A 72089-nucleotide genomic window follows, 5' to 3' on the forward strand; every position below is an offset into this window, starting at 1 on the left:
AGTACTATTCACAATAGCAAAGACTTGGAATCAACCCAAATGTCCATCAGTGACAGACTGGATTAAGAAAATGTGGCACATATACACCATGGAATACTATACAGCCATAAAAAAGGATGAGTTTGTGTCCTTTGTAGGGACATGGTTGCAGCTGGAAACCATCATTCTCAGCAGACTTGATTCCAAGAGAACAAATCTGGAGGCATCTACTTGATTTCAATATCTACTACAAAGCTATAGTTATCAAAACAGTATAGTACTGACATAAAAAGAGACATATGGACCAATAGAGCAACACAGAGAGTCCAGAAATAAATCTACACATTTGTGGTCAATTTTTAACAAAATGCCAAGAACACACAATGGGGAAACAATAGTTTCTTCAATAAATTGTGCTAGGAAAACTGGATATTCATATGCAGAAGAATGAAATTAACCCCCCAACTCACATCACATACAAAAATCAACTCAAAATGGATGGAAGACTTAAACATAAGACTGGAAACTGTAAAACTACTAGAAGTAACAAGTGTTAATGAGGATGTGTAGAAAAGGGAATCTTTGCACACTGTTGGTGGGAATGTAAATTAGTACAGCCATTATGGAAAACAGAATGGCAGTTTCTCAGTAAGTTAAAAATAGAACTACTATATGATCCAGCAATTACATTACTTGATATATATTCAAAGGATATTACATCAGTATATCTATACGCTCATCTTCGCTGTATTATTCGCAAAAGCCAAGATATAAAATCAACCTAGGTGTCCATCAGTGAATGAATGGATAAAGAAAATGGAATATACACAATAATAAAAAGTATACACAATGGAATACTATTCAGCCTTAAAAATAAACTGGAAATCCTGTCATTTGTGACATGAATGAAGTTGGAGGACATTAGATTAAGTAAGGTAAGTCAGGAGAAAAAAGATGCATACTACATGATCTCATGCACATGAGAAGTGTAACACAGTCAAACCATAGAAACAAAGTGGTGGTTACCAGAGACTGGAGGTGAGGGCCATTGGAGATGTTGGTCAAAGAACACAAAATTTCAGTTAGACTGAAGGAATAACATTAGGACAGCTATTATATATCATGGTGACTACAGTTAATAACAATATATTGTATACTTGAAAATTGCTAGGAAAGTATATTTTAAGTGTTCTCACCACAAAAAAATATGTTAGGTAATGCATATGTTAAATAAATTTAGTTATTCTACAATGTACATGTGTATATCAAAATATCACATTGTTCACCATAAAAATACAATTTTTTACTTTACAGTTTAAAAATATAGGTCCAAGCTGGGCCCAGTAGCTCATTCTTATAATCCCAGCACTTTGGGAGGCCAAGGCAGGAGAATCACCTGAGTCCTGGAGTTTGAGAACAGCCTGGGCAACACAGCAAGACTTTCTCTACAAAAAATAAAACTAGCTGGGCATGGTGAAGTGTACCTGTGGTCCCAGCTACTTGGGAAGCTGAGGTGGGAGAATTACTTGAGTCCAGGAGTTTGAGGCTGCAGTGAGCTATGATCATGCCACTGCACTCCAGCCTGAGTGATAGAGTCAGATCCTGTTGCCATATTTATATATTTCTCTCTATATATACATATGTATCTCTCTCTATATATACTTACATATATATACATATACATATATATGTGTGTGTGTGTGTATATATCTCTCTCTCTATCAAGAAAGAAGTACCCCCTAAAGAGATTAGACAATTCAGGTATTGGGGATATAGACTAGAACTTACTATGTTTAGAAGATCCATATTAGACTGCCTTAAATAATCAGTGAGTTGTTATGAATAAAAATTAAGTAACTGCACAAGTTACAATAAAAACACGTTACACAATAGTCAAATGACCAAAACCTTTATGTCAATAGAATGCACTGGAAAGTTTACATTTACTTCCGTATATTTTGTGAGGGGGAGAAAAATCTCAACTTCTATTTATGGATAGGAGAGCTAAAGAAATCTGTTACAATGTTGTTGGTAAAGGTAAAGATGTTTTTAAGTTCAAGAAGTATGATTGTTTCAGGTATCTCAGAGGAGAAAGAAATGCAGGTAACCTAAGAAATGATCCTCATGAAAGTCAGACTCATTGCTTCAAATCTAAACCATCTTCCACTACTTTGAAGATGAGCTGATAATTCAAACCAACTTTATTTCTCTTCATCCCCTTCCCCTGGCTCCAGTCCCAATTTTAGAAATTACTGTGGAAATGTAACCTTTAAAAATATAATAAGTCAACCTCAACAGACTTTTCGTCCTCCTCTTCTCTTTGAAAGTGTCCAGAAACCCCATACCATCATCAACCAAACTCTACCACCAGTAATAGGGGCCAGAGGAGTCACCGAAACAGCAACGCAGAGAGTAAAGATGTTATTGGGCAAGGTGACTGCTTTTTTCCTTTCACATCTTCTTTTACCTTCCAAATGGCCAGTTCGATGCAGGGTTTTGCATTTTCACTAGAATTGTGACCTCCAAATAGTACAGAATATTTTTTAAAGTGTCAGACATAAGATAACCATGATCTCTGATGTTACTTACATATTTCTCAAAATTAAGCCTTCAATTTATGTTTGTAACAAAGTTAACACCGGTCACCTGCTGAAATATCATTAATATGACCTCCAATGATGGTTGCTTTATAAATGTTTTACATGAATGTACTGATTAACGAACATTGTTCTTTTTCTAGGTAGCATTTCCTCTGTCACATTATCACTACCTTGCAGTGATTGGCTAGCACATGGGTACCCTCCGCTGTGTATCTCCTTCCCAGGGAGGTATGAGAAGAAAGTGGAGGGATCACTCAAGGAAGACATCTGGCTAGAAGCCAGAGATGTTGAATGCTTTAAAAAAAAAAAAAAAAAAAAGGAATCTCTCTAAATAAAAGAACAACTTTAGGCACAAGTTTATATGGTTTTAAAAAGTAAATAAAATTTACCCAAAACATAAAGCTGTACAGTTCTGGTGAGAATAATAAATGATATCTGAGATTGGGTGAGAAAAGTCATATGGTCAATGCTTCTAAAATGGTGGAATAGTTTTCATTTCCTTATTTGTGTCTTACCCTAAGAAAGCTATGATATTTTGTTAACTTTTAGAAGATTTTATTTTAAACAGATTTGTTAACTGAAAGATTATGTCCACGGTTCAAGATTATTTTCAACAGAAGGCCCTACAAATTCTATAATAGAATGTTGTGGAAATTCTGAAATGAGTATTCTTTTTTTTTTTTTTTTTTTTGAGACGGAGTCTTGCTCTGTCGCCCAGGCTGGAGTGCAGTGGCCGGATCTCAGCTCACTGCAAGCTCCGCCTCCCGGGTTCACGCCATTCTCCTGCCTCAGCCTCCCAAGTAGCTGGGACTACAGGCGCCCACCACCGCGCCTGGCTAATTTTTTGTATTTTTAGTAGAGACGGGGTTTCACTGTGGTCTCGATCTCCTGACCTTGTGATCCGCCCGCCTCGGCCTCCCAAAGTGCTGGGATTACAGGCGTGAGCCACCGCGCCCGGCCTGAAATGAGTATTCTTAACAAAGCAAAGGATGTAAAAGATTCTCTGGTGAGGAGTGTAAGTTCATCGTAGAATGAAATAATTTCGTATAATGAATGACATGATCAGAGGAACATCCATATCTCAAGCATCTTTAGAAACATAACAGTACAATATAATTTTAACATACTTAAAGTTAACTTGCTCTACTGTTTGTGCACAGGAAGGGCCTATATGGGCATGCCTGGATATACAGGTATCCTCCATTCCAAGCCAGACACTGGTGAAACTGTGCATATAGCAATGCCACAAACAGGTAAGTGGTGGTTAGATTTGTTGTACTTGATTAACTTGTTTAACATTGGGTACATTTTGTCAGAAAAAGCAGAAATAGAAAAATTGACAGCAAGATATACAAACCTGGTATAAATCAAGTTCACACATAATGATTGAATTTGAGCTATACAACACACACACACACACACACACACACACACACACACAAATTTTCTTTTGGTGAGATAACCTGGACCCAATCAATTGTAAAAAGAACCTCATTTGTTTTAATGAAAAGCACATATGAAAAGAGGTATACAGCAACATTTAGAATGGAATTAGATCTCCACACCAACAAAAGTTCTGTGCATGAATTCAAAGGCCAGGCACAATGATCTGACCACTGTTCTCAGTGAGGTTGCTGTTCTGATTCATGACGAACATCCAGGACTATACCAGACAATAGCATATAATGGTTTTTACACAAGCACAGGCAGATGTTTTAGGATTCTCCACCAGAGGAGGGAACCCCCAGAAAAGAACCTGGTCTCCTACCCTAAGCATCTTAGACAGTAAACCTTTACAATGAATCTCACTGTTGTTCAGTCAAGGCAGACTGAGGGTCTTGACATTAGTCACAAGCAAATGGGCTCTTACCATCGTCCTGAATGATTTTCTGCAGGTAATCAACCATTAGACTCCTAAGGGATCTTTCATGAGGCAAGTCTAGCTGATGAGGAAGCATAACCGATATATCCACAACGGAAGTATCAATTAACTATCAAATGAAAATTTAAAAAACCTTTAACTGTCAAATAAAAGTAAAAACCCCAAAATAATGATGCTGATAGCAGCGATAACTATGTAGGAACAAGGACTATGATACAAGACCAGGCAACATTCGTGATGTGTCAGTGACTGGACTAAGTATACTGTATAGATCATCCTGCTGTACTTTGCAGAGTAACCTAATGAGATAGGTATTTTTACTGTCCCTCTTCATAGACAAGGAAATTGAAATTTTGAGAGGTTAAAAAACTTGCCTAAACTTACTTAGTAGAGCTGAAGGAAATGAAATCTAAGCAGTCTGACTTCAGAGTCCAAACTTTCCCACCATGAGGAACCACCAGAGGGCAACATCAGGGCAGAGAGGTTCTCACAAGCACTCGGGGTGGCAGAGAGCCAGGCTCTGCCCACATTGTGACTTGGCTGAGAGGGGCACACCCCAATTCAGTGCATGCCATATCGCATTTCTGTGGTTTGCTTGTCTGCCTCTGGGGAGAAGGCACACACAAGAGCTCAGGCCCATCTAATTCCAAATCCCCCAGGATTACACATGGAAGAAGCTGAATATGTTTTTACTGAAGTTTGGTGACGTGGAAAATATGATAGAATAGATATGAAGGGAGAGGGGTCAGATAATCTAAGAGCCCAGAAAGTCAGGTACCAGTTTGGATTCCTTATTAGGAGAACTTTACTTTGAAAGAAGCATTTAAAGATTAGCCTAAGAACAAGAGTAATTTCAAGACTAAGAAATGAGGAGTCAGAAATGTACAATTTAGTACCTACTACGCCTTGCCTGACATAACACTTTAAATGATTATTCAATGTGCCAGCCATCATGCTCAGCACTGGTTCCTACCTGCAGGGTAGTGTATAGGGAGCACAGAGCACAAGAAGAAGAGAAATGATGAGGAAGCTGCATGGGAGAAGGAGGGAGTGGGGAACTCCCAAAGCAGATACCACTTTGGGGCATCCTAGCACAGTGTCCCTCCTCTCAGGGATTTTCTGAATAGTGGGGGAAGGTGAAATAGGGGTTGGAACAGACAAAATTCAGCTTGGGGGACAAGGGAAGTTTCTCTAAGAAAATGACTCTAAAAGAAGTTGATGGAAACAGAGAAAAATACGAAAATCCATGAGTCATCTGGGTGGAAGAAACAGAAAGATTCCAAGGAATGAGGAAATGCGATGTTTTGAAATGTTCTGGTCTGGAGGACATGCAGGATAGAACAGTTCCTGAGAAATCAGGGACAGGAAAGTCACAGTGAGAGGTGCAGTTTGGGAGATGATGTTTTGGAGGGGACAAGAGGATACCCCTCTTTTCTTATGGAAAACTCATGTCCCCAACTCTCTTTTCTCAGTTTGGTAAGGTCCAGATGCAAGCACATTCCAGTCTCATTTGTCACATGCAGACACAACACTACTCTTTGAAATAAATATCCTATACTTTGGATACCAGCTTCATCAAGAAAAAGGCTGATATTCATCTACGAAAATTAAATGGCCTTTACTCACATTTTTGCACTGAAGACGAGCTATCCCTTCCCTGCATGAAGGCTAGTCCTAGGGGCAGCTGAGACAAATATTCAGCTAAAGGCTCCCAAAGTTCTAGAGCTGTATTGTGCAATGTAGTAGCCACAAGCTTTATGGGACTGTTGAAATTCAAATTCAAATTCAAATTAAACAAAATTAGAAATGCATTTCCTCAGTCACATAAGACATCTTTCAGGTGCTCAACAGCCACATGTGCCTAGTGTCTACCACACTGGGTAGTGCAAATGTAGAACAGAAAGTTATTTCGGAAAGCACTGTTCCACAATGGGGTGGGCAAGCTTTTTCTAAAAGTGCCAGATTTAATATTTTCCGCTTGCAAGTCACTTGATCTTTCACAACTACTCAACAATATCATTAAAGTGTGAAAGCAGCCATATAAAATATGTAAGTAAGTGGGTATTATGGCTCCATTCCAAGAAAAATATTTAGAAAAACAGGTGGCCAGCTCATGGGCCATAGTTTGTCTCAGGTCTAGAACACAGAGCAAAACACACACATTTTAACCTGGAGTATATTAAGGAAAGGTTTTCAAGTCTATTATGCCAAGAAAATGAATCTAACATTTAATTTTGAGCCTGCCTGATTTAAGGTGGAAAAGGACCCCTAAGTATGTGAATAAAATAATCAGCTAATGAACTTAGTCTTGTTTATTTGATTATTAAGGAAAGTTTGTCAAAACAATGGTTTGGGTTTTACCATAATTGACGAGGGACTATTCTTTCTGATCTTGATGAGCCAGATGCTGTGGCCTGTGTGACACTGCTTCTGGTTTGTGGTAGTTAGGCTGTATGACCAGCACAGACAGCGATTATTGTCTTCTTGGTTAACAGTGCAAATCAAGTATCACTTATAACATAATGATAATGACTCTCTTAACACATGTGGTTTTATAAATTTATCTTTGTAAAAAAATATGTTGGCTTGTAATTCTTTACCTAAGGGTACAGACTATGTTCAAAGTGATGGCTGATTAGTACAGTGTCAGCACTAAACAGGTTCAATAAGATAGCTCGGACATCCCAGGTTGATATTTTAATGTTCTTCAAGTCATCTTCTACCACACCAGAGAACCTACCCCAGATGACATATAGTAGCATATAAAAATTTAACTCCATGAATTTTATCAGTTATAGTTAGAACACATTATTGACCCAATGTGACAAACAACTGAATGAAACAAAGATCTTACTTGCACGACTGTGAACTACCTCTCTACTAGGTTACATTGGTAAACTACGAAAATTTATAATTTGGTTCCATAATGCAGGGCTGAGGGGAGAATATATTATTACAAGTTCAGAGCTCCTGTTGAATTCTGATCTTTACATAATCTGAATTTTATTCAATACCATTTGTTAAGTATCCTGTCTCCTAGTAAGAAAAGCCTAAAGACAAAATATGGGTAGCATGGTCGAACAGATGGAGCCCTCAGCAGATTCTAGAAAACCTGGGTTTGAACTATGCTATGATATGCCATTTACTTACTATATGTTATTTTCAGGTAGTTATTTAATCTTCTGGTCTCAGTCTATTCTTCTGTAAAGTAGGGACCCAGTGAAAATGCATGCAGGAAAGTGACTACTCCAGTGGCTTTCATAAAGCACATACTAAATAAATATTTAGAACCCAGCTACTGCTAAGGAAGAAAAATACTGCACAACTATTTTAAACTGAAACTATATGGTGATATTGTCTTTTGTAAGGAACAAAAGATACCTGGCTCCATTATTTGGCTTAGTTAGGGAATATGACACATGGTTAATAAGACATTTAGATCAAGAAGAAGTTAGCATAGATGGAGTGTATGGGTTTTTAAAAAATATTTTCTAAAGAACGTAATGCATCAAATGCATTTGAAGGTTTTTAAGATTCAAAGGGTTTTTTTGTTTGTTTTTTTGTTTTTTAACGAATGTCAGCCCTTCAGTTCTCATTTTGCCATTATGAATATCAATAGTTACCTATTTCCTGATTTGTTCCAAAAAAGGAATCAGGAAAGATTCCATTAAACTCATGGAAGAATATGAACCAATAAGAGTATAATAGATGGGAGGGCTGGCAAGATGGCTGAACAGGAACAGCTCCAGTCTGCAGCTCCCAGCGAGATCGACGCAGAAGGCGGGTGATTTCTGCATTTCCAACTGAGGTATCCGGTTCATCTCAATGCGACTGGTTGGAGAGTGGGTGTAGCCCACGGAGGGTGAGCTGAAGCAGGGTGGGGCATCGCGTCACCTGGGAAGTGCAAAGGGTTGGGGGATTTCCTTCCCCTAGCCAAGGAAAGCCATGAGAGAGTGTACCTGGAGGAATGGTGCACTCCAGCTGAGATACTGTGCTTTTCTCATAGTCTTTGCAACTGGCAGACCCAGAGATTCCCTCCAGTGTCTATACCACCAGGGCCCTGGGTTTCAAGCAAAAAACTGGGTGGCCATTTGGGCAGACACCGAGCTAGCTGGAGTGGTTTTTGTTTTTGTTTTTTTTTTTTTAATCCCAGTGGCACCTGGAATGCCAGCAAGACAGAACCTTTCACTAACCTGGAAAGGGGGCTGGAGCCAGGGAGCCAAGTGGTCTGGCTCGGTGGGTCCCACCCCCATGGAGTCCAGCAAGCTAAGATCCACTGGCTTGAAATTCTCACTGCCAGCACAGCAGTCTAAGGCTGACCTGGGATACTCAAGCTTGGTGGAGAGAGGGGCATCCACCATTACTGAGGCTTGAGTAGGCAGTTTCCCCCTACTCAGGAGGTTTCCCTGTTTTGTCTGGTGATACCCAGGCAAACAGGGTCTGGAGTGGACCTCCAGCAAACTCCAGCAGAGGCGCCAGATTTTTAGATAGAAAACTAACAAACAGAAAGAAATAGTATTAACATCAACAAAAAAGATGTCCACTCAGAGACACCATCTGAAAGGTCACCAACATCAAAGGCCAAAGGTAGATAAATCCACAAAGATGGGGAGAAACCAGTGCCAAAAGGCTGAAAATTCCAAAAACCAGAATGCCTCTTCTCTTCCAAAGAATCACAACTCCTCACCAACAAGGGAACAAAACTGTGGGTAATAACAAACTCCTCTGAGCTAAAGGAGCATGTTCTAACCCAATGCAAAGAAGCTAAGAACCTTGAAAAAAGGTTAGACAAATTGCTAACTAGAATAACCAGTTTAGAGAAGAACATAAATGACCTGATGGAGCTGAAAAAACACAGTATGAGAACTTTGTGAAGCATACACAAGTATCAATAGCCAAATCGACCACACGGAAGAAAGGATATCAAAGATCGAAGATCAACTCAATTAAATAAAGTAAGAAGACAAGATTAGAGAAAAAAGAGTGAATAGAAATGAACAAAGCCTGCAAGAAATATAGGACTATGTGAAAAGACCAAATGTATGTTTGATTGGTATACCTGAAAGTGATGAGAGGAATGGAAACAAGTTGGAAAACACTCATGGGGATATTATCCAGGAGAACTTTCTCAACCTAGCAAGACAAGTCAACATTCAAATTGAGGAAATACAGAGACCACACCACAAAGATACTCCTCGGGAAGAACTCTAATACACATAATTGTTAGATTCAGCAAGGTTGAAATGAGAGAAAGAATGTTAAGGGCAGTCAGGGAGAAAGGCTGGGTTACCCACAAAGGGAGGCCAATCAGACTAACAGTGGATCTCTCTGTAGAAACCCTACAAGCCAGAAGAGAGTGGAGGCCAATATTCAACATACTTAAAGGGAAGAATTTTCAACTCAGAATTTCACATCCAGCTGAACTAAGCTTCATAAGCGAAGGAGAAATAAAATCCTTTACAGACAAGCAAATGCTGAGAGACTTTGCCACCACCAGGCCTGCCTTACAAGAGCTCCTGAAGGAAGCATTAAACATGGAAAGGCACAACTGGTACCGGCCACTGAAAAAACATACCAAATTCTAAAGACCACCGATGTTATAAAGAAACTGCATCAACTAACGGGAAAAATAACCAGCTAGCATCAAAATGACAGGATCAAATTAATATGTAACAATATTAACCTTAAATGTAAATGGGCCAAATGCCACAATTAAAAGACACAGACTGGCAAATCAGATAAGGAGTGAAGACCCATCAGTGTGCTGTATTCAGGAGACCCATCTCACATGCAAAGACACACATAGGCTCAAAATAAAGGTATGGAAGAATAGTTATCAAGCAAATGGAAAGCAGAAAAAAAGCAGGGATTGCAATCCTAGTCTCTGATAAAACGGACTTTAAACCAACAAAGATCAAAAGAAACAAAGAAGGGCATTGCATAATAGTAAAGGATCAATGCAACAAGAAGAGTTAACTATCCTAAATATACATGTACCCAATACAGGAGCACCCAGATTCATAAAGCAAGTTTTTAGAAATCTATAAAGAGACTTAGACTCCCACATAATAATAGTGGGAGACTTTAACTCCCCATTATCAATACTATATCAACAAGACAGAAAATTAACAAGCATATTGAGAACTTGAACTCAGCTCTGGAACAAGTGGACCTAATAGACATCTACAGAACTCTCCATGCCAAATCAAAAGAATATACATTCTTCTCAGCACCTCATTGCACTTATTCTAAAATCTATCACATAATTGAAAGTAAAACATTACTCAGCAAATGCAAAAGAACAGAAATCATAACAAACAGTCTCTCAGACCACAGAGCAATCAAATTAGAATTCAGGATTAAGAAACTCACTCAAAACTGCACAACTACATGGAAACTGAACAACCTGCTCCTGAATGACTACTGGGTAAAAAAAGAAATGAAAGCAGAAATAAGGATGTTCTTTGAAACCAATGAGAACAAAGATACAACATACCAGAATCTCTGGGACACATTTAAAGCAGTGTGTAGGGGGAAATTTATAGCAGTAAATGCCCACAAAAGCAAGCAGGAAAGATCTAAAAACAACAACCTAGCTTCACAATTAAAAGAACTAGAGAAGCAACAGCAAACAAATTCAGAAGCTAGCAGAAGACAAGAAATAACTAAGATCAGAGCAGAACTGAAGGAGACAGAGACACAAAAAAATCTTCAAAAAAAATTCAATGAATCCAAGAGTTGGTTTTTTGAAAAGATCAAAAAATAGACCGTTAGCCAGACTAATAAAAAAGAGAGAAGAATCAAATAGACCAAAAAAAAGTTGATAAAAGGGATATCACCACTGATCCCACAGAAATACAAACTACCATCAGAGAATACTATAAACACCTTTACGCAAATAAACTGAAAAAACTAGAAGAAATGGATACATTCCTGGACACATACCCCCTCCCAAGTCTAAACCAGGAAGAAGTTGAATCCCTGAATAGACCAATAACAAGTTTTGAAATTGAGGAAGTAATTTACAGCCCACAAACCAAAAAAAGTCCAGGATCGGATGGATTCACAGACAGATTCTACCAGAGGTACAAAGAGGAGCTGGTACCATTCCTTCTGAAACTATTCCAAACAACAGAAAAAGAGGGAATCCTCCGTAACTCATTTTATGAGGCCAGCATCATCTGATACCCAAACCTGGCAGAGACACAACAAAAAAAGAAAATTTCAGGCCAATATCCCTGACGAACATCGATGCAAAAATCCTCAATAAAATGCTGGCAAACCAAATCCAACAGCACACCAAAAAGCTTATCCACCATGATCAAGTTGGCTTCATCCCTGGGATGGAAGACTGGTTCAATATATGCAAATCAATAAATGTAATCCATCATATAAACAGAACCAACAACAGTAACCACATGATTATCTCAATAGATGCAGAAAAGGCCTTCAACAAAATTCAAGACTCCTTCATGCAAAAAGCTTTTAATAAACTAGGTATCGATGGGACATATTTCAAAATAATAAGAGCTATTTATGACAAACCCACAGCCAACATCATACTGAAAGAACAAAAACTGGAAGCATTCCCTTTAAAAACCAACACAAGACAAGGATGCCCTTTCTCACCACTCCTATTCAACACAGTATTGAAAGTTCTGGACAGGGAAATCAGGCAAGAGAAAGATATAAAGTGTATTCATATGGGAAGAGAGGAAGTCAAATTGTCTCTGTTTGCAGATGACATGATTGTATATATAGAAAACCCCATCGACTCAGCCCCAAATCTCCTTAAGCTGACATGCAACTTCAGCAAAGTCTCAGGATAGAAAATCAATGTGTAAAAATCACAAGCATTTCTATACACCAAGAACAGACAGAGAGCCAAATCATGAGTGAACTCCTATTCACAACTGCTACAAAGAGAATAAAATACCTAGGAATACAACTTACAAGGGATGTGAAGGACCTCTTCAAGGAGAACTACAAACCACTGCCTAAGGAAATAAGAGAGGATACAAAAAAATGGAAAAACATTCCATGCTCATGAATAGGAAAACTCAGTATCATGAAAATGGCCATACTGCCCAAAGTAATTCATAGATTCAATGCTATCCCCATCAAGCTACCACTGACTTTCTTCACAGAATTGGAAAAAACTACTTTAAAGTTCATATGGAACCAAAAAAGAGCCTGTATAGCCAAGACAATCCTGGGCAAGAAGAACAAAGCTGGAGGCATCATGCTACCTGACTTCAAACTATACTACAAGGCTACAGTAACAAAAACAGCATGGTACTGGTACCAAAACAGATATATAGACCAATGGAACAGGACAGAGGCCTCAGGAATAACACCACACATCTACAACCATCTGATCTTTGACAAACCTGACACAAACAAACAATGGGGAAAAGATTCCCTATTAAATAAATGGTATTGGGAAAACTGACTAGCCATATGCAGAAAACTGAAACTGGATCCCTTCCTTACACCTTATACAAAAATCAGCTCCAGATGGATCAAAGACTTAAACGTAAGACCTAGGACCATAAAAATCCTAGAAGAAAACTTGGGCAGTACCATTGAGGACATAGGCATGGGCAAAGACTTCATGACAAAAACACCAAAAGCAATGGCAACAAAAGCCAAAATTGACAAATGGGATCTGATTAAAGAGCTTCTGCACAGCCAAAGAAACTATCATCAGCATGAAAAGGCAACCTATAGAATGGAGAAAATTTTTGCAATCTATCCATCTGACAAAGGGCTAATATCCAGAATCTACAAAGAACTTCAACAAATTTACAAGAAAAAAACCCAACAACCCCATCAAAAAGTGGGCAAAGGATCTAGACAGAGACTTCTCAAAAGAGGACATTTATGCAGCCAACAGACATACGAAAAAAACGCTCATCATCACTGGTCATTAGAGAAATGCAAATCAAAACCACAATGACATACCATCTCACGCCAGTTAGAATGGTGATCATTAAAAGGAGAAGGTGTGGAGAAATAGGGATGCTTTCACACTGTTGGTGGGAGTGTAAACTAGTTCAACCATTATGGAATACAGTGTGGCAATTCCTCAAGGATCTAGAACCAGAAATACCATTTGCCCCAGCAATCCCATTACTGGGTATATACCCAAAGGATTATAAATCATTCTACTATAAAAACACATGCACACTTATGTTTGTTGTGGCACTATTCACAATAGCAAAGACTTGGAACCAACCCAAATATCCATCAATGATAGACTAGATAAAGAAAATGTGGCACATGTATACCATGGAATACTATGCAGCCATAATAAATGATGAGTTCATATCCTTTGCAGGGACATGGATGAAGCTGGAAACCATCATTCTCAGCAAACTATCACAAGAACAGAAAACTAAACACCGCATGTTCTCACTCATAAGTGGGAGTTGAACAATGAGAACACATGGACATAGGGAGGGGAAAAACACACATCGGGGCCTGTTGCTCAGTGGGGGGCTAGGGAAGGGATAACATTAGGAGAAATACTTCATGGAGGTGACAGGTTGACGGGTGCAGCAAACCACCATGGCACGTAGATACCTATGTAACAAAACTGCACGTTCTGCACATGTACCCCAGAATTTAAAGTATAACAATAATAAAAAGATCTTAAGCTGGAAAATGGAATACTGTCTTCTACCTTTAGTATAAGGAAATGCCACAAATCTTCTTTCCAAATATACAATGGGGAATAAAAACTTAATGTTGTTAAAGATGACTATTCATACATTTGACATGTACAAAGCACTTTCCTATATTTTAGCATATCTGATTTTCATAGTCACTATGGAGTTGTTACTGACTCCATAATTTACAGCTTACAGCATCTAAGAGACTTGCTCAGAAGGTCACAGCTGGTAGAACTTTCCAGGTCTTGTAATTCCAAATTCTGTCTTCCCCACTTTTTAGCATTGATTCTTATATAAAGGAACATATGTCCCTACAAAGATTTTACTGTCTCTATAAATGATTTTGCCAAAAGTATTAAAGCTTTTATGCTGTTTTTCACTCACATAATTTCAGCAATTTGATAAGTAGAATTACCACTATTTATATATTTTAGAAATCTGACTGATAAAAAGACACTCATAGGACAGTTCCGGGCTCCATCACTCTAGGTGCATGAACTTAACCAATTCACTAACTCTTCTCAGCTTTAATGGCTTCATCTGAAAATCTGTGAACAACCAATGCAGCACTGTGTCAAGGAATAAGGCCCTGGAAACCCTTATACCAGGTAGACTGCTACACAATCATTCAGTCATAATAACCACAATAAAGTAAAATTTAAAACTAACAAACCACCTCACAACTTACTGCAAACACACTGATTACCGTCAGCAGGTGGGACCTTGACAAAAGTCTTCACAAAGCCCTTTAGGTTTTCTTTTTGGTCATGAACATGAAGCAGAAACAAACATTGGCAAATCAATTACTGTTTTTTCTAAGTACAATTAGGCTCATAAAATGTCATCAACTGAAAATTAGTTAATTTTTTCAAATGTTTATCGATCACCAAGGCCTGTGTTGGAGGCTACAACTTGGCTTCTGAAACAGGCAGCACTTAGGGTGACAAGTCCTACCTTGGCGACCCGACACTGGGGAGATCCAAGAAAACCTCCACAACAGCTGTATCGAGATTCAAAGCCACTGAGGTCTGTAAACCAACAAAAAAAATTAAAATCAAAACAAGTTTTACAAGGCAGAGTGACTAACTCATGAACACGCATTTTCTTTGACCCTCAAAGATCTTTAAGGACTCTACTGTGCAAGTATTAAGTTACCTTTCTTCAGTTACTTTTTAAGATATTACCTAATAGAAAAAAAAAACCTATTCCGATAAGCAGAGTTCTCAGGGGCCATGCTTGAAAGTGAATTATAATTGCTAATGTTGTGAACACCTTTCTTCCCCTCCTTTTATCATTTGTCCTGGTCCATCAGCTCCCCGCTGGTTTCCTTACTTTATCCTGCATTGACTGGTTTGACAGTCAAACCACTTCAATCATCCTCTCAACATCTACTCTTACTCCCTGACCTTTTCTTTCTGCTGGAACCTTCTGAATGACTAGCTCCAACTACCACCTTCTCCATTCCTGTATCCAAGTTTTTTTATCTGACTCAAGAAAAATCACCCAGTTATGCAGACTGAGACCACAATACAGATGTTGGCTCCAACCTTGGTTGGACCTTCCAAGTACTGATGCCTTTGGCTTTTGCATCCTTAGCCAGACACTTTGTTCATTCTTCCCAGCAATAATCTCAAGCCTTTGTATCTCTTTTCTTACCCCATTCCCATCATCCAACTCATCCATACCTTTACCCACCCTTAGCCCTTCCGTCTGGCCCTAGGTAATATTCTCCTAATTGCTCTCTAACAAGTCCCATTGCCTCCAGTGGTTTTTGCACTAGCTTTTCTAGTAAAAACTGCCATACAAAGCCCTTTCTACAAACATGGTAAGAAAAGCTCAGGGTGTAAAAGTAACTTGCCCAGGAAAGTAAGCAGCAAAACAATCTCAACTCTCAGCTCTGCTGGCTCCAAAGTCCCTGTTCTGCTCATTATCCTGTATGGTCCCATCAGCCCAACTGGTTTATTTGCTACAATTATTCTTCCTCAGCATCTTCCCTCCTTGTTCTTCTTGGAATTCACAGTCTTTCACTTTCCCAAACTAAGCCCTCCATGCTTTAAAGGTGGATTTAACTTGTCTGATTTACTTTACGACATTATTTATTCATGTATCTTTCCTCCTATGGTTCCCCTCTATTTCCTTTCCTTTGCTTTTTCACAGAATTTATTACAATATTATCCATAGTTACATCCACATCTACATAAATAATGTATCTGTTCACCCATCCAAATGTTTATTGATGGCTGGTGTGTCAGAAACTATGCTAAGTGTTGGGGGGAAATGGGGAGAAAAAATGTTGGACAGTCCCTCCAGAAGCTTATCATTTTTTGAAGATGGTGGACAGATTACTAACTCATTACAAAATATAGTTAAGTGCTATGGAAGAAAGAGACAGGGTGCTGCAGAAGAGGGACGCCCTATTTAGAAAGGACAGTCAGGAAAAGTCCTTGAGGATGTGACAATTAAGCAGAGACCTCCAGATTAAGAAGGAACTACTCATGTGAAAAGCTGAGGATGCGGCAGGCAAGAAGGCTCCAGAAAGGTGGGAGAAAGTGTGGTATAAAGACAGCAAGGGAAAGGGTGGAAGAGGGGGCAGGGGCCAGATCAGAGAAACAGCAGTTTTGGGATATGCTTTTGACATAGAACAGTGGGACTCGCACACTGTACAGATGAAAGTGTGTGTAAAAAGGAGGCAGTGAGGATGACACCAGGTTTTTTGGTTAAGCAGGGGAACAAATACACCTAAGTGGACTATAGGGAATTTGGGATGCTGGAGATGACCCCAGGTAGCAGAGAGGATCACAAGCTCATCTTCATGCAGGTGATGCTGCAGTGCCCGAGGGAAACCCACATAAGCAGGCAGATGGATATTCAGCAAAGCTGGGAGTCCAGGGGAAATGTTTCTTTAGAGATACACATTTAGGGGATAATAGCAGTGAGAAGCTGTTGAAAGCCATGGGAAAGAATGAGTTCATCTAGGGAGAAGGGGTAGGTGAGGAGACAAGGCTCCCAGAAGCAAGCTCTAAGAATTTCTGCCACTAGAGGCCGGTGAGGAAGAATATTCAGCAGAGGAAGTTGAAAGGAAGTAGCTAGAAAGGGAGGAAGAAAGGCAGAAGTGGGTGTTGTTACAGAAGCAGAGAGAGGAGAATACTGTAAGGTAGGACAGTACTGAAAAGATAAGTAAAGTGACTCAGATCCAGCAGCCTCGAGGTCACTGATGTGAGCTTCAGTGGTAAGTGGAGGGAGTAAAGCCAGCTGGCATAGACAACCCTTAGTTGTGCAGGAAGTGAATGCACCAGGTGGAGAAATGACAGTAGCTATGCAGCAAGAGACCTGGGACCATGGAGGTTTAGTTTGCTAAAACAAATGGGAGATACCAGAATGGTATGTTGAGAACATGCTGATCTTATAGAGAAGGGGGGTCTGGTGAGTCCCTGAGTAGGTGCAGGAGGACAGGATGCAGAGCACATGGAGAGGAACTGTGACGGGAACAGGGATGCTTCCTCCATCGTGACTCCAGAGAGGAGCAGATGTTGGTGAATCTACTGGGAGGGAAGATCAGGGCATTATTTCCCAAAGGCTTTGTTTTTTCAGTAAAGTATTAGGCAAGGTCACCTGCAAGGAACTGAAGCAATTAGCAAACAAACAAAAACTACTGCAATGCTGGCATGTGGAAAGGGCAACGTCAGGAGGCAGCTGATTGACCTGAGGTCTTAAAAAAAAAAAAAAGGCAGAAAAATTGTCATAGCCTGAGGCTTCTTGAGCCAATGAACTGCAAGAGTAAGACAAGTGGGGTCAGAAGTAGGTATCTGTAATAAAGGTTTAAGAGTTGATACAGTTTTTTCTTCATTGAACTGTACTGAACAAACATATTGAACTTAATACTTCATCCCACTTGTTTCTGAACAACTGTGGCAGTGGCTTGTCAAACCAAACAGAACTACCAAATACTTGCCTTTATGATTCAACACTTGGCCAACGTGGTAGTTACATTCTTCTACCCTGCTGTGTCAACCTGAGGGAGTCACACTATATATTTTTCCACATCGACAACAGATCTTCTTAGATGCTGAAGCAAAACATGAAGTGGGATTCTTCCAGACGAGATGGGAGAGACAAGGTAGATGAGCCAATGTGGAGACTTGCCTTTGCGTGCTTGATCCTGTGGGAAGCACATACCCAGTGTGATTACAGAGTAACAGGAGCAGTTACAGGATCACTCAAGGGAGAATTTGCAAGTGGCCTGCCTATTGACCCAGGGCTGCTGCTGCTTAAACAGGCGCCCCCCCCCCCCCCCCCCCCCCCCCCCCCCAATGCCAGACAATTATAGTTTTAGTGTTGCAACTTGCCTGTAACCAACTTGATCAGTCACCTACTCTGGTACAAAATAGCTCCCTGAAATAGAAGCCACGTCTTCCTTATGATTTTATCCCTTCAAGAGTCTCCCACAATCGGCACATTTGCTAAGTTATTAAGAGTATATCTGCATTTTTCACTAGACCCATTCATGAATATTTGTTTTATTAATAAACCTCAGACTGGTTCTGATAGTGATAATAATGGTGATAACAGCAACTCTTATTTGAGTACCCGTGATGAGATTAGATTATGAGGCAGGCTCTGTGTCAAGCACTCTATATGCATTATTTTAACAGATTCTTACAACAACCTGATGGGGTAGTTACCATTATCCTCATTATTCAGAATGAGAAAACAGAGGGTAGGAGGGGTTAAATGACTTATCCAGCATCTAGACCTTGAATAACACTTCACTGAGAAAACAGCCTTTAGGAAGCCTGATCTCCCCCTTCAGAGTCCATATTCTTACCTGCTAAGTGTATTGCCTTCCATTGAAGGGATTTGAAAAAAAATAAAAAGAGAAAAGTTAATAGTGAAGATAATCCCAAAGGAGAAGTCCTAAAGATGCAGAAGATGACAAATATTTTCTAGTCACTGTAGAATATTTGTATAACTGCATTTCATACTCTGATCATCAACCTAAAGTTTGACAGCTGTGATGTTTAGCATTCTCTCTCAGTGGGGATGAACATATTAATTAATTATGCCTAGTATTTGGAGAACATGCAAAATAAGACTAATTATAAATCTTTGTATAATAATTCACAGTGAGAATTTATAGTTTTCAAAACATGGCATTGTATATGTAAATGAATAGCGACCAAGAGTAGGAGCTCAGGAGCTGGGCAGCTTGCCTTCGAATCCTGGCGCTCCCACTCATTTTCTGTGACCTCTGGCAAGTTATTTGACTTCTCTGAACATCAGTTTCCTCATGTGTGTAATTAGGGGAATAACAATATTGACCTGAAATGGTTGTTTTGAGGACTTAATAAAGTAGATCACTTAGATAAAATTAAGCACTTAGATAATTGAAATGAAAAGGGAAATGAAATATAATGCAAGAATGTTTTCATCAGTGGTATAATTATGCTGACCAAAAAATCTCATTTCCACTAAAATAAAAAAATATATATATATATATCAGAACACTAGGCCCCCTAGATTTCAGTCTTAGCATGCACAAAGGGTAATTGTGGGCCCCATCTACTTACCATCATTTGCAAGTTTTTTTCATGCCTGGGTTTAAAAGAATACTTCCTGGTTTGTTGGGGTGTGGCCTAGGGTAGTTATTTTTGTGTAGCTGTTCCTCAGTTAGCAAGTAGTCTTTAAGATGTCTACAGAGAATAATTCCTGTGAGCACTAAGGAAAAAAGAAAAGCTATTCCATAAAATTTAGATAGCATTATCTTTATGTTGTGGTAAGGTTAGAGTTTACTAACCGTTTTGGACCTGAAATGCTAGGGTTCTGATTAAGTAAGGTAGTGGCCTAAAAGAATTCTAGGTCTTCTTATCCATCATCCAACACCACCAACAAAACCAACATTATTCCATATACCATGTGACATCATATGCTTTGGGTGAGAGAAGGGAAGAATCATATCAGTAAGAGCGTATATTAAGCATAGCACCGCCGTTTAAACTTTACATCAACTTAGAAAGGCAACTGTATTGATTTCATTTTTGCAGATGAGGAAAATGAGGCTCAGAAAAATAGACACATGCCCAAGGTTACACAGCACAACTGACACACAAACCCAGGCCTTCTGGTTCCAAATCATGCTGTTATTCTTAATATTCAGATAAGGATATTGCAAATGCTTATAAGCAAGGACCATAAAGGAAAACATGGTAAGTCTCTCATGGCAAAAGAGTTAAAGTCCAGGTTCCATTTCCAACATCATTAACCCAGACCAAGAGCCCCTCATTTTTATGGATTCTTTTAGAATTTTATCTAATTTCTTATTTAAAACTAACAGAATTTGCTAGATACTCTTTGGTAAATACTTTGGCAAAAGGAAAAATTATTTTGTGAGAAGTATTAGGAGATTCAAAAGGCATCTATTTTGTTTTCATTCTTATATAATAAGGTTTTATTGGGGGAGAAGCACTACCATTTGGTTTTATTCAAAATATAGACAAAGTCAAATAACTCCTTTTCTGTAGCTTCTTGCTCCTTGGAGCTTGTTATAAATTAAGGGTTTGAGGTCCTTCCCAGACCTACTGAACTAGATTCTGCATTTTAACAAGAGTCCCAGGTAATTCAAACACATGTAAAGTTTGACATTTGAGAAGCACTGGTCTTCCTGACTGGACATATGTTAACCAAAAAAAAGAAAAATTAACACGTTAATCAAAAAACAAAAATAGTTGAGAATTCAATCCAAATAGGGCTTAAATTTCTTTTCCCTTATTTATACTATTTTTTAAAATTTTACTTGAAGTTCTGGGATGTATGTGCATAACGTGCATGTTGGTTACATAGGTATACATGTGCCATGGTGGGTTGCTGCACCTATCAACCCGTCATCTAGGTTTCAAGCCCTTCATGCATTAGGGATTTATCCTAATGCTCTCCGTCCCCTTGCTCCCCAGCCAAACAGGCCCCCTCATGTGATGTTCCCCTTGTGTCCATGTGTTCTCATTGTTCAACTTCCACTTATGAGTCAGAATACACAGTGTTTGGTTTTCTGTTCCTGTGTTAGTTTGCTGACAATGACGGCTTCCAGCTTCATCCATGTCCCTGTAAAGGACATGAACTCACTCCTTTTTATGGCTGCACAGTATTCGATGGTGTATTTATACTAATTTTTTAAAAGGATACAAAAAATGCATAGTATGCAGTTGACCCTTCGCAAACACAATAATTTAATATTTGTACTATACCAAGCTTACTTTCCCCTTAAGGTAACAATTACAGGGCTTATTACTATTATTACAGTAAGCTTACCATTTTTCTCTTCCTACTTTTTTTTGAGACAGGGTCTCGCTCTGTTGCCAGGCTGGAGTGCAGTGGCATGATCTCAGCTCACTGCAACCTGCATCCCAGGTTCAAGTGATTCTCCTGCCTCAGCCTCACAAGTGGCTGGGACTACAGGTGCGTGCCACCATGCCCAGCTGATTTTTGTATTTTCAGCAGAGACGGGGTTTTACCATGCTGGCCAGGATGGTCTCTATCTCTTGACCTTGTGATCCACCTGATTTCGCCTCCCAGAGGGATGGGATTACAGACGTGAGCCATGGTGCCTGGCCTATTTTTCTGTTCCTGCTTTCTAAATTCAGTTGTCTTGTCATTACCGCTTCTAGGCACAATTAAAAGACACAAGAAATTCTCTGAAAATAATTATTATTGTCTGTTCCATAAAAACACATAGCATATTTAAAAAGATATAAACATGGTAAAATATTTATTTTTATCTTAAAACAAGTATCCAACATGTGAGTCCAAATATCTTCATAATGAATTCCAAGCTGGGAAAAAAGTTAAATCTACTGAATGATTAAAAAGGTCAAGACTTGATATTTGCTCAAATTAATACATTTTGTATAACAGAGTATGTCTGAATTTGAGCCAATATGTTTTATATTGTAATTTACACAACTGTAACAACTTGTAAACCATTTCTATTTTCATGGGAAATATTTAAAATAGGTACTAAGACCTCTACATTCCATTTCTATGTGCTATATTTAATATGAATAGAAGGGGGAAAAGTTAGATTAACCTGAAAAGACTAACCTAACAGACCCTGAATATATTAACATATGTATTTAAATCTATTCAAAGAGGTCACGCATGGTGGCTCATGCCTATAATCCCAGCACTTTGGGAGGCCAAGGCGGGCGGATCACCTGAGGTCAGGAGTTCCGAGACCAGCCTGGCCAACATGGTGAAACCCCGTCTCTACTAAAGATACAAAAAATTAGTTGGGCATAGTGGTGGGCACCTGTAATCCCAGCTACTTGACAGCCTGAAGCAGGAATCCAGGAGGCGTAAGCTGCAGTGAGCTGAGATCACACCACTGCACTCCAGCCTGGGTGACAGAGTGAGGCTCTGTCTCAAAACAAGCAAGCAAGCAAACAAAAAAACCCTATTTAAAGTGCTATACATAAGAAATGCCACAAAAATCATAGACTGTTTTTATATTCTTGAGACTGGAATAGTCAGACAAAACCCAGAAATCAAAGAGACTGATTACACTTCGGAATCACATCTATATAATATTTCATAAATAAGGCTGAAGCACAAGTGATAAACTCAGGAATGGATCTGCAGCACATTAGAAAGGTGATAGGCAAAGATTGTTCCAGATGAACAGACCAATAAAAAAAATGGGGGAGATGGAAGAGGGATGCAGAAGAGAGAAAGAAAAAAAAAAAGAACCACTTTAACTCTGCCAGTAGTAAATTTTTTAAAAAAGACTAACTTCAGGCCAGTTGTTGATGGTTTATGCCTGTAATCCCAACACTTGGCAGGTCTACGTGGGAGGACTACTTGAGCTCAGGCACTCAAGACCAGCCTGGGCAATGTGGTATAACCCCATTTCTACAAAAAATACAAAAAGTAGCTGAGTGTGATGGAATATGCTTGTAGTCCCAGCTGCTCAACAGGCCGAAGTGGGAGGATCCCCTGACTCTGGGAGGCGAAGGATTGAACCCCTGCACTCCAGCCTGGGTAACAGAGCCTGACCCTGTCTCTCAAAAAAAAAAAAAAAGGAAAGAGAGAAAAGAAAAGAAAAAAAGACTAACTTCATTTTCATTTTTGCTCTACACCATTGCACTCTGAGAGAGGATAAATGATAAGCTTTGGCAAGGTGTGAGAAAAACCACATATACTTCTACTTTATCGAAGGGGAATATAAATGGGCGAACTCTTTGGATGCAGTTAGCAACATTTACCAATTTCAAACATGCAGACCCTTGCTTCTGTGCACAGGAATCTGTGCTAAGATACATATCAGGTAGGAGAAAATGTTAAAGGATACACTTAAATTTATCACAGAATAGACAGAAAAATATTTTTTTTTCTATATGAAATAATCACCTACAAAAGTCAGAGTAAAAAAATCATATATGAAAAAGTCATGTAGGAAAAAATGTAAGCAATCTAAATACCCACATGTGTTTGGGTCACCACTATGCCTGGCTAACTTATGTATCTTTAGTATAAGTTCCATAGAAAAGAATATCTGTAGTATAGATTCTACATAATAGAATATCATAGCCATTAAAAAGCATGATATAGGCCGGGCGCGGTGGCTCAAGCCTGTAATCCCAGCACTTTGGGAGGCCGAGACGGGCGGATCACGAGGTCAGGAGATCGAGACCATCCTGGCTAACACGGTGAAACCCCGTCTCCACTAAAAAATACAAAAAAAAAAACTAGCCGGGCTAGGTGGCGGGCGCCTGTAGTCCCAACTACTCGGGAGGCTGAGGCAGGAGAATGGCGTGAACCCGGGAGGCGGAGCTTGCAGTGAGCTGAGATCCGGCCACTGCACTCCAGCCTGGGCGGCAGAGCGAGACTCCGTCTCAAAAAAAAAAAAAAAAAAAAAAAGCATGATATAGATCTAGATGTTAACAGATTCTAGATTAACTGACAAGGCCTCTATGATACCTTACTCAGTGAAAATAGCTAGACATACTGTATATACAAAATTATCATATTCATTAAAAATTTTTAAACTGTATACATCACTGTAATAATACATAGAAGGGTCTAAATAAGAGATGTGAAAGAGTTGTCTTGGCTGCTTTTTTCTCTATGTTTTTCTATATCATTTGAATTCATGCCATGCTTTCTTGATGGAACTGATACTGCCCACAAGGGAGCAAAATTGACTCTTGAACGATGAAAAAAATCTTAAATACTATGATGGTGTGTGGTTCTTCAAAACTCAACCTTACCTAATAAAATCTTATCCCATGGCACTTAATTTCATAAAGTGGGAAGAGGGAGGTGATCGAAAAAATAATGTCTGCAAAGATTTCTTAGGGGGATGATAATGAAAACAAGGCTGAGAAATACTATTCCACATAGAAGTGAGTTACTTTTATAACCAGAAAACAAGTTTAAATATTTGAGTGATAACCTCTGTCAGTAAGGTTATATTTATACATCCAACTTCAAATCTAGCTGATTTTCAACCCAAAGTACCACCTACACATTCCAGTAAAGAGACTATTTTAAACATAAATTCCTCGGTAAAAGCTAAAGATGGCCCTGTGTCTGGAATTGGTGGGTTCTTGGTCTCACTGACTTCAAGAATGAAGCTACGGACCCTCGTGGTCAGTGTTACAGTTCTGAAAGATGGTGTGTCTAGACTTTGTTCCTTCTGATGTTCGGTCGTGTGTGGAGTTTCTTCCTTCTGGTGGATTCATGGTCTCACTGACTTTGGGAGTGAAGCTGCAGACCTTCACAGTGAGTGTTACAGCTCATAAAGGAGGCACGTCTGGAGTTGTTCGTTCCTTCCGGTGGGTCCCTGGTGTCACTGACTTCAGGAGTGAAGCTGCAGACCTTCACCGTGAGTGTTATAGCTCATAAAGGTGGCAAGTCCAGGGTTGTTCGTTCCTCTCGGTGGGTTTGTGGTCTTGCTGGCTTCAGGAGGAAAGCTGCAAACCTTCGTGGTGAGTGCTACAGCTCATAAATGCATCCACAGGGTGAGCAGCAGCAAGACTTAAACGTGGAAAGTGACCCCAGTGAGTTGCCACTGCTGGCGCCTGCAGCCTGTTTTTATTCCCTTATCTGGCCCCACCCACATCCTGCTGATAGGTCCATTTTCCAGAGGGCTGATTGGTCCATTTTGACAGAGTACTGATTGGTCCCTTTACAATCCTTTAGCTAGACACAGAGTGCTGATTGGTGCGTTTAAAATCCTTTAGCTAGACACAAAAGTTATCCAAGTCCCCACCAGATTAGCTAGACACAGAGTGTTGATTGGTGCGTTTACAAACCTTCAGTTAGACACAGAGTGCTGATTGGTGCATTTACAATTCTTTAGCTAGACAGAAAAGTTCTCCAAATCCTCACTGTCCCAGAAGCCCAGCCAGCTTAACCTCTCACTGGCACGCGCAGCGGGACCCTGTGGCACCCAGCCCGGAGGCAGCTCGTCCCAGACAACCAAGAGGAAAAGAGGGGAAAGGAGAAAGAAACAGAGACCAGCCATCGTGGCCAACGACCGGGCGAAGAGGGAATGTCAGTCCACGCACAGGACCCAGCCTCCAATCAAGCCCAGCAGGTGCCGGCCGCACCCAGTGTGGAGACCACCGAGCCCATGCCCACCCGGAACCCACGCCGGCCAGTCAGCGAGCGCCGCGCACAGTCCCGGCTCCCGCCCGCGCCTCTCCCTCCACACCTCCCTGCGAGCAGAGGGAGCCAGCTCCGGCTTTGGCCAACCCCAGAGAGGGGCCCCCACAGCGCAGTGGCCAGAGCGGACACCAAGGCCGAGGAGGCGCCGAGAGGGAGCAAGGGCTGCTAGCACGTTGTCACCTCTCAGCCCTACTAATGAGAAAAAGTACTCAGGGTCAGGTACTAATGATAGGTTTTATCTTATCACTTGATTAATTGAAAAAAATAAATTACTTTGATCTCTTAGCTTCTTAAGAGAATTTACTGCTATGTTCACATACATATTTCTACTGCTACACCTTTCATATATGGCCTTTTTTTCTATTTTAGCCTAGGTCAAAAATTGAATAATTAAAAGAAATATTAAGTCAAAAGCCTATGAGCAAGAAATGTCATTTGCAATATAACGAATATGGCAAAATATTTATGCAACTTAATGGGTGGGGGAAAGTGGTGCCACCAATGAAAAGCAACTTATTTTACATTTTGTATTTGTTTTTTAAGAAGAAAAAAAAAAATAGGCCGGGCGCGTTGGCTCACGTCTGAAATCCTAGCACTTTGGGAGGCCGAGGTGGGATCACTTGAGACCAGGAGTTCGAGACTAGCCTGGCCAATATGGTGGAAGCCCCTCTCTACTAAAAATACAAAAATTAGCCCAGTGTGGTGGCGGGTGCCTGTAATCCCAGCTACTCGGTAGGCTGAGGCAGGAGAATCGCCTGAACCTGGGAAGTGGAGGTTGCAGTGAGCCGAGATCATGCCACTGCACTCCAGCCTGGATGACAGAGAGAGATTCCGTCTCAAAAAAAGAAGAGGAAAAAAACAGTTCTGTGAATCCAACCCAAGAACCAGACACTCTTGCTTCACAGACAAAAGGCTACTGTCTATTGGTATAGGGTATATAGTGCAATGCCTATACAAAGCCGAGAATATACATCAATTCATTTGATTCTCACAGCCAGCCCCAAATATACCAGAGGCATATATTATTATTTCCATTTAAAATAAACTAAGGCTCAAAGTGGTTAATTTGCTTAGGATTACACAGCAAATGGAGGACATGATATTCATTTTCTTTTCTATAAAATTTACCTTCCTAAAACCATTACGTAATTATTATTTTTATACCAAGGGTCATTGAGTCAGTAAAAGGAAAAAGGAATGAAATATGAAAGAAATAAGGGAATATAATAAATATTAAATATTATATTAATTTATATACCTAGTTTATGCAGGTTTGTTTTAAGCATATTAAATATTTTCTCATTTAATCTTCATTATGACTGTATGAGAATGGGTGTCATCACTGATTTATAAGAGGAAACTAGGCTTGAACAAAGGAAACATCTTGCTTATTGTCACAGAGCTGGTAATTGAACCTACATGTACCCAAATGCCACCAAGACTTCTCATTATGCTAAATCATCACAGAGATAAAGCCATGGGAGGTTAGAGAGAGTAGGGAAGAAAAGACAAGTGATAAAAAAAGACAAAGCTGGAAGAAAATGAATAACACATCAGAGGCTCATATGTCCTCCCTTTTTATTTGTTTTGCCATTATTCTTTAACCTGTACAGAATTCTAGAGGACACAGACTTCTGGAATGGTAGAGTGAGAACCTTCATGAACTTACTGTCCCACAAAAGCAATAAAAATATTGGCAAAACTAAAAATCAACCATTTCAGAATTCTAATAACTAAAGCCACAGAACAAACTGAAAATTGTCTAAGAGAAACTACTGAACCTTGGTAAGACAGTGGGGTCTGTGACATTTGAGTGTGAGGTAATTCCTACCTTCCTTCCCTTCCCAGCTTAGTGGCACCATGGTTGTGAAAGGCTGGCGGCCTGGCAGCCAACAGAGTAGACATATCTTTTTTAGAACCATACTAAAAGCATTATTGCCAGAGCACTATCAATATTTAAACAAAAAACCAGTTCCCTGAAAAATCTCTATTCCTTGGGTATTGTGGATATTTGATTTGACTCAGAGTTCAGAGTACGGAGGAAAAAAAAGCCCTATCGCCAGGGTGCTACTGAAACAATAGCAATATCCTGGCAATATCATAGCTAGCTACAGCCATGGTTTTAGCTTGGCAAACAATAGTTTGGCTAGGAATTTAAAAGTAAGTCTTGGAGAACTAGATGACCCTAGAGATTTTTAAAGGCCCTGACATAATCCTGGGTTTAACAAGTATCCTATTTAAGTCCTGGGAATAGAGAAAGTCCTATTCCTTCACCAGTGGCTGACCTTGAGGCCCGGCACAAGCAGGAAGTGAAAGCGAAGGCTGTCTTATAAACCAAAAAATAAAAGAGGAGGGAATGCTTTCCAATTTATTCTATGAGGTCAATATAACCCTGAGACCAAAAAAGAGACAGAGTTATTACTGCAAAGAAAACTACAATCTCCATCCATTATTGAGTGAACAAAATGGATAACAAAAGTATGGTCATACATACAGTAAAATGTTATTCAGTTGTAAAAATAAATAAAATTCAAATACATGCTACAACATGAATAAATCTTTAAAACATCATGCTAAATGAAAGAAGTCAGACATAGAAGGACAAATAGTATATCATTTCAATTACATGAGGTAAATAGAATAAGAAAATTCATAGAAACATGGTTGGGCACAGTGGTACACACCTGTAATCCCAGCTACTTGGGAGGCTGAGGCAGGAGAACTGCTTGAATCTGGAAGGCAGAGGTTACAGTGAGTGGAGATTGCGCCACTGCACTCCAGACTGGTGATAAAGTGAGACTGTGTCTAAAAAAGAAAAGAAAATTCATAGAAACATAAAGTAGAATAGAGATTACCAGTGATTGGAAGGAGAGAGGAATGGGGAGTTATTTAATGGGTACAGAATTTGTTTGAAATGATGAAAAAGCTCTGGAAATGGAAAGTGGTGATAGTTGCATAACATTGTGAATATACATCGTACCACTGAATTGTACACTTAAACGGTTAGAATGGTAATTTTATGTTATGTATATTTTATAGCAATTTTAAAAAGTCATTGACACTAACAAAAAACGCTACAGAACAATATCTGTGATATAGACACAAAAATCCTCAATGGAATACTAGGAAATGTAACCTAGCAACATACAAAAAAAGGATTATATGCCATGACCAAGACCACCTATCAAATAAATGTAAGGTTAGTTTAACATAAAAAAGTCAATGCAATGTATTATATTAATAGAATAAAGGATAATACTTGTATGACAGCTCAATAGATGAAGAAAAAAGCATTTAACAAAATCTAACACAATGAGGCACTCAACAAACTAGGAATGGAAAGGAATTGCTCAGCTTGATAAAGGTTATATATAAAAACACCACAGTTATCATTGTACTTAATGAAGAAAGACTTAAAGCTTTCCCCCTAGGATCAGGAATAAGACAAGCATACCCCTTAGTACCACTGCTGTTCCCGCACTCCCTTTGTTAGGTTTGCTGAGCCATGGGGCTCCCCTGTGCAGAGGATGGGGCTAGCAGACAGTCCTCACCCTGCCCAGACCCCCTAGAAGTAACCAGGGGACTTCTGGGAACTGAAAAAGACCACAAAAGTCACCCAAGAGGAACTGAACCAGTCCTATGGCCTGGTTTTGAAAATGTAATGAAGAGAATATTAATAAAGTTATTTGCTAGTTGTGCTCCATGAGTTTTTTATTCAATGTGTGTGTCTTCAGATAAATTATATTATATAATACTAACCTTGTAAACAGCCTCATCCTCTGTTTTACAAACTTCCAAATACTTCTCAACAAAGAGGTTAACAGCGTTGTCTTACTTCATCAGGTACTTTGGATGAGAATTCTGATGCTACTGAAGGTCTTTTCTGATAAGCCATCTTATATTTTGGCCTCTTGTTAAATATATAAGTGTTATTAGAGAAAAGAAGAAGACATGTTTCTGTTTAATATTCCTACTGAGTATATGGAAGAAGTAAAACTACCTTAGGTCAGTTATATCAAAATTAAATTGAAAAGCAATTTCAAGTATCAAGTTGAAGAGGTAGAATAAACACAAAGTATAAAATTACCTACACTCACAAAAGGGAGAAGTGAGACTGCCATGTCTGTGCTGCTACCTGCATGTCCACAATGGTAGCTGATCACTCATCGAATTGTACTGCTGTTCCACAACCACATTCCTAAAACTGGGATTTGCTCCTCTGATTCAAATATAGCAAAGTGTGTAGGTTGCCATCCTTCAAATATATATCCCAACGTCTTAATGATAGCACATCATTAAGAAAAATGCTTGGACTTAAAATTTGTGAAGGACTTGAGTATACTTAATATTAAAGTGATCCCAGCTATAAACTCTTAGCATTTCTTCTGAAGGACTTATAAAAAGACCCGGAGAACTTTAAAATCAGTTAATCTGCTTCAATCTTTGAGGAAAAATAAAACCAAGCCAACGTGATACTTCTCAGTAATTGTTTGCATGTAGTACGAAGACCTTTTAGGGATGGAGAAAACCTTAAAACTGCCAGGTGGTTTTCTGCTACAGAATAATTGGAAAACAAGGGAGGAAAATCAGCACCACAAGTAGAATGAGAATTACTTAAAGAAGGCTACAACAGCATCTCACTGATGGCATTATTTAGTAAAGAGTTGTCTCTGTCTCATATACATATACAAATACACACCCTCACTGGACACAGCTTGAAACTCTCCTTTTAAAAAATGTTGAATAGGTTTCAATTAACCATAGCTACAGATGTTTTAAGTCTAAAACAATGTCTACTACTTCCAAGGATAGGATCAACAAAACATCTAAGAATGACACAGTCACAAATTACATAATGAAAATAACTGTATTCATCGGTAACCTAAAAAATGTGGACATTTGTCTCTATTGGGTCTGGCATTTATCTGAATTTGAAAGCTTCAGAAAAAAATATAGCCACTCTTCCAGGGACTCTATATGTAAGCAGGATATGACAAAATACAAGTCTCATGTTCATACTTAGTTTATAACGCCTATACAGAAAGAGAAGCAATACTTTTGACAGGAATGAACGATCTGGTTGGTTTTGCAGTTGGGTTTTCTCTTGAAAGAACTACATCCAGATGCAGGTCCGTTGTGAGTGAATATTCTAATAAGTTTTCATGAACAAGAAAAAAAAAAGATAAATTTTAATGACATTAACCTCAGATGATTAGAGTTTAATCATTAATTCAAAATTTCACAACACTTCCTTTACAGGTTTGAAACATGCAACCTGGAAGAAGACAACATTCAAATGCAAAAAAATCCCAATAACCAACTCCAGTATAATTCAGAAGAATGAATTTAGATAATTGATAAAGCAATGATAAAAAACTTGTAAAATAGTACTACTACTGTGTAGCATTTAGAGATAAACAAAGTATTGACCGGCAGTGGTGGCTCATGTCTGTAATCTCAGCACTTGGGAGGCCGAGGCGGGTGGATCACTTTAAGGTCAGGAGTTGAGACCAGCCTGGCTAACATGGCAAAACCCCATCTTTACTAATAATACAAAAAAAAAAAAAATTAGCCAGGTGTGATGGCACGTGCCTGTGCCCAGCTACTCAGGAGGCTGAGGCATGAGAACGGCCCGAACCTGGGAGGCAGAGGTTGCAGTGAGCCGAGATTGCACCACTGCACTCCAGCCTGGGCCACAGAGTGAAACTGTGTCTCAAAAAACAGACGTAGACGAAATATTTAAATATCAATCATACTGTTTCATGTAAAACTGTGTCATTGACTCAACTATAATTGGTAACATGTGGATTTGTAGGAAATATTTTTTTAAATGAAGTAAAATCCCATTTCTTAAATAAGTGATTTTTTTAAAAAAAGCTTTTTTCCAAACCTTTCCTTTGGGTCTGAGAGACTGGACATGTAGATGCATTTTTCTTCTGTTCTGAAGTGGCATCAATAAAAGCCTTCCCACTCGTTATGGCAGCCTTTATCTCTACTGCTTGTGCTGGGCCCGAATGATTCCAGTGGGGCTTGTTAGCCGTGGGACTGGTACCCTGAGTGGTCTAATGATTTCTTTATTGGTTGGAGCCTATAGGGCATCAACATAAAACAAAGGAAAATGATGAAAAATTGATAAGATTGATAATTTTGCCTTTCTTCTGTCATAGAAGCTCGTTGGGGGCCTTACAGCCAGCCACACAGTAAATGGACTACATTTGTAATGCCACATGTGATCCAATGCATGCATAGTTGGAGTATCCTCAGAAATGAGCAAATAATAAAATTGAACAACTATTGAAACATAATTTAAGAAAGTTTTCTTGAACTAAAAAATTAAACTTCATACAAGTGATACTTTGTATATAGACAGAAATAATAGAATAGCTAATAAGACATATCTACTAAAGTTATTGGACTTCAGAATTAAAGGAAGAATCCTTTGGATAACCAGACAAAAGTATCAAGTGACTCAGAGGGTGAAATAGCAGGCAAGCATCAGACTTCTCCACAGCAACATTTGTTATAAGAGAATGAAACATGTGAAAGAATGTTTAGCTTCACTAGTAATTAAAGAAATGTAATATAAGATAAGGCAATGAAATTTTAACCAGATTTGCAGGCTTTAAAAAATTATAATGTGCATCGTAGGTAAGGGAAGAGAACTCCAAAACACTGAGGACTATAAATTGTCAAAATCCTTCTGGAACGCAATGCAGCAACATGCTTTAAAAATCTTAAAATTCTTTATCTTTAGTCCAATTATTTCAGCTTGTGAGAATTCTAAGGAAACAGTTATTTACAAAGCCAAAAACTATTTATATACAAGAATTATATACAACTATTTATATACAACTAATCATATGCAAGGGGGTAACAGGGAGTAGGAAGTAGGTGGGACTACAGGCATGCGCCATCACACCTGGTTTTTTTTTTTACATAGCACAATAAAATTAAAACTATAAACACCACAACATTTGCAGTTAAAGGAAAATAATGTTAGCCACCAAAAAACTTTATAAGCAATAAGAGGAAGATAACTAGCATTTATTAAGTACTTATATATTTAACTCTGGGGTAGGCACTCAATTTTCCTTTCATGGATAAGGAAACTGAAGTTCAGAAAAATTAAATAACTTGCCCAAGGACATCCAACTATTCTATGAAGAACTGAAATTCAGGTTTTCATTTGTGATTTGGAAGTATAAACTCTTTCTGCCATGCAGAAAGTCTGTTAAGTATCTTTTTTTTTTGAGACAGAGTCTCACTCTGTTGCCAGGCTGGAGTACAGTGGTGTGATCCTGGCTCACTGCAAGCTCCGTCTCCCTGGTTCAAGCGCTTCTCCTGCCTCAGCCTCCTGAGTAGCTGGGATTATAGGCACGCACCACCTCGCCTAGCTAATTTTTGTGGTTTTGGTAGAGACGGGGTTTCACCACGTTGGCCAGGAGGATCTCGATCTCCTGACCTCGTGATCTATCCACCTCGGCCTCCCAAAGTGTTGGGATTATAGGCATAAGCCACCACACCCGGCCTAAATATCACTTTTTAAACACAAAAGTGTTAAAGGAATACTACTCACTGAACTGCTTTTTCAATTTATCTTTTATATGTCATAAAAGAACTTCAGCACTTATAAATTACAGAAGTTTCAAATTATTTTGAAAAACTAAAGTTGATTCTTGTTATTTCAGGTAGTTATACTCTGTAAGTCACCACAAACTCAGAATTAGTGAACATTGAATCCATTGCACCTAAAACAAAAAATATGGGGGGTTAGGTTCAGGTAAGTCTCTGGTCATATATATATATATATAAAATTTTTTTTTTTTTGGTCAATCAATATATCATCTTGCTTTATGTATGTGTCATGTTTACAGACATCTCATTTAATACCCTTGTGGCCAACGGCACTAAAACTCATGCCTGAACAAAGCTTATCTAGCACATATTTTCTCTGTAAGGCACATCACATTCTTTTTATGCTTAGGAGCACTAGACAGCACTACAATGAGGGGCAATTTTCAGCACAAAATCACCAAGAAAAAGCATACAGATGCAAAAAACCTGGCACTAAACAGACTGCAAAAGGACATTTGTTTACAGTGTGTGAGCTGAAGCAAGAAGGCTGTGTCACCTTCTTCAGCCTTAACTGGGAATGTGCATGTCAGGCAATTCAAATTTTTTGCCACTTCCATTGTCTGTGAATGATCTCATAAGCACAGCAAGTCTTGATTTTAAGGTTATAAATCAATTTTATTGAGTAGGTGAATTCGCAAATTTGGAATCTGTGAATAATGAGGATCGACTTTTAAAATTTGTGGTTAAGAGGCTATACAATGATAATATACCTGCTTTTAATGAAAATGTCAGATCTGTGGGTGGGGTGGGGAAATGGACAAGAAAATGCTAACAAGCAGGAATCAATGTACTGACTGCCAGTAAACTGTGCCCCCTAGTGGACAAAAGGAGAAGTAATCCTAGAATAACAAAACTGGAAATAACAAGGTATACACTTTATATAAAGTTTTGAGCTGGGTGGAGATGAGGAACTAAATAACTCACATCAAATTTGCCAGACTGTGCAATTCCCTTTTTTGGTCCAGAAGTGTTTTTGTAATATAACATATCCTTTTCTGAAGCCTAGTGGAAAAAAGAATTATCCAATTTCAGCATAGTAAAGGCAAATTTAGCATGTTTCTCAAAAAGCCATATGAATGTAAGCAACAAAGTAGTGGACAAATTTTTTAATAAAAATTCACAAAAAAATTGAATTTGGATAGTTTTACACTTATAGATTCCTATAAAAGAATCCTCTAGGCCAGGAGCGGTGGCTCACGCCCGTAATTCCAACACTTTGGGAGGCCAAGGCAGGTGCATTACTTGAGGTCAGGAGTTCAAGACCAGCCTGGCCAACAGGGTGAAACCCTGTCTCGACTAAAAATACAAAAATTAGCTGGGTGGGGTGGTGCCCACCTATAGTCCCAGCTACTTGGGAGGCTGAGGCAGGAGAATTGCTTGAACCTGGGAGGCGGAGGTTGCAGTGAGCTGAGATTGCACCACTGCAATCCAGCATGAACGAAAGACGGAGACTCCATCTCAAAAACAAACAAAAAAAGAATCCGCTAATTTAAGAAGTCAACTATAAGTTACTGTATATAGTACGATGGCCTCTGGAAACAGTCAACTCTGCCAGACACTATGGCTGGCCACTTATCAAGGCTTTTGCCTTGTCATTCCAATATATTATTGATCAAAACTATTAGAATATGTGTGTTATGTACATGTATATTGTATAGAATTTAGAACATATATAAAATATGTATTTAAGCAAAACTCTTAGATTTAAGAAAACAAGAATTAAAAAAAATGCTAACCTGCTTAGCAGTCTTTTCCTTATGAGATTCACTTTCAGTGAACTCATTAGAAACTTAGACATTCTTTCATAGTGTCATCAGAATGACAGGGAGTGTCATCTTCAGTACACCCCTTATCAGACTTGATTGGATCAGAATCAAATTTGGCTAATTTGCTGTCTTCAAAAGTCATGAGATCTTGATTATTATCCTGCATTCTTGGCACATTGTCTTTTGCAAGGTCATCTGAATAAGAAATGTGGAACTGGCGTGGTGAATACCAACATCTAGTTTCTTCTTTTTGAGTATCATAATTTGTTTTTACATGTTTTTTGCTCTTTGGGTAACTGATTACAACTTTATTTCATTGCCACTGAGAGGTGCGGAAGATGAACCTCCTTCTAAAATGCAGTCATGATTTTTTTTCATCCCCAAATTTTCCCTTCTTAGGTACTCTTAACATGATATCAATTTACATTAGTTTTAATACCTGGTGATGTTTTCATGAGCAATGTAAGTAGTTGTAATTTGTTACTGTCATCATCTATTTGTGTGGTTAGTTGGCTTTTATCTTTTTTCTTCCTTTGTGCCACTAATTTTAAGATTTTTCTCCTTCAGAGGTGTGATATGTATCCATTTATCCTTATAATGATGTTTGAAGCCTCTAAATAGTTCAGATTTCTTAGAAGTGGGTATGACTGGAGGCACATCTATTACAAGATCATCTTCATATACTGGACGATGTTTTAATTCTTATTGGTGAAACAGAAGGCCTTTGGCTCTCCCGGGACGTGTGGCAATCTTCACTCACAGATGTTTTCAAGTGGCAGAAATGCTGTTGATCAGCCTCATCCTGCTTTGCTTAGATGCCCCAAGTAGCTCTGCAGAATAATTGAGGAAAGGATCATATTCAAGATCAGTCTCTGGACATTTGAGGTCCATCACATACTTTCCAGGCTGTCTTTGCTCTTTGATGGTGCAATTCCCTTTTCCTCTGGGAGCAGGCTATTTTCAGGAAAATCTTGCCTCACATCTGTGTCATTCAAGGAGGCCACAGGGCTTTGAGTCAGTTCTTCAAGTGCTGAAGTTCATTTGGAGATCACTCTTCTTCAACCTTAGCCTTGACTGACTCATTTTTCTGTTAATTCTTTCCAATGTTTCCATAGTTATTTCTAGGACTGTCAGTAGAAAATAAGTTTTGTTTTATCATTACAATCATGATGAAATTCAGATTCTAGAATACCCTGGAGAGGTAGCTTTCTATCAGAAAGACATTAACCCTTCCAAATCCAGTTTTAAATACAGGAGGTAGTTTACCAAGTGATCAGTTCTAGAAGGAGAATGAGAAGCCAATGGTTATCACTGTTTAAGTTTTTCAAATGTCTCATTCCCACGACTGATTAAAATACATTTACACCTTATTACTAATGTGACTATACAACAGTAGGATAGGCCTTGTTTGTGCATAATTGTTTGTGTCAAACGTGACATGCTTTCTATAGAAAATATTCACATTACCAAGCAATGACAATTTGGAAACTTAGAATAACTGAATATCACTTACACAGAACCATATGTAGTCTTATCTACTGATACTTCTCCACTGTCCACAAAAAAAGTGTATTTAAAGCATTAGTCTTTCCTTCCTCTAGTAAGCCTCAACATTCTAAGGTCCCTCATATCTATAGAATGCTTCAAACACAAAATAACCCCGAGCCCTTAACAACCATGAAAATCTAAGAATTGATAGACACAACTCCAGAGTAGCTAGATCCACACTACTGAGGAAACTCAGGAGAGTGACAAGACACAGGCTTGAAGTAACAGCTGTCCACAACACCCTGGCAACTCCTTCCCTAATTTTTACTAGGAGAAATACGATCTCTTCCCAAGATACACTTTCCTGCATCAATTACAGGATAACTTATACCTTTCTCCCTTCTCCCAAACAAGAGATTTCAGATCTGAGATGTGGTCCCAATTATATTGTTTAAAATTCTGAATTTATTTTAGATTGCTTACATATGTTGTTAACACACACATGCTTCCTCTTCACACAATAAGCTTTTTCCTGGCTCAACAGTCTTTCAACTTACCATTCATTTCCTATTAAGAAATTAACGTGATTGAAATCCAAAACAATGTAGTGGAAATGTGACATTTTGATAGACGGGGAAGGAGAGGCGCACGCACAAGAATGAGAATTATCTTAGGATCCAAAGATAAAGGCCTGGATCTAGTTTCTCTTTAAATTAACTTGGAAAGGGCAGTAAACTCCAGATAAGCAGGCGGAGGAAGTGCCTTTTGGCTTAAGCTGGGTTTTACTTGGTTGCAATGATTTAGAAAGGGCTGTTAAATAGTGCTTTGGGGGCACTACTGAAAAAACATGATTATACTTTCCTTCCCTGCCACGAACAGTGTTACGTTTTTTGTTTTTTAACTTCACCAGACGCTAGATTTGGAGGGTTAATTTTGAAGTTTGAAGGCATGCTTACAATCTTTTCTCAGGCTAGAGCTGATTGGGAACAGCTCCTTTGATTGGTCATTATTCCTTGCCTTCACCAGAATTAACAGAGGCCTAACAGCCAGTTTTCTTCTTACCTTTTCCACCTTTCACAAGAGCACGGGAAGCTCCTTACAGTAATTCCACGTTGGGAATGAGTGATGGAGAGAGGATACCTTGCACCTGTTTCTTAACAACCAGCAAATCTGTGCACGGCATCCTAGGCGCCTTCCTAGGATGCTGTTCCCAAGAAATGCCATTTACTGGTCCTCGCAAAGAGCTCATGCGCCCACGCAAGCCCCTCGCCCACCACTTCCTGAGCTGGTGACTTTGGCCCCGCCCCCATCTGAGCAGCGCGTAGGTCCACCCACCTGGGCACCGTGGAGCCCCGCGGGCCCCGCAGTTCTTTTGGTTACTGGGGAGCTGGTGCCCACTCCTCCTGAGGGATGGAAGAGATGCTCTTGACGCCCGCCCAAGCCAACCACCTTTCCAAATATCTCTGGGACAGCTTCCCTCTACAACCCAGGGTTTCAGGAACTGAGGGCCCACCCAAAAGGCCTGCAAAAAACACCGTCAATCAGGACCTCTGTAGCACCGTCACTGTTCGGCATGTTTAGGACACGCTTGTGGCAGGAGGGAGGAAGAAAGAGGGAATAGGGGCTAGAACTTAAGGCTGCTGATCCTGGGTGTGTGATGCTGGGAAGACTTACTCCTGGGCACGTTAGAAGGACTTGGCTGCTAGTTCTAAGGCGAGTGCTGGTGCTTCTTTCCCACCATAGCCAGTCCATAGGAGCTGATCTTCAGTTCCATTGCAGCAGGGAGGTAGGAGATCAGGACTTGTTTTTCCAGCACCAGTAAGGCTCCTGCTGATCAAAAACAGGATGTAGCAGAGAAAGCTGCCAGAAACCGAAAGAGGGCAAGGAAAGCAACCTGTTTGCTCTCACTGATCATTATTAAAGACACTCCCACCAGAGCCCTGGCAGTTCACAAATGCCATGGCAACACTTGGAAGTTCGCTTGTATGGTTCCAGGAGCTCCCTGCCCCTTTTCTAGAAAATTTAAAATAACCCACCCCTTAATTAGCATGGAATTAAGAGTGAATATAAATATAGCAGCAACCCATGCTATAGCTCCCGCTCTGGGCTCTCCATTTGCATGCTATAAGACACTTCCACCAGTGCCATGACAGTTTACAAATGCCATGGCAATGGCAGAAAGTTACTTTATATGGTTCCACAAACTCCCTGCCCCTTTTCCAGAAAGTTTTTGAACAAACTACCCCTTACTTAGCCTGTAATTATAAGTAGGTATAAATATAGCTAGCCGGCAGTCCACAAGTGCTGCTGTGCCAGGAGAGCCCTGCTGTCTATGGAGCCGCCACTTGTGCTGTATGGTTTCTCTTTAAAAACTTGCTTGCTTTCACTGTTGGCTGGCTCTTGAACCTGGCCAAGAACCCTCCCGAACTGAGCCCCCGTTTGGGGGTTCACCTGTGTCACTGTGAGTAGTTAAGGGAGAGGAAAACAAAGCAGCAAAATACACCTATGGGGATGGGGGAACAGAATTGAAAGTCCCCTTTGAGGTTTGAGGAAGAGGATGATTAGGGAGCATCAGCGAAAGGAAATAAGGAGTTTCAGAATGGGGGAGAAACTGATAGACTGAAAAGGGACTGGTTTGATGATGCCTTCCAGGGCAAGCAGGTCAGAGGTCCAGAAAACCTGTCCAGAAAATGAAGGATTAGTTATGGATGGCATAGAGGGTCAGCAGTGGGAAAACAGATAACCTCTCCCCAACCAGCACTGGTTGTGAGACCCTCTTCTCACTTTTAGAGCAGGAGAGGGAGGAAAAGAGACCACACACACCAGTACCTCCTGGCATTCATGTGCCCACTCCCCTTCCAGCCCCCTCAAAATACCTTCACTGCACTTTACAAGGCAAACTATGCCAACTGTCTGAGGATGAGTAGCCCATTTAAAATTAGTTAACATATCCCTTTTGGTCATTTTATATATTGTAGGCAGAGTAATGCTGTACTCAACTTTCTACAATGCTTTACTTTAGTACCGCAGACAAGTACCACTACCATTAGTACTACTACTACTACTTTTTACATGATTGAAAAGTGGCTCTTCCACCTCTTTCCAATCAGGAAAATTCTTGGCACCTCCTAAGGAGGAGTGGAGAGAAAACGTGGGAATAGTTGGTTATCAACCTCTCTCCAAGCCCACCTGATACTATTCTCGCGTCCCTTTCTCACCTGTGGATTCAACACAACTCCTTTGCACCTGGAGCACCTCCAAGCGACTGCAACCACCGCCCTCACTTTTCTACCATTCTGCAGATGCCTGAACTGGCAGTACAAATGCTGGCACCGATCCCTGGAGCTGTCAAAAGGGCACAGAAAATGGCAAAAGTAACCAGCAGAGGGCAGCGTGGGCTGCTGCTCCAGGCCTCCACCACTGGCTCAGAAACTGTGAGCACTGTTGGTATAGATCAGGCAAAGGTGAGCGCCTGTCCTACTGCCTTTTCACTCAAGGGTGCCCTCTTATATAGCCCATCACTACTCAAAGGCGGAGCTCCGTAGCTTTCCCAACCAATGGCGAGCGAGACTGGGCTGGAGTCTGGGGCCAGGGTGAAATTTCAGAGTGAAGGACTCTGACAATGAATAGTAGAGGAAGTGGCAGGTGAGAGTAAAATGTGTGTTTATTCTCGCGGGGAAGAAGGATTATAGCTACCCAAGCTAAAGGAAAGGAAAACAATTTCCCAAGAGCCGAAAGAACACCTGAGTTAAGGAACCTTATGTGTCTTGGGTACTGGACCTGTGTTGCTCCTAAAGACTTTTGTTGCTAGTCTGACTATTCACCTTCATGGATCATGGAGAGAACCTCAGACTGGAAGCACAGCACAGCAGGTGCTCTTAGGCAATTTATCTGACTTATCTGAACTTCTGTTTTTTTATCTGTAAAATAAACTCACCTTTCATAAGATAGTAGAATTTAATGTGATACAGTGTTCTAAAGCGCCTATTATAAAGTAGGCGCTTTAGAACATTGTAAATGAAAATGAAACAAGGTAAATGAAAGCTGTTGGTATGGTAAGAATTGAAGAGGGTGATGAAACATGCCCTAAGTTCTTCTCCCATATTCATACATATCCCGAAAAGACATGATGTATGTCCCTAAACCCCTCCACTTCAAACTAATGTCTTTTTTTTTTTTCTTTCTGAGATGTAGTTTTGCTCTCTCACCCAGGCTGCAGTACAGTGGCGCGATGTCAGCTCACTGCAACCTCCGCCTCCTGGGTTCAAGCAATTCTTTTACCTCAGCCTCCTGAGTAGCTAGGATTAGAGGCATGTGCCACTACACTCGGCTAATTTTTTTATTTTTAGTAGAGATGGGGTTTCACCATGTTAGCCAGGCTGGTCTCAACTTCCTGACCTTGTGATCTGCCCACCTGGGCCTCCCAAAGTGCTGGGATTACAGGCACGAGCCACTGCGCCCAGCCGAAACTAATTTATAAAAAGGAAACATTATCCCTATTTTTTGTCTTTGTAAATTGAAATACTTTTGGTATGGATAGCCACAAAAGTCACTAATAAACTTGAATAAGTCTTTGAAAGGCATTGCTTTTCTTTCAGTGGAACACAGTAATCCTGGATGCCTGGGGGAAGAGAGAAAGAAGGGCACTTCAGTGGTAAAGGCTTAGGGTCCATGAGTCCCCATCTAGGAAATTACCTGCTGGAATTCCCCTCTTCATCTCTCCTTCTGGAACACCGTGTTGTCTCAAACAATTATGGATACTTTAGAAATAGAAAAATATGGCCAGGCGCGGTGGCTTACTCCTGTAATCCCAGCACTTCAGGAGGCCAAGGCAGGCAGATCATGAGGTCAAGAGATCGAGACCATCCTGGCCAACATGATGAAGCCCTATCTCTACTAAAAATACAAAAAGTAGCCAGGCGTGGTGACGTGTGCCTGTAATCCCAGTTGCTCGGGAGGCTGAGGCAGGAGAATGGCTTGAACCCAGGAGGCAGAGGTTGCAGAGAGCCGAGATCGCGCCACTGCACTCCAGCCTGGAGACAGAACGAGACTCTGTCTCAAAAGAAAAGAAAAAAGAAATGGAAAAATATCTTTTCTTTCTTACTCTTTGCCATGTGAGAGCAGCCCCTGATGACTTTTAAACAATTCAAGAAGGCTAGGAGTTCCTACCACTAATTTAGTTTCATCTCTTGATGGCACAACTGTTTTGTCAATAAAACATGAACAGGTGTGTTCTTTTTGCTTCACTGGTGGTGAGTGGGCGCACAGGTAGTGGTAAGTTCCCTGATGTTCTCAAAATGCCCCTGGGGAAGGTAAGTATCTAAATGTCCTTGTTTTAAAATGAACCAGCCTAGAGAAAATATCTTTCAAAGTCACTCTCCAGGAATGCTTTTACTTGATGAGTTTCTCACACCTTAAATTATTTTCTTGTGCATTTTCCATTAAATTTTATAACTGAGAGATAATTTTTATTGAGTCTGTCCTCCTTTTAAGACACCAGAATGTCTCAGCAGAGCTTCAAACTCATGACATTAACAGAAGACATAAAGTTCTCTTGATGACAAAAGAATTAAAGTTATTTATTCATCAGTATGATTTCTTCACCAGGTTCCACCTCTTACTCAGTGCATCTCATCATCTGAGCCTGTGGAAATATCCGTCATCATCTTAGATTCTGATGTTCTTGTGCCTGATCTTCTCATATCTGAAGAAGTGGTGCCCAATAATGTGCTGCTCTCTCCACTCTTGGAAAAGGATGTATCTGATACACCTTCTGATGGATGAAAGTAAGACATCGTGGCCAGCTCTGGGTTGACAGAGTATTGACTCTCACAATTTTTATAACTGAGGAAGAAAAGAACATATATCAAGAATTGTTTTTAATTGTGTACATTTGTACTTAGCTTAGACAAGCATTCAGAAATTAAAATATACGAATTTTGCCCAGTGTATTAGTTACTTAGTAACATTATATAAATGATATATAGTTTCTCCTTTTCTTTTTCTTTTCTTTCTTTCTTTTCTTTTTTTTTTTTTTTTTTTTTTGAGACACAGTCTTGCTGTCACCAGGCTGGAGTGCAGTGGCGCAATCTTGGCTCACTGCAACCTCCGCCTCCCAGGTTCACATGATTCTCCTGCCTCAGCCTTCCGAGTAGCGGGGACTACAGGCACGTGCCACCATGCCCAGCTACTTTTTGTATTTTTAGTAGAGACGGGGTTTCACCATGTTGGCCAGGATGGTCTTGATCTCTTCACCTCATGATCTGCCCGCCTCGGCCTCCCAAAGTGCTGGGATTATAGGCGGGAGCCACCGCGGCCAGCCTAGTTTTTCTTTCATTGTAATTTGATTATATTTAACACTTTGAAGCATGTTTCAAATCTCTAGAATTTATAAACCAATTTACTAAAATAGTAAAAGTTGCCTTAATGAAAGTTTAATAAGAAACATGTACAATGAAATTGAATGAAGGGGAATAAATACCTAGGATCACAGTTTTAATGAGCCAGAGAAATACACCATTCATCAAAAACACCACAATGAAAAGAATGGAATTAATGATCATTATGAACATTAAGCAATTGTCAGGATTTTTGAAGGTAATCTGTTACACTGCCTGAAAAATGTTAAATAATTCCCTTAATCAGGCTTGAGTTGAATTTAATATTTTGATAAGAAAGAGCCAATGGACAGGTCTCACAGTGTAAAGGTGATAGAGACTGGCTGTTTTTTGAAAGTCTCAAGGCTTGCTGGAATAAAAAACATTAGATGCTAAGGAGATGTGCTATTTAGAACAGAATATATTTGTTCCAGGGCTATATAAAAAAGAGCATATCTAGATTCTCTTTATCCTTTCCAATTGACTAAGGTTATTTCTATCTCTGGATGACTATTGGGACAAAGTTCAAGTAGGATACTCCCTTAAAGACAGCCCAATGCTCCATCTGAATACGGTAAATGGAATCAATTTGAATGCCATGTGGATAAATTCAGAGGTCACATATTCCTAAGAATCTACTAAAGAGAGGAGGGAGAGAATGCGATGTCATGCATTTGTTGTAAAGACTGCAGAGGTCTGTAGACTTACGTCAGATGCCTCAGTTTGTACAGTGTAGCACTACAGAATGCCAGGAGGACCACAAAGAGGAGGAGGGTCATCAACGAGATTCCTAGCATTAGTTTGATCTTCAGATCCTCCAGATCTGGCTGATTTTCTCCCTGTGTAGCATTCACATCAGACTCTGAAAAGAAAGAAAATACAGTGGAAAATAGGGTGATCAGTGTGTTTTCCTGAAGGAGTAAAGATTGCAAAGCAAATACAGAGAAGCAAGCCCTCCACCATCCAGAGTACTAACTGGCCGGCCTCCCATCCCGCAGGCAATGCAAAGGAGAAAGCTACTCTCTAACGCCAAACACTCTTAACTTTCCTCTTTAACCTTCACAGCAATCCTGAAGGAGCTGTCCTTAGCTCCGTTTTACAGTACCAGGGAAGTTTCTGTATTTGCCCATAGCACATAGTAAGTGGCAAAATCTGGTTTCAAACCCAGATTACCACATGTCAAAATGTATAGCAGACTTTATCTGATTTAATCTACCATGTCTGAAGAGATTATTTTCCAAAACGATTGACTTACACCGAAGGGACCAATCTTTCAGGAGGTAAAGGTACATGCTCTAGTGTTGGGTCATGCACTGATTTTTCTTTTAAGCTAAAAGGGTGGGGTATAGTGAATGCTTCTTCTCTGAGGCTTAAGAGATAGTTTTGCCATTTTATTACTGAAAAGACTAAATCTAGTGTACTTCACATTACAAAAATAAATAGAATCAATTCATTTAACTTTCTAAAATAAGTTAAATATAATATTATGTCTGGATCCAGAGATATCAAGAATCTTTTTTTTTTTAACTAAATCTATTAATGAAATGATAGCTTTACTGCCAAATTTTATATTTGCCTGAATATATATCTCACTTAATAAACATTTAATGATGACAATATGTCGTTATTTATCCCCTTTCCCCTAGCTAACCCCCAGCATCTGCCAACTCAAAAGTTCCAAGGGTTTTCACTATTTTCTAGGTAACGATATTTAGGTCATAAGCAATGACAAGCTTCCATGTCTATATTCTCTGATTTTTAAAAATTATAATTGTCAATGTGTGACCTTAGACCATGAAAATGTATACAGTTGTCAATGACTCTTTTAATGCTTTGAGGTCTATTATTTCAGGAATAATCAGACAAATTATGTTAAAATGGGCTGTGCTCCTGAATTGCTTTTCTGTCTCCTGAAAGGATTTTTAATAAAGATGTGTGCTCATAGTATATCTTCTTTATCTAGGTGATGGTCAGAACTAGAGAAGGGTTTGGAACTCATAATCTCTGGAAGTTACAGAAAAGCTAGTTACAAGTGTGGGCAGCTTTTCTCTCTAAGCCTCAGTTTTCTTAACTGTAAAATGAAGATAATACCAACTTCATGGAGTTGCTGTGAGGACTAACATAATAATGTGCCCACAACACCTAACATGTAGTATGTGCTCAATAAACAATAAAATCAATCAAGCTCTATTAAATAGAAGAAATGGCCAAGTATTTATAAAATGAGCCAGCATTTGTCATTCCTGTTTATAACTTTTCTAAACAAAGAAGAATCACTCAATTTTCTTTTCTTTTTTTCTTTCTTTTTTTTTTCTTTTTTCTTTTTCTGAGATGGAGTGTTGCTCTGTCGCCCAGGCTGGAGTGCAGTGGCGCAATCTTAGCTCACTGCAACCTCTGCCTCCCAGGTTCAAGCTATTCTCTTGCCTCAGCCTCCTGAGTAGCTGGAATTACAGGCAACCGCCACCATGCCTGGCTAATTTTTTTGTATTTTTAATAGAAATGGGGTTTCACCATGTTGGTCAGGCTTGTCTCGAACGCCTGACTTCAGGTGATCCGCCTGCCTCAGCCTCCCAAAGTGCTGGGATTACAGCGTCTAGTCAAATCACTCAATTTTCTTGAAGTACCACAAGGCAAATGGCCACAACTATCAATCCAGCGCACAAATGAGGTGACAGGTCTTAGATATGTCATCATCCTAGTTTTCAACCAATTATTTGTAGGAGAGAGGTTTTCTGGGGGAAATTAATGTGTTTTTTTCATGAAGTTTTCCATTCAAATCAGGAGTTTATTTTACTTCTATTAATACAATTAAGCCATTAATGAAAACCGTATCCAGCAGCAGGGGCTCACATTCATTGCTGGTGAGAATTCCAAAAATACTTTGGAAGATAGTCTGGTAGTTTCTTACAAAAATAACCACTCTCATCTTCCCACCCTGCCCTTCCAAAGTGCTAGGATTATAGGCAAACCACTGCACCTGAACATAGTCTTACTATATGATCCATAAATCATATTCATAGGTGTTTACCAAAATGAGTCGAAAACATATGTCCACACAAAACCCCGCACACAAGTGTTTACAGCAGCTTTTTTCATAATTGCCGAAAATTGGAAGCAACCAAGATGTCCTTCAGTAGATGAATGAAGTAGGGTACATTCATACAATGGAATATCAGTGATAAAAATAAATGAGCTCTCAAGCCACAAGAAAACACAGAGGAATCTTAAATGCATATTGCAAAGTGAAAGAAGCTAGTGTGTAAAGGTTACATACTGTATGACTCCAACTATATGACATTCTAGAAAAGGCAAAACTATAGAGATAGTAAAAAGATCAGTGGTTGTCAGGGGTTCGTGGGGAGAGAGGAACAAAGGGATGAATTGATGGGGGCAGAGGAGATTTTAGGGCAGTGAAACTTTTGTATGATACTGGGATGGTAGACACGTGATATTTTGCATTTGTCAAAACCCAAAGAACTGTATAATACAAAGAGTGAATCCTAATGTAAACTATGGACTTCAATTAATAATGAATCACTATTGGTTCATAAATTGTAACAAATGTACCACATCATGCAAGACGTAGGGGAAACTGAGGAGGGTTGAATATGGAAATTCTGTACTTTCTGCCAAATTTTTCTTTAAACCCAAAACTGCTCTAAAAATAAAGTCTGTTTTTAAAAAAGACTGCATTCTACATATTATTCACTCACCTCCTCCATTTGGTTTCAGGGATAAATGTTACAAAACAGGAAGGTGGTAATGGTCATCTGCAAAGTATAACTAAAAAAGAATGCTTAGGAACTATAACTCTCCTAAACAGTAAATGTCCTCTCTGAGATGTTAGTCACCATGATACCGCCTTTCATACACCAAAAACAGTATCATCATAAAGACACTAAGATGTGTAAGAGTATTTATGTGTCAATATATTAATTGAAGTACTTTGGTTTGTTTGTTGAGACAGGGTCTCACTCTGTCACCCAGGCTGGAGTACAATGGCATGCCACCATGTCCGGCTAATTTTTGCATTTTTTGTAGAGAAAAGGTTTTTGTCATGTTGCCCAGGCTGGTCTCCAACTCCTGGACTCAAGCGATCCACCTGCCTCAGCCTCCCAAAGTGCTGGGATTATAGGCATTAGCCACTGCACCCAGTCAATTGAAATATTTTGTTCTTACCTGGAATTGGGTGAAATAATTGATCTTTATCATCCATGACCACTGTTGTTCCATTTATAGCTGTTAAAACAATAAATTGGTGTTATGGTAAACAACATTCACTTACTAAAATTATTGATGGTGTATGTATGTGTGTATAATATGTACAGTGTGCTCTCATTATTCATGGCAGTTATGTTCTATAAAGTCCTATAAACACTGATTAGCAAATACTGAACTGTTCCTCCCAGGGTAAATACAGGGTTAGATTCCTGCAAGTCTGGTCACAGCATTTTCATCAACTGATCAATAAATAACCTTGTTTTATGTGTGTTTCTGTTTAAAGATACTTCACTTAATATATATTGTTGATTCATTAACACTGAACTCATAGAAAACAGCACTATAACACTTGCCTGAACGAAGCTTCTCTAACACATATTAGCTCCATAAGGAACATCACAGCCTTCTTGCACTTAGGAACACTAACCAGCAATTTAACACTACATTTGGGGGCCATTTTAAATAGCAAAATCATCAAAAAAAAGCACAAAAAATGCAAAAAATGTGGCACTAAGTCGGGTGCAAAAATGACACTTATTTACAGAACGAGAGCTGAATAAAGAAGGCAGAATATTGCCTTGTTCTATTTCAGCTGGGAATGTGTGTGTCAGACAATTAAAAATTTTCAAAGCTCTGCCAATGTCCATAAATGACTGTGAAGGTGTTGCAACTACTGATTTTGGGGTGACAAAGAAATATTAATGAGTAGGTGATACAGAATGCAAACACAGAATATGGAAAAATGATCAACTGAATATGGTATATATTTCACATATACAATGCATATATTTCTGTGTGATACATGCATTACCTTTATACATGTGTACATCCATATATGCACATGCATTTATACACACATGCATAGAAATACTATGTACATCATGCTATACATGCATGCTTATATATTTATGATACACACTTTTATGTATGCATATATTTTGATATATACTTTGCATTTATACATGCATCTCTGTGTGCTTTTGCATGCACTGCTCCAAACACAAAGATGAATGATATTGAGCAAGAATCTTACTGAAAAATTTTAATCATAAATAAATTGAATAACTAACATTTGTAAGAGAATAAAACTTTTGTAAAGAGTGGGCAATCAGAAAATGTGTGACACTTTATCACCTTTCTAGGTTTGTTTTGAATTTTGCTATTATGAGGGACAACAAAATGTTGACTTATCAACTCAGTATTAGAGGTATTTAGACTGATCTTAGCTCTAAGTAAGATTTTAGAAAACCAAAACATTCCCCGAGCTACCTAGCTGTATGACTTTACCTTTAGCTAACATTGTCCAAAATGCAGGCAGGTTTGGGGTTGATCCTGTTAAAACAAAACAGAACACAACAACAACAACAAAAAAAAACACAACAGGATAACAAAATAATTTAGTTTGAGTAACAGTCATTTGTTTGTTAGTCATTTAGCAGTTAAACTTTGAGCTCCTACAGTGTGTCAGACCCTGGGGTTGGCACTAACTTATACACAAGTAAACAAGTCTCAGACATTACAGTCAAGGAACCCACCTTAATTTTGGATGCAGACAAGAATCATTGCTGTTTATGTAGCAGGATAATGAAGGCTTTAGTAGAAATGCACAGGTGGTATGCACAGGGCTTAATTCAACTTGTTAAGGCCAGAAACCCTTCAAAAGGGAGATGATGTTCCCATATAAGCTTAGAGAACTAGCAATTGTTCACCAGGCAAACAAGGTGAGAGCGAGCTCATTCCAGCCGTGAGCAAACGCGCACTCATAAGCAGGCTCAGTAAGCTCTGGGAGCTTCAGGTAAGTCTGGAGTGAAGGGTGTGGATGGGGAATGTAACCAGAGTTGAGAGTGGAACATTTTCACAGTGGTCAGATTGTTTTGGAATTGAATGCTTGGTTAAGGAGTTAAAACTTGACCCCAGACTTAGTAGTAAGTTCCTAGGGACGTTTAAGAAGGGGAATGCCAGGATGATCAGGTTTTCATTTTTAAACATATCAAAAAAGATTTTTTTCAGTAGTGTTAAAAATGCAAACTCAGAATAATTACATTAGAAACATACTTGGATTGCATGAACTAGAGAAAATAGGGTTTCATGTAACGACACAAAGGTATCCATTCTCTTCAATTAGACCACTCATTCAAGACCTTAGAGGAGAGCCATCCTGGGTTGTTATGGCTCCACAAATATTTTATAAGGAACAGTACTCTTGAGAGGGAAGTAAAATGGTCATTTTGATTTTGCAGCCTCCCACTCCCAACCCCCAACCTCAAATAATCTTAGGAAACACTAACAATTGATCCTAACCAGAGATAAGTTTATTCCTCAAGCAGGCAGAATATTTTTCATTATTAGCAAAATGAATTATATTTCAAATACATTCGATATATACTTATATTTATAAATATATGCTAATTTGTGAATACGTATTTAATATAGACACAAATGTGACACAATTTTATTAAAATAAAATTCTATTTCTACAAACGCTCATTTCCCATCCCTTGTCAGGTATACCTGAAGACTGACTCTTAGACATTCACCATTTAAAAGATTTTAGTGACTTTAAAAGGTAGCAGTGTAAATTCTTTAAGCATGCTATGACTTTATGTAATGCTCAGAGTAGTGAAACTTAAATTTTTAAGTCACATAATGATATGCTCCAGGTATGAATACAGTGTAGTAATTTAAATACTTGGAATATTTTTATGAGAGGGTTCGTTAGTAGTTGTTTCTTCTTCACTGGCAGATTTTTCATATGTAGTTGCATTGACAATTTTATCTAGGAAAAGGGAAAAAGAATGATTGGCATGTAAAAATACTGACTAAACATCTGAGATTAGATATTTTTTAAGCTAAAAATGGAACAAAGAAAAGGAGAGAGAAGAACAAAGAAAAAGGAAGAGAAAGACATTAACATTTTCCTGAAATAAATTAAAGGAGAAAGAAGAAGGTATTGAAGAATAAAGTTTTTGTGATCATGGGGTGCCTGAGGTGGGATTAACACGACTATAATTTGTGAAAGAGAGGAAAAGGAACATGTGGCCACAGGCTTTCTTTAGAGGTAAAGAAGATCTCTTGGAGAAGATAATTGGCTCCAGATGGTTCCCTGCACAGGCCGCGAAATGATCTTCTTTGTCCAGAGCAGCATGGCTGCTGTTCAGTGTAACGATGCAAGAAAGGGAGGCTGAATATTAAGTGTGCTTGTAAATTGGAAACAGACATTTGGATATAAAGATTTCGGACTACAAATCAAGGGTTTTCAGGTCTAATTTAGTATATATCTCAGTCTGTAATAGGTCCCTCTGGAGGTATGTCACTAAGGGAGTGTTTGGTAACAACTGTGACTGGAGGACCCTTTCTTCAAGTCGATGGCCATTTCAGTTAACTGTTTAATACAGGAGTCAATAAAGTTCCATACGGAGTGCAGGGCACCCATTATAGGAGGACTTCTACAGAGGGGCAGAAAAAATTCACACTGAGCCAGCCCACAAACCCATCACAGGTGTCTTGCTGACAAGGAAGGTTGGGAGAGGGAATCAGTTACTGGAGTTGATAGTGATTCAAGCAGCACTCGAAAAACTAGTAAGTCATCCTTAAATTCTGCTTTGCAACCCTTATCGTCTGGAGAAAAGCATCTAGATTGCCTCAGTTTACCCCCCTTGCCTTCAGAGTTTTAGGGACTATACTTAAGCAAGCAACCCTTAGTCAAAGGTATCCTCAGATCTCCATCTTCCTGAGGGCTTGCTCCCCTAGAACATCCCCACCATGCCAGCAGGTCTCCTTCTATCACAGCCCCATTTAAAATGGCAGGAATGTCTTATTCCCATCCCACTTTCCCTGACAATCCTCTGGGAGCCTGAATTGTGGAAATAAAAGTGAGGGTTTTGCAGTCTCTTCCTTGGGTCCTGCGGTCTGTACTCAGTAACTCATATCCTAAGGGAATTTGAGGTACCTGGTCCACTTAAGAGCTGCCTCTCCATGTCTTGTCCCAGACAACTCAAGATATTGTTTGTTGTGCATAAGCAAGATTCCCATGAGTGATTTACTGAGTTAATATACACCCTTGAAATGTCACTGTCTCATTTAAATCCCAGGGTTTGAAATTGCTCAAAATATTTCATTATTATCAAGTAGCTTTGTTAATAATTAGGCATTCCTGAGTTTCACATTTCTCAATATTGACATTGCCGTAGCTAGAAACATTCTCTCTTCCCCATTTAAAGCTGAAGATAAAACCCAGAAAGGCATAAAAATGTGGGTTTAAGAAAGATGTAAATTTTCCTAGAATCCTAAATTTAGTTATTATTTAATTTTTCTTTCCACATAAACCAAATGCATGAGGTTTAGAAATGCAAGAACCTCCCCGGATTCTGAAATGATCAGTGTAATGGAGGTGGAGCCTCAAGCGTATTTGTGTGGGAGGAAGTGTGAGAAAAGCAGAGAGGATGGCCAAGAGCTAAGCTGGATCCTAGTCATAGAATCAACTTTAGAGGGAAAATGTCAGTCTTATTTAGGAATGAAGACTTTTTTTTCTCCCCAGCAGTCTCTATTGCTTTTTTGAAATCTCTTTAATGGCTTTTACATGTGCAATGGTGCCTTTCACTACTTACAGTTTTTTAGAGAAAAATTCAGGTCAGTTGTGGCTCTCACAGTTATTTCAGACTCAGTGCCATTTGGATTTTGTGTTGTTAACACATCTAAAAACAAAAGCAAAAGTCTTTAGCAACTAGCTAAGTCACTTTTTTCCCTTACCTTTTTCTTCCTCTGAGTTGTTTTTCTTAAAACACATGCACTAATAAAAAAATAAAAAAATTACAGTCTTCTTTTTCATCTATAAAATAAGAAAGTGGGGCAAGGGTCAAATCTAAAACTAATTGAAAAAAGTCAAACTAGTATCTTTATATCAAATGACCCCTTCTAAGAAGCAATTATTGGCGAAATTCGTCGGAAAAAAAAATGTAAGCACATAACAGGTGCTGAAGTAGATTTGTAGATGTGCAATGTTATCAATGTTAGTATTGACGTTATCAAAAAACCAAGTAAGAAGCATTTACGTGCCCTTGAACCTTCTGTTAGACTATGGAATGAACACTTCAGCTTAAAAGCGTATTGTTTGATAACAATTAAGCTCCCTCACATATACTCAAATCTACACATACACATAAAGAATGCTGCTCTTAAGACTCATCAGTGGAGTTGGATGCAATTCAAAACTGATGTACATATTCCCCCAACCAAAGGATCAAAGTGAATTGGATCAAGACAACAGACTGAACATGCACATGTGTCTCCTTTCTCCAAAATTTCATAAGGTGACACAAAATTCTATACACACACGAATGTATGTGCGTGTATTTAATATGTACATATGTATTCATTTCTCTCTTTGTGAGAACAGAGAAATTCACCCAAGTGTGTATATGAGAAGAATGTACATGGGAAAAACTGCACATAGACTAAATGTTCTCTAACAAGATAACAGATAAATTATGGACAACACACATAAAAATGGTGCCACTAATATTTCATCATTTTTGAGCAATTCCTGAGACAGAGCTATGGAAAAATAAAAAGAAGTCACAACCCAACACTCATGCCATGAGTTACGAAAGTATAAAAGTTGAAACACTGGTATTTTTCTAGGAACAGACAGTTTAAAAAAACAAGTATAACAATTGGCCTAATTTCATGTTAGAGTTTTGATTATATTAAATGTTTCACATTAGTAGGGAATTGGTGTTAGACACTTGGCTATCACCCTTGAAAAATATAATGCTTTATCCCTACTTTATGCCATACACAAAAATAATTGGATTTAAAGCTCAAGTTAAAAACATAAAACTATTTTTAAAAATCAAGAAAACAATATTTTGGACTGGATAAGACCTGTTAAGGCAAGACGCAAAATGCAGAGATTAAAAAGAAATTAATAAACAGAATTGATATTATAAAACTTGAAATCTTCTCAGTAATTAAAGATACTTAAACAGGCTTGGCCAGGTGTAGTGGCTCGCACCTATAATCCTAGCACTTTGGGAGGGTGAGGCAGGTGGATCGCTTGAACCCAGGAGTTTGAGACCAGCCTGGGCAATATGATGAAACACCGTTTCTACATAAAAATACAAAACTTAGTCTGGTGTGATGGCAGGTGCCTGTAGTCCCAGCTACTCGGGAGGACTGCTTGAACCCTGGGAGGTCAAGGCTGCAGAGAGCCATGGTCGTGCCACTGCACTCCAGCCTGGGTGACAGAGCAAGACCTTGTTTCAAAAAATGAGTAAGATGCAATAAAATAAAATAAGGCTTACAGATAAGCAACATCCTGGCAGAAAATATTTATTATTTTTACCATAAAAAGGATTAATATATTCTACATAAAAAGAGCCCTTGAAAAGAAATGAAAATTCAACGTAATGGAAAAATGGGCAAGGGTATGAACAGGCAAGTTACAGAAGTAGAAATAAAATACCTAACAAATGCAGGGGGAAGTGATGGAATTTTAAAAAGGCGACTTAAGTCAAACCAGAATAATCAACTTTTGCATATACATTTCTATTCACTTTAAAGACTTACATTGCTTTATATCTTTATAATAATTGCCATTTTTCTCATTAGCAGGAGCATAATTGTGAGGATGATCTTCATGCTTTTCTTCCTGTTTATTAACATCTTCATTTAAAGGCATCACATTAGGCAATGCTAAAAAAAAAAGTATTACACACCATAGATCACAAATATGTTGATTTCTTTTACTGCTTTCTTTTTCTAACTGCATTTTTTTCACAAAGGATTAGAGGCAGAGATTTAAAATCTAAAGCATACCATATCTCCAACAATAAAGTTTATATCATCCTGTAGAAAATTGCCACGTACCAATTTTTCATAATTATGAGTCATCCTTCTTACCTACTATTTTTATAAAAGTTTTAAATACTCTCTCACCTTCAATAGTAGGCTTCAAAGTGCCACCTTTCAAGGAAAAAACTCCAGGTATAAAAATAAACAATATGAAATTCATTGGGAAATTGAAGTGATTTATCCAGTAACCTAGTGCGTCTTTCCAGAGCCTCCTTTCTGTGGCCCAGCAGGTCCTGTGTCTAACTAGGACATTATGACGTCACTGTCAGAGGGGCATCAGAATGCTGGTGGGGGTGGGGTTCCCAACAGCTTTGTGACTCAGTCTGAAGACTGCTTTATCTCAGGTACTATAATGGTTTTTAGTTTTTTAAAAATAAACCATTATAAGATTTTCTTTGAAAGTTAATAAATGTGTTTTCATAAAAGAATGTTAATTACTCAGTTCTGGATTTTAAAGAACCATTTGTAGAGCACTCGATTCTGTGGCTAATCAGGGCGCCACTTGTAACGCGCGCACGGACCTAGGGGACTGAACACAGTGGGGCAAATGCAGGAATAAAAGACAAAGACAAAAGAGTATATTTGGAAGCACCCTGCCTCTAGTGGACAAGGGCCCTGAGCTTTACACAGCCCTCTGTATTTATTAGGCAAAAGAGATAGTGAGAAGGAGGGTGGAAGAAGGGGTCAGCTGCTCGGTCCAGAGTAGGCTTGTAAGACTGCATTCTCTAGATGTCGCAGTAGATAACCTCCGGCCAGAGAGTAATTGCCTCCAGCAAACCTTCTGTGGGCAGGAGCAGTCGTGAGTTTGCCCATATCCTGCATTCGTAAAAACAGTTTGCTGTTTGATCATATAGTCTCCAGTGGAATTCTGAGTTGGTCATGTCCCACGGGCCTTTGGCTCCCTGCAACCATTAATATTGTTAATAATAAAATGAGAACAGATCTATTTCTCAAAGCATTGCAATATGATGTGTTTTATTGGATAAATGCAACAAAAATATCTTTTAAAAACTAGTCAGAGGCTGGACGCAGTGGCTCACACCTGTAATCCCAGCACTTTGGGAGCCTTAGGTGGGCAGATCATTTGAGGTCAGGAGTTCAAGACCACCCTGGGCAACATGGTGAAACCTCATCTCTACTAAAAATACAAAAGTTAGCCAGGCATGGTGGCCCACGCACTTGAACATGGGAGGCAGAGGTTGCAGCGAGCCGAGATTGCACCACTGCACTCCAGCCTGGGTGAAGAAGTGAGTCTCTGTCTCCAACAAAACAAAACAAAACAAAACAGAAAGCAAAACAAACAAAAACAACAACTAGTTGGAAAAACCAAGTTCTGATGCCAAATGCCCGACAAGTCTACAAGTTCCGGGTAATGGATTATCTTAACTATAATTCTTTAGAAAAGTTCTCCAAAACTATCATTTTTAGATTTTAAGACCTATATTATATAAATAATAAGTTTCACAGCCAGTACTATTTAAGACTTATTTATTGGGTTGAACTTGTTTACTTTATATATTTATATATATAATTTTTCCTCATGTCTAAAAGAATTAGATGTGGTGAGGTTTTCATATACCCATATTTTTTTCAAGAGGCAGAGTAGGTCATATAAGTAGTATAGGGAATGAAGTTGAAGACATACACATACTAAGAAACAAGACAATTTTTTTTTTTGAGACAAAGTCTCACTCTGTCACCCAGGCTGGGGTGCAGTGGTATAATGTCAACTCACTGCAACCTCCGCTTCCAGGGTTGAAGCAATTCTTGTGCCTCAGCTTCCCGAGTAGCTAGGATTACAGGCGTCCACCAACATGCCCAGCTAATTTTTGTATTTTTAATAGAGATGGGGTTTTACCATGTTGGCCACGGTAGTCTCAAACTCTTGACCTCAGGTGATCTGCCTGCCTCAGCCTCCCAAAGTGCTGGGATCACAGGCGTGAGCCACTGCATCCATAAATAACACAATTTTATAAAATGGCCTAAAACATATTTTCAAAGAATGCTAAGAATGTTAATTGATTGAGTCATCCCAGTCTTCAAGATAATTCATTAAATGGAGATAAATTCCACAAGGTATAAATTAGTTGTCACAGTCCATTAATATAAACCGAAAAACTGTGCCTCAAAAATTAATTTGAGTATTATTTTCCTTAAATCTGAGTAGTAAGTTTACGTAGTACATAAAATACAGTAAGTGATTAGCTACATCATTCAGAAGAATTGCCCTGCTGAGCCCTGCCTGAATTCATGACCCACAAAAGCATGAGATATGTTAAAGTGGGTGTTGCTTTAAGTCACCAAGTTCCAGCATACTTTGCTATGCAGCAATAAATAGCTAGAACACTTTGGAAACTTACATTCAAACAAATCACCTTCTGGCACATCCTTCCATCCTGGCAGCTCTCTACTCTGGATACACCTGACATCCTTGTTCTTCAATCCCTTAGAAATCTCACATTCCCTGACTTCTTCACTCACTCTCCATCCAGCAGCCCCCATCTCTCTTTACTTTTTTTAATATCCAACTCAGATTCGATGAGTATTATTCTAATTAAGAACTCATTATGGCCGGGCGCAGTGGCTCACACCTGTAATCCCAGCACCTTGGGAGGCCAAGGCGGGCAGATCACGAGGTCAGGAGATCGAGACCATCCTGGCTAACACAGTGAAACTTCGTCTCTACTAAAAATACAAAAAAAAAAAAAAATTAGCTGGGCATAGTGGTGGGCACCTGTAGTCCCAGCTACTTGGGAGGCTGAGGCAGGAGAATGGCATGAGCCCGGAAGGTGGAGCTTTCAGTGAGCCGAGATGGCGCCACTGCACTCCAACGTGGGCAACAGAGCGAGACCCCGTCTCAAAAAAAAAAAAAAAAAAAAAGCAAAAAACCAAAAAAACTCATTATGTAGTTCTAGGGACGGAGCAGCTAATTGTTCCTCTAGAGATATTTAGACAGAAACACAGACTATGGCTTGCACACAAACAATCTCTATTGCTGCCTGTCTTCCTCCTGAGACCACCCAATTGGAGAGAAAAGGAAGGATCCTGAGCCAAAGAAGAGACTTACTGGTTCCGGTTTATCTGTATTCTAAGCAGGTGTGGAGAAGTCTCATTGCCTGAAGAAAAGAGAGTCATTTCTCCTCTACTGGGGGAGCTGCAGGAGTTACCAAGTCACCTCGGGGGCAGCGGCAATGGCACAGGCTGGGCGTGTGTCTCTCCCTGCCCTCCCTCTTACGGGGCTGGCTGACTCATTGCCGGGTCAGGCGACAGGGGCTGGGATGCAGGATCACACTGAGAATGACCAGGCATTTAAGGGTTGGACTGCACAAGCAAATCAAGTGCTTCCAGGCACTCAGAATGCCCCAGGGAGAAAACAACAGCAACAACAACAAACAACAAAAATAGTTCCCTGTTCCTTAAACAGCAAATACCTATTTCAAACAACTGTATTACAACCAAATAGCGTCAGCCAGTGTTCTCTCTAAGACACAGAAGCTTTAGGGGAACCTAAAGGACTTTTATTTTAGTTTTACTTTTTCTACTCTTTAGATGTTAAAATGTTTTCTTCTATGGGATAAGGGTGGTAATAGACATTTGCATCTATAAATCACTCTTCGTTAATTTTAAACTTTCTAGCCCACAGAATTAAAAAATCTAGAAGCCCATGAAAGGAAGGACTGTTGGTCATTTTCTTTTTTCTTTTCTTTTTTTGAAACAGAGACTCACTCTGTCACCCAAGCTAAAGTGCAGTGGCGTGATCTTGGCTCACTGCAACCTCTGCCTCCCCGGTTCAAGCAATTTTCCTGCCTTAGCCTCCCCAGTAGCTGGGATTACAGACGCCCACCACCATGCACGGCTAATTTTTGTATTTTTACAATGGTGTTTCACCACGTTAGCCAGCTGAACTCGAATTCCTAACCTGAGCTGATCCGCCTGCCTCAGCCTCCCGAAGTGCTGGGGTAACAGGAGTGAATCACCATGCCTGGCCCTGTTGGTCATTTTCCATAACCTATGGAAAGCCTGACTTGGGTCTCTCTGGAGGGAGAAGTTTAGGTTATTCAGGTGGGGATGGGCTGCCATTGAAGGATTCCAAGGAAGCACGGGGAAGGAAAAGTGTCATCACCAGGTCTTGGATTTAGAAAGAGCAGTCTGGTTTCAGTTTGTGAAAACTAGAAGGTGAGAGAAGGAGCCTGGAGATTTGTAGAGTAATGGGCAGGAGGTAAAGGAGAGGCCATGAAAATAAATGCAGAGATCATGAAAATGCAGAAATGGAGACTGGCTTTGGTGCTAATTTTCTAAAAATAATTTGGACAAATCTTTCTTCTCAAATGCTGGGGCTAATCAGCTATTTTGTCTTTCCAGAATCTCATTAAAAGAGGGAGTCTGCCTTTCAGGACAATCTTTCTATGAAAGGTAGAGACAAAAAAAAAAAAAGGGGGTGCAATTTATTTTATACTTTTTCTAAATAAAAGGCTTTTTCTTCTTCTGTCAGCCAGACTCGTCTGTTTTGGCGAGCTTTCCATTGGCAATTGTTGCTTTCTCCAGTCTGTATTCACTGATTGGCTGCATTTGAACTCTTGTAATTATCAGATGTCTTCTTTGTGTCAATAGATCCCTGCATCTGGTCCTAATGCAAATCACATCTCTGTAATTACCAGACATGATGGGTATAAGAATGGATGCTGGAGATTTGCACATAAATGGGCAAAATTATTCTTTTCCAAACGCTTCTAAACCTAGAGATGAGATCAAGTACAGACATATTATGCCTCTACTCTACCTGGCTCTGCGCCCTTTTCTGGCTCTTCCCTCATCTGCATATACATAAGCTTCCTCTCTCAACTTTCCAGTCCCCCAGGCTGGAAGATAAAGTATTATAGGTGACTTTTCTTAATCCCTTGCTTCTTACTCCACAGCTAATCAGGTGGCTTCCCTTCTTTGAGACATGCTTATATCCACTGCTTCCTTTTCATTACTACTTCTACCAGAGTTAGGTCATTATCTTCTCAGGACACGAAGATTATACTATTCTCCTTTCTAGCCCATGTGGTGAAGTTGAGAAGCATGCATTCTAAAGAAAAATAAAATGCAGCTTGATTACAAACATCATTACTTTCTAGTTATACATGACCATGGCATGATAGTTTAACTTCTCTGATCTTCAGTTTCCTTATCTGTAAAATATGAAATGATAACAACTAGCTCTTTAAAAGTCTGTTTACCCCTGGAAAAATACCTGTGATGCTTCCTTGAGTAATGAAGCTTAATTTAAGAGGACATTTTTATGGGCTGGTAATTGAAGTGATGCTGTAAAGTATATATTGGCAGGTGTCTTAGATTGGGCTCCTCTAGAAGCTGATTCCAAAACTAGGATTTGAGAACCAGTGATTGATTAAGGAAGTGCTGCTACAGGAAGTAAGTAAGGCAGTAGAAGAAGCAGGACAGGGAAAGAGGACACCAAGCAGGAGAGCAGTCTTAGGCAAGGTCTCACAAAGGGGAACTTTAACTTGATCCTTCAAGAAAATGTTGGAGGGAAAGTCATGCCCTGGAATCGCCCCAGCCCAAAGTAAGGGAGCTGAGTCTGTCATCCCATGTTGATGTCAGACAGTGGTTAAGGGCTACCCAGAGGAGTTAAATTTCCAGGTTCTTCTGGGTCTTTCTGTGTGCTATGGGAATCCGAGGGCAGTTCTCTAAGAAATAGGTCTATGTGCTAGCTTTGGAAGTTAGACTGATGATAGGCATACCTAAAAATGACAAAGACAGGTTTGGGGAGATGTGGGAAGATGCTGACATTATCCACTACAGCTCACCCCTTGTGTGGCTCAGATTCATCAGATCCACTTGTATCCTGTCACGGATTCTTCAAGATGAATGATGGTTGGTAACAACTTCTGGGGAAAAACTTCTAAGAGGGTTATGGGAGAACTACAATTCTCACTGCCGTGGCAGTCCAGAGGCCATAATGAGCATTTATCATCCGTGTCCCCTACAATTGGTTCTAGAAGGTAACTTCTGATGGTTTAGTCTGCTCCCCTGGGGTCTTAGTTTCTATGACTTAGTCAGGCTGCAGTTGTTGTAATTGCTCATGTGTAGTTAACATGGAGTTCTGACCAGACTCCTCTCTGCCCCTCTTATGTAGCAGCAACCCTAGCTCCTCAGGATGGTTGGGGTCAATTACCTCTGCCAGTAGGGTAACTCTTTTTACCTACTGGTCTATTAGCATGAAGAGCCCTAAATGACCAGGCAGCATCAATAGCTTTAGGGTTAGCGGGATTCTTCCTGTGTTCTGACAGAAATGTCTCCTCCCTGAGAACCAGGGCTTCCATACTCACAAACCATAAAGTTGTGGAACATAGTTTTCCAAGCATCTAGTAACCGTCCCAGCAGTATATTAAGACATTAAATCTTATGTCCTGAGAATGTGCTCCGACAAATCTACTATCTTATCCAGCCCTATATTCTATCTCCCTTGGTCCAGCACCAGCTCAAGATATATTCCCAAGCATGTTCTCCAATTTTTGTTGCTCTTTCTTAGCTGAATGGATCATTCCTTCCATATCAGGACCAGTACTTTCATAATCAGGCCATGCTGAGACTTGACCTGAGTTATTAGTCTAGTAGCCAAGGGAAGAGGTGACAGCAAATCTAAAGAAATCAAGTATCATCTCGCAGGGCATAAAGCCACCTCAGCGGAGACTCTGAATAGTCTTCAGGAAAGGGGGAAGGTGCTATCTTTTGGTAAAGGGGCAGTGGATACTTCTACAAGGGGGCAGTTGAACACATCCACCTAGTTATCCTTATTCCACCTTTCATGATCTACTTCCTTATCAGGGCCTTGATTTTGGTATAAGAGACTTGCCAAGGTTGTAGATTCAGCCTTCTCTGAAGTTTTGCTGACAATCTAGTCCTGGGTCTATTCTCTAACTACAACAGATGCAGGTCCCTCTTCATGCTGCCATGAAGTTTTTGACCTTCAGGTTGGGACTTAAATTGATAACTGGCTGAGCAGAACCTGTCATTTTCCCCTTAATGCATAAGGGACACTCAGCAAGTACCAACCGATCCCTGGGTCTTCATACTCACCTTCTCCCCTAAGTCTCTCACAAGCACCAGTGCATCCCTTCTGCCTGCAACTTTTCCAGTTCACCAGGTGAAGTCCTAGCAATGGTAATGCCACAGTGTCCTGGAGATTATCTCCATAACTCTGAGGCTCATGCGCATCATCTCCCAGAGGTCCCTTATAGGACTGTGCTCCTGTTGTCCACAGCAGAGAATGCCCCTTCATTGGCTCCTTCCACTCTCACTTCCCCCTTTGCCTCTTGGTGCTTTGAGGGATCATCTCCCAGGAATAACGTCAGTGGATAAAGTCAGTGCCCTGTCTAGATCCCTTTCTACCACTTCGGGGCATCTCCCTGTCTCTTCCAGTCTGACCCATTGTGGAGGCTGAAGCAACTCCATCTTGGAAACTAATCTGCCACGTTGGCTTCTGATTGACCAGCATTCTGGGAAGGCCTCCGAAATTTCTAGTTTATCTATTGTTTCTTGTGTAAGAGCAACTACTTACCCTAAATCCTTCCCTTAGGTCAAATAATTTTGATGTTGTCATACTTCAATTGTCCTACAAATCTGTGCTGTACCAATTCTCTCCCTGTGGTATATAAGCCTTGGGTCTTGGGGGTAATGGTGCAGGGATCCACCATCTTGTCTTGTGGCGGCCCGAGACACAAACATGGGTTCTATAAGTACTTTTAAATGTTTCTTTCTAAGAAACTGTATTCATTAGCCTCTTTCTTCAGCCTCTCAGCTTCCTAAGACTTTGGGGTAGGCTTTCATAGGCCTGCCCACTGTGAAACACCTATGTACAAGCTGGGCATCTCATTGTGTCCAGGCAAGCCCTCAGGTTCATAGTTGCAGATGTTTCTAGTAAAGAGCCTTCTGTACTCACAAGAATGGAGTGCCAAGGGGATAAAAGTGGGGTATGACAGCGTCTGCTACACTCAAGCCCTTAGCTGTTCAGATACACACACACCCCACATTAAGTTCCCTCTATCCCATCGCTGATTCCTTTTAAAATTTTTACTCAAAATTAAATGCGCATCCAATTTAAGGAGACAATCATTTCAACAGATTTTGCTACCAACAACAGTTGTGTCCCAGGTACCCCTCATTTATACCTTCCAGAAAAATCTTCAGTGCTTCAGCTTATTCTTTGGTTATTAGCATCCAAATCTCTCCTAACATGCCAATATAATAGCTTTGGGCTTTTAGAATTAAGTGATGCCTACTGAATCCCACTGTGAAAGAGGAAGACCTAGCTTGCTTTCACAAGACCCACAGTAAGGCCTTCAAGGACCATCCTCATTCATTATCCTGGACCCCATCCTAAAACACAATTACATCATTATTGCAGCTTGATCAGTGTTCAGAGTTTACTTCAGTGCTGTCAATGACTCTTAAAGGTGTTAGCCAATTACAGTTTCTGAAAAGAGACCTACCATAAGGTAGTTCCTAATGCTGAAGTTGGACCTGAGTCCATATTTGACATATGTAGCTCTTTATCACATATTCTAGATCCCCTTACTGTTTGCCATCACATCTCCTTGTCTAAGGAGAAGGGCTAAGTATAAAAAAGTACTGAGTAAAAGTGGAGAAAACTCCTTAGTGAAGGGCCCCTAATGAGGAGGCCTACACATGGTGACACCTGCACTAGGACTGTAAGGATTCATTTGTGTATAGTCCCCAGGGGATGAATGAGTTCTTGACTACAACTCCCTCCAGAAAACTTCAACACTCTGGCTATGTGCTAAATTTGGTGTGAGGGTTGAAGCTTGCCAGGCAAAGCCTTGTAATTACCTATGGTGAGACCTGCAAGATCACACACAGGACGTGGGCCTGAAGCTAAACTCAATTAATTCACTTTGCATTCCATGCAAAGTTGATAGCCAGGAGCACTTCTTGAAAATCTGCGCATTGGGATGCCACTCCCTCCCCCATCACTGTCTTCCAAGGTCACACTGAGTAGAGCAAGAGAGAAGCAGTGGAGCTACAGGGGATTTTTGGCTTGCATATTATTGATCTGCCCCATCTGTGAATGAGGCTTGAATTTTTTTCTCCTTAGTTGTTTGTAGGGAGCCCTGGATAAGATCATAAGTGTAAGCTGAGGGAGAGGCACTGGGGCAACATAACTAGGTGACATGGGTCTGGGCCCTTGCTTGGTTTAACTTACTTATGCCACCCAGATCTGCTTGGTTCCAATCCATAGTGCATATTTCTTTTGTATTATGGATTGTTCCTGGGCCCATTCATTTTCAAGGGTAAACAGCCTATGGATGAATTGTAATTTCCTCCTGAGGGATATGCACAGGACACCAACAGCATCTATTACTACCTGGGACTTAGAGGTGGCAGGTGCTGGTCACTAAAAAAAAGTGTATCCTTGAATATCTGTTTATCCCATGTGAATTACTACAGCTCTTTGGTCTGCAGGAGCAGAATATTAGGATTAACAAAGAAGAAAACTACAGCTCCATCCTTTCCTTTGGAGTAAACCCAGGACACTAGCTCCTAGGAGTCTATAAGATTGAAAGGAGTTAATTATGGAAAGTAGTTATCTCAGGGCTCAGCATTCAGTAAATGTCACTTCCCATTAAAAGTGTTGGTGCAGAAAGAAAATACTGCCAATTTCACTTATATGTGGAATCTTAAAAAGTCAAACTCATAGAAGCAGAGAAAAGAATGGTGGTTATCACGGGCTGGTGGTGGGGGACGATGCTGGGAGATGCTGGTCAAAGGACACAAAATTTCAGCTAGGGAGATGAATAAGTTCAAGAGATCTATTTTACACCATGTTGCATAGTTAATAATGATATATTACATACTTGAAAATTACTGAGAGATTTTTAAGTGTTCTCACTATGAAAAAGTGCTATGTGAGGCAACATACATGTTAATTAGCTTGATTTTCCATTCTACAATACATACATATTGTTATCATACTATCACTTTATACCCCATAAGTACTACAATTTTATTTGTCAAAAACATTTTCTAAGTTTTAAAAGAAACCAGCTTTACATAAAAAAGAGTGTGTTAGTGAGTGTTTAACTGGCTGTCCAATTAAAAAAAAACCAGAAAGAAAAAGAAAACTTTTGATCTGTAGCATTTGCCAATTTTCATGTTGTAAGTATCTCCACTATACCTGATTCTGGGCTACCAGCATAATGTCACTGAATCCGGATTTGGGGAAAGATGAGCTGTAACACAACATTATATAACATTTCTATCATACACACATAATGGATGTAAATAAGCTTGAGCGTAGATAATTGTAAAATAATTCAGAAATGTCAACTTTTGTGTATTTACTACCTGTATTTAAAAATATGCTTTATTTAATTGTATATTTATATAAGTTAATTTTTAATAATGACTGTGTTTAATACCTGACTTGCAGAATTCTCACAAATTCATTAATCAGCTCTCAGGAGTACAAGCTGGTTCCAGCATACCATTGCTTCCCAACCTCCTCTAACCTCCCCTGGGGAGACTTTGAGGACTTCCTCAAAGACCTTATCTTCTGTTACAGTCACCAATGCCCGAGGGCAGCTTTCTTATCTCACTTTTGAGAGTGGTGGCCGTTTTCTTGTTGCCCTCGGTACACTGTTTAAAACTAGGACAAGGCCCTGTTCTGGGCTCAGTCCTCTTATCCCTGGACTGCCATTCTGGAGACTTCCCTTTTGTGTATTCTAGAAGCTGTTCCCAACTTTTATTTTCTGTGCTAAGGTAGAATATTGAACCCCAGCTTGTGATTATAATAATGGAAAGCAGTGCAACTACTTCTCCTGTCTCAGAACCCCTTATCTGGAGATGCTTTTTTAATAGCGTAAAGCCCTGAAATCATTCACTGACTGTAAGACAAATAGACTCTGAGAGGCCTCTGATACTCTTCTCCTGTGTCTGAAAATCACAGAGAGGTAGCCAGCCTTCTCAATGCATCCTGAGAAAGACTCATGTAATTACAATGGTTAGTATTGGAACTGAACAGTTGGTAAACAGATATCCCTAAAAGCCAAGAATCACTTTTGGGGCCCTTCTATTCATGAGGGTAACATCCATCATTCATGATGTTACTGAGACCTAATAAAGACCTTATGCCCAAATATGTTGCATCAAACTGCAGTGCCACAAAATGATCTATAAAAAGCTCCTGTCATCCACTGCATTTGCACAAAATGTTACACTCCTCTTCTAGACAGTCATGGTGCATGTTAGCCTGAAGACTCCAAGAGTGCTCTAGCAAAAAGGCCTTTTTTAATGTTTTACCTGGTATTTTCCAAACTTATTTGGCCATAGAAATTGTGAAGTCTATGCAACGACAGCATTTGCAGATAAATTACTATATTGACTGAGAGCCTATATTGACTAAGAGCCAACTATATTGATTAAGAGCCTGATATTACTATATTGCCTAAGAGTGCCCAGCCATAGTAGTGATGCAAATATTTACTAAATTACATTGAATTTCCCTACATGCTTCCCTGTCTTGCATATTTCCATTGCCCAAGATGAGGAGACAACATTTATTTCCTCCCCTCGGGATATACTAGTCTTCCCTTGAAGACAATGGTCTGGTCAGAAATGAAACTGTCTGTGGGAAGTGGGATGATGTGAACCCCTCTGATTGGGATCAAGGGATGAAGTGCCCCAGGACTCGTGACTGCTCTTGTCAAGCTCGTGAAGGTTGAGCTTCCCTGTCAGTCTTTCTTCCCTTTTCTTCTGCAGGCAAGTCCAGGTCAGAAACATTTGTAGCAGGGGCAATAAGCCCACATATTCCTCTCCCTTGACAACCTGAACCTCCAGTGACATTTTGTTCATGAGACCCGCCCTTCTGCACCATGAAGGAGGCATTTGTCTTGTCCTGTGTAACTGCTTCATCATTACTTCCCAAGGTCCTTTAGGCTTTTGAGCAGGGGCCCGGGTGGGTAACTAATGTTACGATTCTCATGATGAAAGAAGCCTAGTTAACCAATTTAGCAAGTGAATGATCTAAAAGAAGGAATAATTAAAAAAAAAAAAAAAGTGTGTTTGTGTGCATGTGTCGGGGGGTGATACAACATGGTGGTTAAGAGCCGAGGCTCTGGAGACAGACTGCCTGGGTTCCAGTCCAGCTCCACCACTAATCAGCTTCATTGTCTGACCTGTAAAATGGGAATAATAACAATGATACCTGCCTCATAGCCTTATGGTGAGGATTAATTCAGATGATCCGAGTTAAATGCTTGGTACAAGGCCTACGTCTGTATGAAAGCAGGGATTGTCCCTGTGTAAGCTCACCACTGCTCCCAGCATGCAATCAGTGCTCAGTCTCTGTATCTGCACAGACTGCAGAATGTTTGCTGTCACCAATGTGTCCCTCAGTGGACGACTGCAGAAATTGGACGAGGGACTATATGTCAAGTACTAAGCATGGTGCTTGGCACAAAGTGGACCCTCAGTAAATAAATTCCAGGTATCTCTTTCCCCTAGAATATCTTCCTTAATTCCTTAAAAAAGCACTTGGCATACCCACCTGCTCTGCTCCTAGTCCTTTCTAATACAGTAACTCGGGAATCTATGAGCAGCAAAGGATGTTCATTTTAAAATCACTCATTTATCATGTCTTTCTTTTTGCACTGGTAGAGGGACTTAAGTACCTTCCCATTATGTTTCTCTATCCAAGTCACACAACACTCTTTTCCCAATCCCTTAGAAGAAAGAATTCAAATTCCAATTAAACATTCTTTCTTCTGAATGCAGATAATAGATATTAACCGGTTTATGGCTGTTAGTGACTTTCTGGACTTGAAATTTTTTATTTCCTTTTTTTCAAACCTATAAATTCACAAGGTTTTGCTGAATTCATTGTCCAGATAATGCTCCGCTGGTACTTAATACGAAAGCTACACCTGATGCTAACTGCACAACCTCAGGAAACTCATGCTAAGGTTTGAGTTACAAATTGTCTCTGGAAGTGTGAAATGAGCTTGCTTTTTGCATAAATTTTCTTTAACTTCTGTGATTAAGTCCTGGCTGACTCTAATGATTTAATAGTAAAAAAATTCACTCTCCACCTGCTCATCTCTTAAGGAGCTGCCTCCTTCTGGATTCTATAGTTGAACTGTTTGTGGACAAAGCCCTAGGAACGGGAAGGTAAAAGACATTCATTTCTTCATGGCATATTTCACCAAGCTTTAAAACATAGGCCTGAATTACATCCTAACATATTAAAGATCTCCTGATGGAACCAGGAACTGGAGAACATTTATGGTCTGCATAACTTTCAGTGACCTCAGAGGAAGCTGCACAAGTCAGGTCGGTAGAATAAATGCTGCTTTTAACATGTCATGTAATAGCTACTGATTTCTAAATTTAGTTAACGGAATATAGGCATTAATAAATCTTACAACCGCACATTGCTCTAGCCTTTCAGTGCATATTTCTAATTATTCATGTGCTCAGATATTTTACATTATGGCTGAATAATGAATGCCAGTTAATTTTTTTAGTAGAGAAGGAAAACTAGCAAAAATTAACTGTGATAGTTTTGCAACTATTAATTAGATATTAACTAGAAGATAATATATTCTGCTTTGAGTATTTCTGTTTATTAATTCTTAAAAGTCTGCTTATACTCCTGTGAGTGAAATGCATGCTTCATTTCTATTTCACAGCAGGGAGCTAGACCTAGAAATTTCCTATGTCCCTTTCAGAGTGATCATAGGAACACCCTGCTCCCACCCTGAATAGTTCCTTGTGGACTTTAGATTGTCTTTCTGTCTCTTGCCAATTTAGGGACTCCACTTTCACCTCTGGCCTTAACTTTGTGTCAGTCAACACTCTGTGGACTGGTCAATTTGACCTTTTTGGTGTCCCCCTGTTAGATCCTTTGGCTCACCTAATCTGTCACTCAGGGTACCCTCTGTTATCTTGAATGTACAGCTTTCGAAAAGAAATACATTATGATCTCAGATGGACTGATCACTAGAAGCACTAATGAAACTACAGTAACAAATGGCCAGAAAAGAAACTGAAGACTGAATCGCTAAACCACATGGGGCTTGTGTCAAATGAGAGGGAGACAATCCAAAAGACTGCCCAGTGCCAAAAGGGTAAAGGCATCTATGCCCTGCAGTTAAGAGTGTGGTCTCTGGAACACACTTGCATGGCATTAAATCTTGCTCTGTAACTTTCTTGCTTGTGACTTTGGACAAATCATGTAGTAACCTGGACTATAAGATGGGGGTAAACATAGATGATCAACCTCATGGGTTTGCCATGAATATTACATGAGATTATTCATGTAAAACACTTAGTGTGTACTTAGTGCATAGTAAGTGCTCAATAGCATTTAGTTGATATGTAAGCTTTGGGTGTTAATATCATTAAATTGATATTATTATTATATATTGCTTCAAATTAATCTTTCCCTAGTTGTAGATCTTAATTAGGCACCCATCTGCCATGTGTACTCATTCATCCACCATTTATTGATCATCTGCTATGAGCCAGACCCTATGTTCTACATGCCTGGGATACATCAATAAACAAAATAGATTCCTGATCTCATGGGATTTATTTTCTAGTTGGGGGAGACAGAGAGTAAACAAGAAACCTCATAAAGAAATAAATTCTGTAAGTGCTATGGGAAAAAGAAAAGTAGAGCAAAGAAAGAGGGACCGTGAGTTCTGGTAGGCAGGTGTGATCATAGAGGCCTTACTGAGAAGGCGACATGAGAAGACTTGAAAGAGAGACAGAGCTGGATGTGTGGCTATCTGGGAGGACAGCATCCGAGGCAGGGAACAGCCGCTGCACATACCCAGCATGTTCAAGGCCAGCCAGGAGGCCAGAGGGGCTGGAGGGAAAGGGGAAGAGCAGTGGGAGCCTAGGCTTTTAGTTTGAGGAAGAGTAGTATAGTATTGCGGGGTTGTGAGTGGAAAAGAGACTCATCCAGACATAGGTGGGTAGCCCAGTTCCTCATTTTCCAGCCAATATGAACTTTTCCTGCTAAACTTCATCTTGACTAAAACTGCTAAGCATCTTTACCAAGGTTTTGCCTTCACAAGACTCATGTGGGCCGAACATCCCTGTTGTACGTTTATGTGATTATACTTCCGATTAAGACAGCCTTAAGTGAGATAGATAATTGAGATAGTTAGCCTCTAGATAAACAGACAAATCATAGTTTAGGAATTTCCTAAATGCTGCTGCCTCTACGGATATCAGCTGACATGCAGTTTTCAGCTATACCAAATACATACATTGTAGAGACATACATATGCACAGTCATGGAAAATACTTATCCATAATATTGTTTATGAGTTAATAAACAGGATTGTTGATATTCATCTTCCTCCATGTTCTATATATTTCTCAAAAATGCTTAGACTTTTATTCTTTGCTGATTTGATAATACAAAGTCAAATCTCAATCATATGACTTCCTCTGGAATAGATACTCAACTTAATTTGATATGCAGTAATACACTTGCAAACAAAATCAATGTTTAATTAGATTGAAGTTGACTTCCTCATTTAGTTTTTAATCTATAAAATCTGGGATTTTTGCTTGGTTTTCATCTTCATGAAAACTCAATTAGATGAGTGTTGCATTAAAACAATGAGAAGTTTTAGTTAAAATAACATGCTTTGCTAAAATCTAGTACACAATGAAAGAGAAGTAAAACCAGATAAAATATATAATTATTACAATGATGCTACCACTGCTTTTCAATGATATTCATTTATCATTTTGTCACAAATAAGTTTTCTTGGAAGCAGAGTTGAAGCTCATGTATTTGGGATAATTAAAAGATTGGATGGATTTAATTATCTTAATTTCTATAGAGGAAGTAGGCTTCTTACGAGAATATAAATTTTTATTGTTGGGTAGGGAGTTGAAGAAATCTGGTTTAAATTTATTGTCTCCTAAGACTGTTTTTCATTTATCATCATTAACACAATGTTGGTTACTAGAAAAATAATATAAGAATATAGCAGATATTCAATGTGTGTGTGGGTAAATTTGAAAACTGATAGTTGCTTCCTTGGTGGCCTATCTAGAAATGGTGTAACAGGGACTACCACTTGAAAAGCCACCAGGGAAAGGGCAAGAAATGTGTATGAGTGAAGCATCTCAGTGCAAGAAGATAAATGGTAGCTAACGGTCAGCTGCGTGTCTGGAAGGCAATGGGGAGCGGTGAGGAGAGCAAAGCTATGTCCCATCTCAGTGGGTCAGCCACTTCTCAGCCAGGTCCAGCCACAGGGTAACAAAAGCTTGGCTTTGCCAAATCTGATTTTGTAAGAAAAGTTAAGATTCCTGATTTTTATGTGTCAAATTTCCCAAGTATTTGGGAAGCTAGCTTTATAAAAAAAATTTGGTAGCTAGCTTTTTAAAAAAGTCTATTTGGGACAAAACTGCATAGGTCCAAGAAAACATGACTGTTGGCCAAATTCAGTCCATAGTCCCCTTCTGTGGCACATTTTGGTGTACACTTCACACGGTGAAACTGAGAAGCAGAGGAACTCCTTATATGTGTGATTTATAGAAGCCTCATTCGTCACTGCTCTTCGTCTATGAATCACTTTGTTATGCCATTTTATCTGATAAAAAAGTTTTTATCAGATACCATATCCTATTATTGCTGTTAGGTATACTGGCTGTTATTAGAATCATCTGTATTACAAAGTAACTGTAAATAATGCTATTAATATAGCAAAATTAAATACAGAATTTACATATACATCTATTGTTTCAAATATGTTATCTTATTCTTCCAAAATGATTATAAGTTTGCAGTTCTAAAATCCGAGGTATGGCACAATTTAATAAACTACCTAATGTGACACATATATGGTAGTGGCAAGCCAGAGATTAAAACCCAGGTTTATCTACTCTGATCAGTGAAGTTTTTCTATGATCCAGTTTTATTATCTTTATATGCCAGGTTATCATCAAACTTAATATTGAATCTTACTGCAGGAAAAAAGTATGTACAACATTCATCTGTTGAGAAGCTAAACTATATGCTTGATGTCTTCCTGGAAAATTCTGTAATAGGATAAAGGAACTTCTGCTAAAATGCAAATGTGTGCATGTGTGTTTTCTGGTTTTATTTTTCTTTGCCCATTTTTATTTATTTTTTATTTTTTATTATATATTAAGTTCTGGGATACATATGCAGAACGTGTAGGTTTGTTATAGGTATACACATGCCATGGTTGTTTCCTGCACCCATAAACCTCTCACCTATATCAGGTATTTGTCCTAATGCTATCCCTCCCCTAGCTCCCAACCCCTGACAGGCCCCAGTGTATGATGTTCCCCACCCTGTGTCCTTGTGTTCTCCTTGTTCAACTCCCACTTATGAGTGAGAACATGCGATGTTTGGTTTTCTGTTCCTGTGTTAGTTTGCTGAGAATGATGGTTTCCAGCTGCATCCATGTCCCTGAAAAGGACATGAACTCATCCTTTCTTATGGCTGCATAGTATTCCATGGTGTATATGTGCCACATTTTCTTTATCCAGTCTTTCATTGATGGGCATTTGGGTTGGTTCCAAGTCTTTGCTATCGTGAACAGTGCTGCAATAAACATACATGTGCATGTGTCTTTATAGTAGAATGATTTATAATCCTTTGAGTATATACCCAGTAATGGGATTGCTGCGTCAAATGGTATTTCTGCTTCTAGATCCTTGAGGAATCACCACACTGTCTTCCACAATGGTTGAACTAAATTATACTCTCACCAACAGTGTAAAAGCATTCCTACTTCTTCACATCCTCTCCAGCATCTGTTGTTTCCTGACTTTTTAATGATCACCATTCTAACTGGTGAGAGATTGTATCTCACTGTGGTTTGATTTGCATTTCTCTAAAGACCAGTGGTGACGAGCTTTTTTTCATATGTTTGTTGGCAGCA

The 72089-nt window shown here is 39.5% G+C and overlaps 1 protein-coding gene and 3 long non-coding RNA genes across 9 annotated transcripts in view; all 4 read right to left on the reverse strand.

Annotated features, from left to right (window-relative positions):
* The window catches only part of LOC116270028, a 39423-nt gene extending 24260 nt beyond the window's left edge, over positions 1–15163 (reverse strand). The window contains exon 1 of the long non-coding RNA XR_004177902.1: positions 15090–15163. This is a non-coding gene — a long non-coding RNA (uncharacterized LOC116270028). The remainder of the gene's footprint in view (positions 1–15089) is intronic.
* Positions 15164–18087: 2924 nt separating this feature from the next.
* LOC110741402 lies at positions 18088–21174 on the reverse strand. The gene is made up of 3 exons (XR_002517545.1): positions 19703–21174; positions 18961–18976; positions 18088–18294 (listed from the first exon to the last, which is right to left on the reverse strand). It is a non-coding gene; the product is annotated as an uncharacterized LOC110741402 (long non-coding RNA).
* Positions 21175–28558: 7384 nt separating this feature from the next.
* On the reverse strand, positions 28559–41525 carry LOC103878272. Of its 5 annotated transcripts, none has more exons than XR_001895786.3 (6): positions 38357–40924; positions 35165–36321; positions 34353–34430; positions 31684–31881; positions 29553–30942; positions 28559–28598 (listed from the first exon to the last, which is right to left on the reverse strand). It is a non-coding gene; the product is annotated as an uncharacterized LOC103878272 (long non-coding RNA). The 5 variants fall into 5 exon arrangements; XR_638376.4 differs by lacking the exon at positions 28559–28598 and adding an exon at positions 41378–41525 and having other exon boundaries at positions 28764–30942; positions 38357–38509; XR_001895788.3 differs by lacking the exon at positions 28559–28598 and adding an exon at positions 33370–33541 and having other exon boundaries at positions 28764–30942.
* A 598-nt stretch (positions 41526–42123) lies between these two features.
* EQTN (equatorin) lies at positions 42124–57403 on the reverse strand. Of its 2 annotated transcripts, none has more exons than XM_003911625.5 (8): positions 54217–54405; positions 53848–53973; positions 51888–51974; positions 49970–50056; positions 48568–48612; positions 47239–47298; positions 43768–43921; positions 42124–42526 (listed from the first exon to the last, which is right to left on the reverse strand). In XM_003911625.5, exons 1-8 carry the CDS (start codon positions 54290–54292, stop codon positions 42304–42306), a joined length of 858 nt encoding a protein of 285 aa, XP_003911674.1. In that variant the 5' UTR covers positions 54293–54405; the 3' UTR covers positions 42124–42303. The 2 variants fall into 2 exon arrangements, with proteins under 2 accessions (XP_003911674.1, XP_031510154.1); XM_031654294.1 differs by lacking the exon at positions 54217–54405 and adding an exon at positions 57200–57403 and having other exon boundaries at positions 42237–42526.
* Between the last annotated feature and the right edge of the window lie 14686 nt (positions 57404–72089).

This window comes from Papio anubis, chromosome 13 (assembly GCF_008728515.1).
Source record: "Papio anubis isolate 15944 chromosome 13, Panubis1.0, whole genome shotgun sequence".
Taxonomy (NCBI): domain Eukaryota; kingdom Metazoa; phylum Chordata; class Mammalia; order Primates; family Cercopithecidae; genus Papio; species Papio anubis.

Bases quoted from the DNA above. Each gene is read 5' to 3' on its own strand.
- EQTN (XM_003911625.5), bottom strand. From the start codon at position 54,292: ATGAATTTCATATTGTTTATTTTTATACCTGGAGTTTTTTCCTTGAAA. The intron at 48,613-49,969 runs GTATTTAAATTA...TTGTTTTAACAG, and splicing joins CTCTCATAAAAATATTCCAA to GATCAACCCCAAACCTGCCT. The intron at 47,299-48,567 runs GTAAAGTCATAC...TTGTTTTAACAG, and splicing joins TTGGACAATGTTAGCTAAAG to CTATAAATGGAACAACAGTG.